This window comes from Manacus vitellinus, unplaced genomic scaffold (assembly GCF_001715985.3).
Source record: "Manacus vitellinus isolate BGI_N305 unplaced genomic scaffold, ASM171598v3 scaffold_28_pilon, whole genome shotgun sequence".
In the NCBI taxonomy this organism is placed as follows: Eukaryota; Metazoa; Chordata; class Aves; order Passeriformes; family Pipridae; genus Manacus; species Manacus vitellinus.
In genome coordinates, this window is record NW_021940122.1 from 8,463,550 (window position 1) to 8,524,497 (window position 60,948).

Genomic DNA, 60,948 nt, shown 5'->3' on the forward strand with positions numbered 1-60,948 from the left:
TTACTTGTATACAGCACTGAAATCCACAGAATCATAGAATATGCTGAGTTGGAAGAGACCCACAAGGATCATCAAAGTCCAACTCCTGTCCCTGCACAGGACAGTCCCAAGAATTACACCATGTGCCTGAGTGCGTTGTCCAAACGCTTCTTGAACTCTGTCAGGTTCGGTACTGTGACCACTTCCCTGAGGAGCCTGTTCCAGTGCCCAACCACCCTCTGGATTAAGAAAACAGTGTAGACAATCCAATGCAGCATAGACAAGAGGCACCACATCCTCTGGAAATCTTTGATTCCAAAGTTTGCCACTGAATACACAGGTGCAGCCACCTTTTTTCTACCCATCATAGGATCCAGGTCTGGTCTATGGCAAAAGGAGACAGAGCACTCACTTTTCCTCTTGTAGATAAGGATACTCTCCCTTAGCTCTTAGCAGAATGCCTGCACAAGGCACTACCACCCAATGCATTGCCAGACTTAGCTATTCTTTCTTGTCTCCAGAGATCCCAATTCTTCACTTAGTCCTCAAGCCTTTTTGTCCAAAGAGATCTCATAGCTGCAAGTTTTACCCAGCATAGGCCAGACTTCGCAAGTTTCTGAAGAGAGGCAAAATGTCAGATTTCATTATAAAGGGCTATGCTAAGGCTCTCCCCATGTGGGACACGGAACCTTACCCTGTCTTCACTATATGGGATAGGAGAGCCTGAAAGCCCTAATTACCTGTCACTGGAAGCATTGTTCCAGCACAGATAGCTGTAGGCAGAGCTGTTGCAAAAACATCTGCAAGGGCCTCCTGGATCCTTGCAGGATGCTGACTAGCCATGGAGGAGGTGAGAATGGCAGTCCCCTCAGACTTGATAGGGTGAGACTGAAACATGTTGTGAAGGGAGATTTTTATCCCTTTCCCACAGGAGAGGCAGATGGATCTGGGGGACTGCAGAGCAGCTGTCCTGCTACAGGAGTGATGTGCCACCACAGAGATGCTGTTGGGGGTGCTACCCATGAACCATCATCAAGGACACATCAAGCAAACCAGTGCCAGCAGTTGTCAGTCTTGCTGGGAGATGGACAGTGGGACAATGGCTTCCAGAGCTGTAGAGTTTCCATGTACTGCTGGTGGCCCACAGAACAGATTGAGATGGCTCTTTGTAGTTCAAATGGGCCCCAAGGTTTCTGTGAGTGCCAGTCCATAGCACCAAGTTTGCTGCCATCCTGCTTCTCCTCCCATGCTTACCCTAGTGCCTGTGTGATTGTGCAGCGGCCCAGCTGGCAAGCTGCCCCAGGCAAAGAGAAATCTCCTCTTTGGATGCATCTGTTCTAAATTGCATAAACCTGACCCAAAGGAAAGGGTCTGACTGTATCTGAGGATGGGGTGTCACTGTCAGCTCCCATGAAGATTATTTTAAGCTACATAACTGTGCAAAATGTCCCTTTCCAGTTGCTATTGCCATCAGTGAGAAATGAAAGGTTTAATGAAAAAGCATTAAAAAATGCAGACAACTTTTCAATAACAGCCCCTATAATCTAGCATGTGAAAAAAACCGTAATGAAAAGAAAGACTGGTGGAAATTAAAACCAAATCAAACTGTGTTTGGACCTTTACTTGTGAAAGCAGATAACAATTGCAGCAAAATATCATGGCAAAAAACCAGATTATCCCTCTCTTGAGCAGTCTGAAGGAAGTCTGCAGACAAGTGCAAGTTATTGAAGGGGCTATGAGTTTTACTGTGAGATTATATTATCCAGGGACTATATAAGTACTAAGAGATGGTTAATCATCTTTGTTAGCCTCCAAATCTGTGAATTTGCAGGGACAAACAGTATCATCTGCAACAAAAACCAGGCAGGGCTTGCAGATGCAGAATCCCAAGGGGCTGATACAGTCATTGTGTGACACTTCTCTGTACCAGTTCCTAAAGCCATGGATGGAGAAGGAACGTGAAAAAGATGCGATTTCAAAGTGAAAAGCTATAGTGGGGGAAAGTACAAAGTCCATTGGGCAGAGCCCACAGACCAATCAGTACCCAAGGGCTTCACACTACACAACCTTTGCTGTTCCTCTGTACCCCCCTTTGTTGTGTTTACCACCTGCAGCCTGAGGCAGTGTGTCCTGAATTTGCTCATGACTCCCAAATTAGAGTAAATATTTTTTTCAGTCTGATTAGCAAACCCTTGTTCTCCCCCCGCCTCTGCCTCCCTCCCATCATCTCCTCTACCACTTAAAATTTTGATGGTTTGTTCTCCCCTGGGTGCCAGGAAACCGTGTGACTAATTAAGCAGTTGGGGCGAGCTCAGGTGCAAGGAAAAAACAAGTCAGATGATGGGCTGCTGCCTGCTCGCTCCAGCAAGTGCATTTCATCTCTGCATGTGTCTGCCCTGCTGGTTCATAAGGCAAAAGAAAATGCCAGGCTTCTCTGGACTGCCCACTCTGCATCCTCACAGCACAACCATATCAGCAAAACCAAGTCTCCTGCTGCGGAAGCAAAAGCGTCGGGGTCTGGGGAGAGATGTAACCACCTCTTCCCTCCTTGAAAAATTTGGCCTGTGTGCTTCATCACACAGCAGGGTGGCTCTGCTCCTTCAGGTTTTTAGGCAGTTTGGGGAATGTATATCAGAGGATTTGTGAGAAGAGTCTGCAGCCCATAGCCCAAGTTGCCAGAGGTGGCATGCAGCAAAGTAGTGAAAGGGCTAATGGGTGGGGACAACTTCAAAAAGACATATGTGAGAGACAGCAACTCTGGGTCTCTGTGTCCTCCTTGCATGTAAATGGAGCAGGAATTTGGAGCTCCCACTTTGCATGAGTCCTGCAGGTGAAGGAGCCTGGTGACATTTCTTGCCTCTTGGAGAAAGAGTGTCTCTCATCTCTTGCTGAGCTCAGAACTGTGTGGAAGCTGGGAAGTCCTACACAGTAGCATCTCATCCCTTGGAGCAGGGAATTCCCAGAAGTCACAGTACTTCTAGCAGCAAATTTAACCTCAGATTTTTGAAAGGCTGCTGCTTCCTGCATTAGTACTGTCTGTGCATCTATACTGGACTCCACATCCATGTATCAGAAGAAAGGATTGCTGCATCTCCCAGCAGGAAACCTCAAAGACAGAGGAAGCTAGCAACAGAGAAAGGAGCTCACTCTTGATTCTCTGCAGGAAGATTTCATCATAACCCTGTGTGGGTGGGATGTTCCTAACCGTCTCCACGCTCTAAGCATCTGCAGACATGCAGTTACTCTACATGTCAGACAAAAAAGAAGAGTTTTACAACTGCAGATTTGATGCTCAATTACAGAATGGAACCTGACAGCTACTACTACTGGGTATTAATAACTCTGCTTCACTTTATGGCTTTAACAGCTGTAGCAACCAAGATTTATGATGACACATTATGTTCAGCAATGCATCACGTAAGGAAACTAATCTGACAGTGCCAGGTCACTGAGCTGACTTACAAGCTTTTAAGTGGGCTTCTTCTGCCAGATTTGCTGCCCTATTCACTGGATAAAAATGAACAACTTGCACAGTGTTAATAAAACTCCATACTTGCCTCTATTTTGGCAGTTCAGAGACTCTTTTCCCCCATCACACTGCCATCCCAGGAGCCAACTGGTCCTTCTTTATTCCCCATCCTCTTTCTGAAAACCCTTTGAAAAAGGTCCAGTGCTGTGTATCCTGAAGAGGGGTACACCACAGGACAGGAGGGGAGGGATGAAGCTGGGAGGAAACACTGGGACTACAGACAGAGATGAGAGATGGAACAGCTATAAGAGAAGGGTGAGATGATAGTTATATGAGGGCAGAGGGGGAACTGTGGCTGCCACTGCTCCCTGTCTTGTAGCAGGAATTTATCTATATCCCAGTCACTCTTAGAGAAAGGATAGCTTGCAAAGGTTGGGATCATCCATTACTTCTCCCCAGACTTGGAGTTACAACTGACAGAGGGAAAGTCAGTCCTAAATAGAAGTTGGACATTAAGACTGTACATTGGAGCTGGGTCTGGGTCTGCGTCAGCCACCTTGGCAGCCACAACACCTGAGCAGTAACCCATGGTTTTTAATCTCTCATCCCAGCAGTGGGCTGTATATTTCCATGTTTTCCATCCTCACAGCACTGTAATCCACTGCACAGACGCAGGTGGATGGATAGCAGAAGGCAGCTTCTCATCAGTTGTAAATGGGCTCATTCTCCCAGGCGTTCATTACTCAAAGATGCATTCCTCATTATTCTGGCAATTTACCCAGGAGTCTGGTCCAGTTGGCTTTAATGGCATTTCCAATTCCTACCCCTTGGACCCTTTCTGTGGGACCCATGAAAAGCAATTAAAAAGAACAAGTGTATGGTCTGGAGGTCTAAGTTTACTGCAGAGAGTGCTGCGCTTCCCCTGACAGATACTCAAGGTCTGCAAGTCGAGGATGCAGAAAACACCCTATGACAGAGTTGAAATACCTCTTTGTGTTCACAAACTTTTTTTGTGAAACAAGAAATTGTGAACAAATAATGTGAAGTATGAACCTTTGATTAACACTTTAACGTCTGTAATAGCAGGATGTGCTGCAGTTTATCTTTGCCTATATTGGTATCTAATTACTTTTTTTTCAAAAAGGAATTTAATTGCTGTTTGCCTGTGGGGCAACAGAAAATATACTGTTCAAAGTCATCAGTTATTGTCATAAGACAATAATATTTGATGCAGAAATATTGCTGAAGAAATATTCTTAAAAGGTGAGATTATTCACTGTTTTAACCTCCAAGTGAGACATTTCCTTACTGGCAGTTATGCCTCTCTCATTTCTGGTACTACTTCTCTTTGAGTTCCTTACTTCTCTGTCTAATTTTAGAAACACAGGGAAAAAATATTGAGAGAGATCTGGATCCTCATATCCAGCTCTGTACCATCACAGACACTCATATTACATATTTTCTTTTCTAGCTCTGTCTTGAAACTAGTTTTATTCCACTCCCTCCGTCCTGTGATGCTCTGAATTAATGATTATCTCATCCGACAAAAAAGATTATAACTTACCTTGAGTCTTGTGTCAATGTTATACTTCAACTTAAATAGTTCCTTTTGTTTCCTCTTATTTATCCCCATGGTTGGCTATTGCAGAAAAATAAATAATTAAATTAACTAACCCACTCCTATATTTCTGCTCAGCTTTGGCTTTCTTGGTGCAGCAAGGCAAGTCTGTTTTGTTTGCTAGGCAAAGAAGAACTTTTCGGTTTTCCCTTACAAGGTCAGCTTTTCTCTGTGCACGTGCAGGTTTTAACTCATTTTTCTTGACTGTGTATGACCAAACAGTGTAACAGATGTGGTGGTAGGGGGGTGGTTTTGCCATTGCTTTGTAAGTACTTTTTAAAACTCTACTAGAATTATGTCAGCTGGCTGTCCTAGGTTAAGTTTTGCTTCCCCCCTGCCGCCCAGTAGGTCTTGATTATCCTACAAAAGGCAAATACCTTGTGTCCTTTCTCCCCTGTGTTGCTGAAATGTTGTGTTCTCAGTAGAAATCATAACTTTTGCCCCCAGAGTGCACAATCTTGCACCCTGTGCTATTGAACACCAGCCGATTTTTATGATGCCGCATCTCCAAGCTGCTTCTGTCCAATTGTTTCATCCTCCTCCTCCATGTCTCCAGAACCTCCCACAGCTCATCAGCTGCGATTTCCAGTAGCACACTGTGTCAACACATGCACACTGTCATGTCCTTGCAAGCACATCCTTGTAGGCTCTGTATGAACTCCTAGTTTGGCTGTTTCTGGTGAGGCAACACAGCGAACTGTTTGGCAGAGCTTGGACATTTGGTGCCTATGCTGACAGTTGTTCTGTTTGGGATGGGGTGCTTTTGGGAAAGCCATGCTGTGTTTCAGTCAGCTCTTCATCATAGTCCACTGAATCTCAGAATCACAGAATCAATTAGATTGGAAAAGACCTCTGAGATAATCGAGGCTAACTCTATGACTGAACACCACCATGTCAACTAGACCATGGCACTAAAGTGCCACATCTGGTCTTTCCTCAAACACCTCCAGAGACAGTGACTCTGCCATCTCTCTGGGCAGCCCATTCCAATGTCTGATCACCCTTTCTGTGAGGAAATTCTTCCTCATGTCCAACCTAAACTTTCCCTTGCTCACGTAAGACTATGTCCTCTCATCCTGTCACTCGTTGCCTGGGAGAAGAGGCCGCCCCCACCTGGCTACAACCTCCTTTCAGGTAGTAGTAGAGAGCCTCCCCTTCTCCAGGCTAAACAACCCCAACTCTCAGCCGGTCCTTATAGGATTGGTGCTCCAGACCCTTCACCAGCTGCACTGCGCTTCTTTGGACTCCCTCCAGCACCTCAATGTCCTTCCTGAACTGAGGGGCCCTTGAAAAGTTTCCCCCTGTGCGGGGAGGCTGAGGGGCGAGTCCCCGAGGTGGGGGCTGAGGGTTCCAGGGCGCGGGCGACCCCCCGTCCTCTCCCCATCCCGACCGCCGCGGGGCTCCCCGGGCCGAACGGCCGGCCCGGACCGTCGGCGGCAAGCGCCCCTGTGCGTGCGGAGGCCGGGCGGCCGGGCCACGCGGTGGCGGGCCGTGGCGCGGCGGCACATTAAAGGGCCATAAGGGCGGCGCAGGGCAGTGGCGGGGCTGGCGCGGTCGCTGGGGTCGCGCGCGGCTGAGGTGAGGCGGGGCTCCGGGCTGCTTCTTCCGGCGGGTCGGGCGGGGTTACGGTCACTGGTGTGCGGGCTGTCCTGGGAGCGAGCGCTCGGTAACGCTTCTGTAATGGTTGTTGATATTTAAAACGGCAGAACGCGGGTTCCGTTAAATCCCGGTGAAGGGATGAACGTCCCACGGAGGGAGCCGGACCTCCCCGCCCTCAGCGCCGCTGGGGTCCGAGGGGGACCTGTGACCCTGAGGGGACGGGCGCCTGCATTTTTTTGGGTGTTGTGTCAAGTTATGTCTTATAGTGGCAAATTGCTGCTGCAGAATAACACACCTCATCGTGACAAAGGTGAAGGTGTGTTGTCTTTGCTCCTTCTGCCTCTGATTAACACTCTTTACGCTTACTGGTAAAGATACTTAATGTCTCTTGCTTCCATAGTGGTTTCATTCCCTGGGAATGAGTATCTTTAGGTGTCAGATTTTCTTGTGCTGGGAATGGTCGGTGGTGAAACAAGAAGTATGTAAACTACTAACATCCCAAATACACTGAAGTCACTACTGTAAACCTTGCTGAGTAGGTAAATGCGAGTGATTTGGGAATGGAAGGCTTTGGAGGTTGACTGCTTGAGAATTAAATTCTCTGCTGAACTGGAAATGAAAGAACTTTGTCTTCCTCCCCCAAGGGCAGCAATGTGCGTTATTCTCCTAGGTGAGGATCACCAAGCAGAACTAACTGTGTGTGGGTGGGAAGCACTGGTCCAAGTCCTTTCTGGTTACTGGGTGAGCTGTGTGTGTTGCCTAAGCCACAGAGAGGGCTACAAACAGGAAAAAGGAGAAGGAACATTTTCAGAGGTAGTAGCTGGAAGCACTTGCAGCTTTAGATAGAAGACTTTTGTGTTCTTTAGTGATCTGAAGGATATAATGGAAATACAGGGAGTTCACAATGGAAATATACTTTAATGCACTTGAAGTGTCTGAGAAACTTCTGGCAGGCTTGATGCCTTTGGGTTTATGCTGTGTTGGAGCATTAAGGATTGAGCTTGGAGATCCTCTTGATTTATCCTAGTTTAATCATCTTGTGAGTCACAGTGTTTTTGTGTTGTGCCTGCTGGTGCTGATGAAACCCAAAGCAGCACAGTTCGTGATGCAGCAGCTCATACTCAAGGACAGAAGAAAGTTCCCCAGGAGCATTTTAACCTTACTGTGTATTTGATCTAGGATGTGACTCTCCTGCAGAGATGGTGATGGGTCAAATGACCTGCTCAAAAACTAAAAGCTGGAAGAGGAGAGGCATGAGATGACAATAGCTATTCTTTGATACTTGATTAAAAAATGTTGTTGATTTAAACATGTTGTTGCATGTTAGGAAACTATATGGTTGGGTTTTAAAACATTCTTGGTAGGCAAGAGTTAATTTGCTTAAGTTTGTTTAGTCTGACCTTGGCAGCTGCAGTCTTCACAAGTACTTGGGGCAGAAGAAGGTGAGGCTTCAATTAGTCTTTAGCTGTCAGGAAGCACCTGGCTACAATAGAAACCTGGAACACTTAAAAAAAGAGTATTAATACCAGTTGGAGTTGCATGACTGTAGAACATATGTAAGTATCTACATGCTTACATGTAAAAGACAAGCAACTTGAGGAATCTTGCCACATCTGAGCAGGTCACTCTCTTGTGCTTAAATGTTCACGTAAGGCTGTGATCAAGTCTGGTTAGTGAGCTTCTCATTGTTAAAAGAGTAACACTAACTTGATAGACATCATCTGAATATAATGCTGGCTCTTATAAACTTGTTTACCCTTCACAAATGAGCAAAAGTTGGGGCAGGTATGAATATTTCCAGAGGTGGTTTGGTTAGGCAGTGTCTCTGAAGAAAAGAGTTGCTTACAAAGACTAGAGTCCAAGTTGAATGTTACCTGACTTTGCAGCTGAAGTTCTGTCCAGGATGCTGAAGTGCTGCAGCTTTTTGCAGGAGCAAGATGTACTTGGCCTTTATCCTATAAGACATAGATGCTGGATGGTACGGAAAGAAAAGTCTTTTATGAAAAGGAAGAAATCTTCTATTTCTGGCATAATTTAAGTGCTTTCAGTGGACTAGATGTCTAAGCCCTGAAACTAGCACCTGAGTGTCTTCTACTGTTGTGTTAGTTGGAGAGAGCAATTTGAGCTTTACATATATCATGAAACAACTTCAAAACTTTACTTTCAAAAATGCTTTGCAGCTCATCTGGCTTCAGCTGGTGCTGCAGATGACTTTAAACTTGGGTAAAGCTTTTGTGTTATCTTTGTAGATAATTTCCATTTCATATAAAGTGCTTTTCTGAAGTAACTCTAACTTGCCAAAAAACAATGTCAATTAAATTTTTTTTCTGCTTGCACCAATAGAGAAGCTATGTATCATGTCAGGTGGAAGGCTTGCTGATAATCATTAGTACACAGAATTACTTCCTTCTAATTTGTCTGTGTGAATAGGCAGAAAAACAGAACCTAGGAATGTGCCTAGGAAGCATAAACAGAAAGTCTGATTTGTCTTTTCCTTTTTATATTTTACCTCCCTACAGTTTCTTTGGAGAAGAAAAGCCTTAAGATGGCAGGCAAAGGAAGTAACACAGCAGACTGCATGTCATGCAGTGTACTGAACTGGGAGCAGGTCAGCCGTCTGCATGAGGTTCTTACAGAGGTGGTTCCAATCCATGGACGAGGTAACTTCCCAACGCTGAAGATAACCCTGAAGGACATTGTTCAGACAGTTCGGAGTAGGCTGAGTGAAGCAGGCATTGTGGTACGTGATGCCCGTCTGAATGGCTCTGCAGCTGGTCATGTCCTGGTCAAGGATAACGGGCTGGGATGCAAAGACCTGGATCTCATTTTTCAAGTTTCTCTTCCAAGTGAGGCAGAGTTTCAGTTAGTTCGAGATGTGGTCTTGCGATCCCTCTTGAATTTCTTGCCGGAAGGAGTAAGCAAGCTAAAAATCAGTCCTGTAACACTGAAGGAAGCCTACATCCAAAAGCTTGTGAAAGTGTACACAGGGACTGACCGTTGGAGCTTGATATCACTTTCCAACAAGCATGGCAGAAATGTGGAGCTGAAGTTTGTCGACTGTATACGACGGCAGTTTGAGTTCAGTGTGGACTCATTCCAAATCATACTGGACTCCCTGCTCTTTTACTACGACTACTCAGAAACCCCCATGTCAGAGCACTTCCATCCAACTGTGATCGGGGAGAGCATGTATGGAGACTTTGAAGCAGCTTTTGACCACCTCCAGAACAAACTGATAGCTACCAAAAATCCTGAAGAGATCCGAGGTGGTGGGCTTCTGAAGTACAGTAACCTCTTAGTACGAGACTTCAAGCCCATGGATAAGGATGAGATCAAAACCTTAGAGCGTTACATGTGCTCCCGATTCTTCATAGACTTCCCAGACATCCTGGACCAGCAGCGCAAGCTAGAGACCTACCTCCAGAACCACTTCTCCAAAGAAGAGAGGAGCAAATATGACTACCTCATGATTCTGCGCAGGGTGGTGAATGAGAGCACAGTCTGTCTCATGGGACATGAGCGAAGGCAGACTCTCAATTTGATTTCTCTGCTGGCACTCAAAGTGCTGGCAGAACAAAACGTCATCCCTAATGCCACTAATGTTACCTGTTACTACCAGCCAGCACCTTATGTTAGTGATGTAAACTTCAGCAACTACTATCTCGCAAGTGCTCCTGTGCTGTACAGCCAGTCCTACCCCACTTGGTTGCCTTGCAATTGATGGCTTCACTCGAGTGTTCCTGAATGGAGGCTACTGAATGCCAAGATGCTGAGTGTGTATATATAGATAAGTAATAACCGCCAGTTGGGTGTTTTCTAATGGAAGCATGACTGCATTGAACTGTCCATTTCTGGTGTGCAGTGGGATTATGCAACCAGATGACCTGCTATGAACCTTTCAGTGTATCTCTACAAATGCCAAGAAACCTTATTATCTCTTCATTGGAAGAAGAGAACCAGCAGTCAAATGTTAAGAGGAATTGTTAAGAAACTCTGTACTAGTTCTGGAAGTGGCTATTCAGATGTGATTTAAGTGGAGTATCCAGTAAACTGGGTTAGTTAATAGACTGTAAAATGCCTTGTGCGGAAGCTGCACCTGGAGTAGCAGCAAAACTCTGCTTTCTATTGCATAACCTAGTTATTCTTCCTCAGTTCAAGTTCTGGCCAAACTTCTATTGAACTAATAGACTAAACTAAAAGAATGGGTGCATGTCATGCTTGGGTTGCTTTCACTTTCTGGCTGTGTAGAGGTGGTAACGGTATGGGTACTGTCTGTCTTGTAGAGGGCCTAAATGTTGTTTCCTGTAGTACCTACAGATATGTGGTCCCACCTCAAGTTCAGGATTAATTTCTTGGAAGTTGAAGATGGATTCCTAAGTCTATCTCTAAAGCATATGCTGGCTAAATTTTTCTTGAGTACCAAAATCTGGGAGGTGGCATCTCTAAACGTGTACCAAAATACAATCTAAAACTTGGCTATGCAAAACATCCTTGAAATTATGAATTGAAGCTTTAAATAGAGTTGAAACCACAGTTTGAATATTTATGATGGAAAAGTACTCTTGAGTCCAGGATCAAGCTAAAGCCTTTCTGACTGTATCCTTCAAAACAGTTTTTAGCACAGTTGGAAAGTAACACAACTCTTATACTGAGTTTGGCCCAATTTTCTTCTTCACAGGTCCACAGCAAAAAAAAAAAAAAAACAAAAAAACAAAAAACAAAAAACAAACCAAAAAAACCCCCAAACCTCAAAAAACCAAACCAAAACCCAGCAAAAAAACACCCCAAACCCAAAACATTGTGAGCTGCAGGGTTATGTGCATTCCTGTCACAGTATGAATTCCAAAAGTGCCTCCTAAAATGAATTTCTTACTGTACAACTTCAGGCAGGTCCTGAAGGCTTGTCTTTCTGTCACCACTTCAAGTTTATCACTATCACCTGGTCACTGCATGAGATGGTATTTTGAGCAGTTAGAGTAAAATTTTTCCTTTTTGCTGGTCTTAAACCTCACTTGAATGGATAAATAAACCCTAAGCAGAGCTCACCACAGAAGCTGTATGTGTTGAAAGTCTGGGCCTGTTTTCAAAGTAGCCTCTGGAAGAGTATGCACTCCCTTTGAGGGATAGGGGGTTGACCTTCCTGAAGGGTATGTGCTGAACTTGCTGCTTTGAGATTCCTGTGCTTTATAAAGAAGCCTAAAAGTTCCCCAGTTATTTATATAGTGATGTTAGAAAGTGGTATATTAACTGGATGATTTTCACTGAATTACAATAGTAAATTCAAAATCATTTGCTATATGAATTTTCTTTTGCTTAACCAGATAGGTAGACTAGAAAGGCAAATCTTAGAGCTATTTACTGCAATGTTCAAGAATGCTTACTTACTGAATCTCTATTATCTCTAGCTGTTTCTGCAAGCTTGTGAGACCAAAGTGCCTGATGAAACAAATTATTTAAGCTTAAAAGGTAAAGCAGAAAGCAGCACCAGTGTTGGATTGCTGTTCAAGGTGGAAACATCAGCAGTGCATCACTTAAATGGCTGTAAAAACTGCTGGTTCATCATAGGACCAAAAGATTCTAGTCACATTGCAAGTTCTCTCACTTTTCATAACTACTTCATAAACACTGCCTCAATGGAGCAGCGAGGCTACTCTTGTGTTCAGACTTTCACTTAGCTTAGGAAGGCAGGGAGGGTTGCAATCCACAAAGCAGACTATACGTAACCAAGCAGGCTTTAGCTTAATTTTTTGAATGGTTTTGTAAGCAACTTCAGTAGCAAATATACAAATAATTTGGTGAAATTTGTTGTGTTTTTTTTTTTTTTCATTAAAGGTTTCCCCATTTGTCAGCCAAAGTAGCTAAACTTGAAAGCAAACCCAGGCTTTGACTTGGTGTAGCTTGCAGACAAGATGTCTCTCACTGAAGACTGACTTTTTAAAAACTAACATGATGCCAGTGTTGTCACGTGTGTTAAACTTGGTGCAAGCTTACTGCTGGAATGCAATCCTAGCAAGAATAACTTCTGCATGCAAAGCAATACTTGGTCTAGTATAGAGTGTCACTAGAAAGAAGATTTAAGAATTTGTAATTGCTGCCGTCTCTTGTGTAGATGTTTTTAAGGCCACCTTATGCTATAGCCATTGCAGAAGTAAATCATTGCCTAGAGAGGTGTTTGATTTGCATATCAGATAACTTAGGCTCAGGTATCTATCTTGTGTGTTCTCCTGGCTGATCTTTAGAAACTGTTTCTGTGCATCAGCTCCTGTGGAAGAAGTGGTGAGATGCTCAGGAGGAGTCCTCCCAAGCTGGAAACACAGACTTATGTTTTACTGGTCTTTGAAGGCCTTGGCTGCTGAACATCAGGCCAGGTACACCTCCTAGAAAAGGAAATGCTATGAAAAAGGCTGTAATGGATTCCTAGTGAGATAGAGCTATGGAGAAGTTAAGCTTCCTGCCACTGTGCTTTTGGTAATGTAACTTGATGCTGGGGCCTCTAAGGAAGCTTCACATTGAGTGGCTGCTCTCTGAACAGCTGACTGCCTGGGCTTAAGCTTTGCAGGACTGCTGTGTTCCCTGTGTTTCTTAAGATGCTCTGGCACATTAGAAATACTGATTCCTGGCTCTTAGCTATTAAGCTCTCGAATAGTTAAATTGAGTCCTGAACCTGCACACTACCTATTGCATTGCCCCCTGAGTACAAAGGATTGCTGGAACACCGTCTCCTTGCCTTCAAAATAATCCTGGTTTGGCAGGCAGTGCTGGTGTACTTGATAGCTCTCCATCACTGTGTTGCAAGCAGTCTACCCCTTTCTGTTTCAGGTTGTCCTAGTGGCTTGATGGTGCATGTGGCAGTGGCTTAGTTTGCTGTGCATTAGCTGGTTTGGGTTCAGGTTTGTGGTGACCCCTGTAGCAAGGGTAACTTGACAATGAGCACTAGGTAAATGATGACCTCAGTCATGACAGTCTAGGCTGCCTGCTTGATTCAGTCACCCTTCAGCACTTAATGACACCTCTGCAAACCTGTTCTAAGCTTTTTTGCCCCCTTGTGCGTCAAGTGGATGTTAGAGAAAGACTACTATACTCAGACTGTTACCTTGATACATTCCTTCTGGGCACTGGCATTAAAACAAAGCTGCAGTAACACTGGACTGCAAGTCTTGTATCAGTGCATCATTCCTCAGGACCAGGCTTCTAAACTAGACTGTGGTATAAAATAGCTGTTTTTCTTTGCATAGCTTATAAGCACTGCTGGACAAAGCCAGTTTGAAGTTTAAGCCTCTGTTGTCAGCACTTGTTGCCAAGTTTCCTTTGACTTGCAGGTTTATTGGTGTGACTTCCTCACCATAAGATAGACTTTTTTATTTTATAGAGGTGCTATCAAGGAGACCTAGTAGTAGACTGGGTCTTAGTCACTTTAGTAAGATCCCTGTGCTGATCCATGGTCACTGACAATTTGTAAGGTAAAGCATACTTCATGCTCCCTAAGCTCAAGATTTAGTTGTTCTTGTGTTTGTAGTCAACTAGTTCAATCAATCACTAAGCTGGAGGTTGAAGACTACTGCTTGCTTCTGAATAACCATCTTTCAAAAGATCCTTGTGCTTTAACATTAATCATCTCTTCTACAAAGCAGTAAGTAGTATTTAAATCTAGTTCAAATACCTGAAGTTTTCATTGAAACTGAAAACACATATTTTGGACTTGAGTTCTGAGGTTAAGCATTCGGTATCTTTTGTGCCTAGGCTTTGTGGATTTCTGATTGCTAGAATAACCATTGATGTTGGTAGTGATCTCTGCTTATCACTATATGAATAGTTGGGAAAAGGCCTCTTAGAAGAGAACCTGGGCAAATTGCATTAATTTTAAGCTGTCAGTGTACTGATGGTACTTGTTTCCTATCCCTCTCACTCAACTTAGTCAGGGTGCCATAACTGTTAGGCACAGGAATGAGCAGTAAGTTGACCACAGTCACTGGCAGCCTGGTCTGATTTGGGCATTGGGAGAGCCAAATGAGTAGTAAAACTTCTAGCCTTTTCATCTAAGTCTTACTCAACATGGTTAAATGTACTTCATATATGTTTTTTAATTTCAGTGAAACTAGAAATAAGGTGGGATGCTGGGCTATAGCTGTAGAAGCCTTGGAATGTTGGAGCACTCTGTTTTTTCTCACTTGTATTGGAAGAGGCAGCCACTCACTGAAGTGTCTGGATTGGGCTTGTCTCTCCAACTAAAAATGCACTTTCTGTTGAAATTTAGAAGGCCTTTGTCCTTTGTTTTTTCTTATATTATTTTTTACTATTATTAAAAGAAGTCAGCTCTTGGAAAATCTGTCTCATATCTCTTTGGAAGAAGTGAGTACTTTTTTTTTTTTCAAGCTGGCAAAACAAGGTATGACAAATACTTGGATGAGCCCAAATGTGAGACTGGTCACCGTAACTTTGTCTACTGTTCTGCACTGTGGTGTTCACTTGTCACTCTTGGAAACTGGGTTTTGGACTTAAATGTTGCTGAAATTCTTGTGCAAATAAACTTATGCTAAACATCACTTGCCTTGAGCAATTTTTGTATCTAAATAGTGCTGACAAAGTATTTGTAGAGCTTATTGGTCAATGTGTGTGCAGGTGCACTTGCAGGGGGAGTAAGAGTGTGGGATACACAGTAGTGCTTGCTTTAGATGTTATTCAAGGTACTCTTTTTATTCACAGATGTACGTGTCTGCCTCAGCTTCCTGAAGATTAGTCAGTTAAGGAGATGTGATTAATCTCTCACTTCGATTATACTGACAGTTTCTAGAGAACCATTTTTCCCTCTCTGCCCATCATCTGGTCTCAAGATGACTTTAAAACATGCTGAGGCACAGACCTAGACCTGTTAGGTAGTGTCTGCTCTGAACTAGAGCCTGCCAGTCTCTTCTGTGATGCACTCCATTTTATATGCTGCTGCATACCTCAACTCATGAGCCGAGGATATGAGAAACAAAGTCAGCACTTTTTCATCAAGTTATTTACAGGTTGAAAGTCTTAGCTTTCACTCTGTCCTAAAAGAGGATGCTACTACTAACCAATTGTCAATAGAAGTAGAGCAGGTCAAAGCTTAATAAAAGTTAGTATTGTGTTGCAGTCTACTTGCTGCTCCTCCTGCTCTAGTATAAACGCTCTGTAAAAAGCGTGCTTGCTTCCATCCCCTCCAGAGCTCAAACTCTAGCCTCTCAGTTAAGTAATGCTGGAGAAATTCCAATCTCCAGGACCTTGTAACACTTGCAGTGGAAACTTCTGTGGAGATTAGCAGATGCTGGGTGATCCCATGGAAATAATCGTGCTGCTTGTGTAGTCCCTTTTCAATATCTAGTTGCTTACCTCTGAACTTAAATGCAGAACTGATAATGCAGCTGGGCAACATAAACCATCTGCTTGTCACCTGAAACTCACTTACCTCAACTCCTGTTAAGCACATCATAAAAGCTTCACAGTTATTTTGAGTACCATTCTTAAGTTTCTAGAATACCAAACTTAGCTTTGCAGGATCAGATACCGAAACATCAAAATAGCTATGCTTAGGCAAGTGGTGCTAGAGCACTCTGTAAGTTCCACGTGGAGCTTATATAATGGTAAATATTGAGAGGAACTACAGAAAGATATTTTTGTTCTATTGCTGTTGTATTGCTAGTGAAAATACAATTATAAGCATCATATTCTGTTGTAACTGCTGGAGTTCTGCCACTTCCATGCTGTGCAAGATAAACTCAGTCTTGTCATGGGGTGTGAAAGACATTAGATAAATGGTATTCTAAATCATTACCATTAATCTCTCTAGTGTACTTGTTTTCCTCCTTCCTTGCATGACAGAATATGGAATATTTAATATTTTTGAAATCACAGTATTCAAAATGATCTTACTACAGAGTGGTTGGTCCTATGAGAGGGGGAAAAAAATTACATTAATTCCTGTTTATTTTAAATGTTTCTTGCTACTTATTAGTATACTTAGTTCACTGATACACTAAATACATGAAGTTGCTATTTTCAGTAATAAAATATCACTTTTATTTATCCAGCGCATACTACTTGAGTATGAATGTTAAACACAGCAGTCACATTTTGCTGCAGTAGCAGTGCTGCCATTTGTTCTGCTTCATCTCAATGAGAAAAAGAGTAGTTCAATATCCCATAGGCAAGACTGCCCAGCTAAGGGAGTACTTAACCTGCCAAACCTTAGTAATTTTCCTACTATGAAAGAGTTGAGTCATACTGCTGGAAAAAGTGAGTCTTGCCAAAAACTATGTGCAAAGTGGCTATTTGAGCCTGAAGTGGTAGTTTGCATGTATGTTAAGGCAACCTATACATTAGTAGTGTTATCCCACTGACTTTTGGGTAGGTGATTTAGTAAATCAGCAGGAACTAGTTGCCTAGGCTGTGCTGCAAAATGCTGTGCTGAGTTTTTGTCACTGGTAAGTACATCAGGGATAATCCATGCCACCCCCACTACCTGGAAAATGGAGAAGTGCAAACTCTGGGAGAAGTCTGGCCAAGACAGGACAAGGAAGCTGGCTGGTCTAATCTGTGGCAATAACCTTTGGTCACTGAGAAACTCCTGCACACTTCAGGAGACTCCCAAGGCTTGACTGCACCTCAAGCAAAGGGCAAATGGTCACCCTTGCAAGAGAATGGTTGAAGTGTGACATTTATGATTCACTGTCGTCATACAGCAAGGCAGGCCTTCTGAGTTTTTCAAATAAGTAGCATGTGAATTACACCCATAAGCTGGTCCCCTCCTGGGTACCCTTCTTGCTTCAGAATTGACTGTCCACCTGCAATACTTCCCTTCTCCACTGCTTCTCTCTTGCTTATCTGAAAAACTTATTCTGAAAGCTGTATCTGAGTGTGCCTCCTGGAAAGTTATTCAGGCTTGCCCTAAAGATAGTGGCAATTCATTGTGTACTTGGAGAACCTGTTCTAATATTTGATTGTGGTCGTTAGTGAGAAATGCTTTTGCATTTCCACATTGGCCTTTGCGCTTCATCTTTGGCCTGTGGATTGCTGCATCCTTATCAGCCAGGCTGAAAAGTCCTAGACTGCCTCATGCTATCTACTAATCTCTTCAATTCTTGGATGAACTGCAGAAAATGGACACTTGAAGCTTTATATTGTATATATTGGATTCAGAGACCGGAAACATTTTCTTCTGGGACTTTGTGGTTTCTATGTCTCATGACCCAGGACCAGTTGCAAGCCTGGTGCTGAACATACCACAGATAAAGAACAGTGCTAAGACTGCTTTTCAACCTCTTGATCTTTGTGTCCACGAACTCTGCCCGCCATTTTTACTACGGCATTGTGGCATGCCAAAGTCAGATATTCATGGTGATTTTGAAGTCCATCTGTTGTTTTCGAGGCAGCCTCTCCCTTCTGATATCGACAACATCTGTGCTCCTTGTTCCCAGATGTGGTATTTTGCACTTGGCAGTATTAGAAAAACATCTTGTCTGAGTTCTAAGGGCAAATAGTTACAATGTGGATGGACAGAGTAACTCATCATCTTCAATTTTACTACCACAGAGTTGCATAGTGGTGACAGATTTTCTTTGTTCTTGCATACTGAAGGGCAAGAGGTGGTTGTGGGCACTTTGAAACCTGCAGGTGGTTTAAAACCAGCGTCAGCACAAAGTCCACAAAGGTACTGGACGCGGGTTATTTTAGGAGTATTTATTTGTTCTGCAAATATAGAGACAGCAAAGAAAGCTTATACTCTGTCAGTGCCTAACAGCAGTTCCTCAGTGCTTTCCCCTGCACTCCCACATCTAAAACTCTGCAGTGACAAGTATCCCTGTGGCACAAATTTGCAACATAACCAAAGCAAAGAGCTCCATGTTTCTGCTCTTACCATCGTATCTGTTAGTAATCACAGCCATCTGCCTGTCTGTTTTGCTGATCATGTGGGGCTCCCCACATGCTGCCTAGCCCTGACTAATTGCCAGGCCTGATGTAGCTCTCTAGATCTCATGAGTTCCCTTCCACTTTCTCCCCCTGGGCAGCTTTTCGTAAGACTGTGAGAAAATAAGTTATTTTTGGGATGAGAGCCTGCCATTGATCCCACTGCCCAAAGTCCCTGTGACACCAGTGGGAGTTTGTCAAACGCTGTGAGGGATGTGCAGACAGCCTGGCAGACATGAGTGACACGGGCTCCTGTGTTACGGCTGTCCTGCTGCCCAGCTGTACTGGACTGTGTTTCCTCAGCCCTGTTTGATCACTGGGAGAAACACGTGCAGATGGGCCTCTGCCTCTGGCAGCAAATTCATGGACTTACTCCAGAGAAATGCTGCTCGTAAAAAAAACAATGTCTCTTTTGGAGCAGAGGAAAATTTGAATGTGAAGTAATATTCCAGCTAAGGATGTACATGCCTTAAATTGCTGGTTAGCCTCCTTCCTTGCAGCACTTCTCTGATAGATGGAGGATTCCTATTTACTACCATTTCCTGGACCAAAGAAATTAGCCCTGAAGAGGGGAAGCAGCACACTTTGGTAACAGAGACTTGCTGGCAGGACCAGGAATAGATATTTTGGAAGCCCTGCCTATTGATGGGGTGAGAAGGGAAAGGGGGACTGGATGGTACTGGGACATTTCAGACGTCAAATAGAAAGGTGCAGGTGTTTAAAAAACCACACAGATGAAGGGGTAACCACAGTTTTGATGTAGAGATGTACCATCTTCTTACAGGCAGGTCTGACTTAAAGCTGCAGCAGCATGCCAGCAGAACTTGCAGGGGGCTGTGTCATGCCCACATTTATGATGTTGTACATGTATAATTTTTAACTTCTTGCAATACTCAATTCAAATATAAATTCAGGGTGGTAAATGTGCTCTTCTGTTGCTGTGTGTTACACGTGGCTCTCCTCAGATTTTATGGTGTGAACTGCAGCCTTCAGAATTCTCAGCCAGATTTTTGTTGTCTGGTTAGAAATAAAAGATTGCTGTATGGGTGTAATTGCAACTATGGTTAGGGGGTTTAGTTGACCAGAACTTGAATGTTTGTTTTCCTTGAAGTGCCAGGCAAGAACATGCATTTAGTTAAAAAATTTCTTTCATAAATAAGAGTTCTTTAACTAGCAATGTGATATTTGACAGAAGTGTCTTGCTTTTAACTGTAAAACTGCTTGTGAAGTTATGACTTTTAATTCCACAAAAGCAGCTTTTACTTTGGAGATGTTTACTGTCTGATTACTGATTTTTCTTACTGCTAATAAGGAATAGATGAGTAGTGAAAGGGTTTCTATTTCATCTTAGGGATCGTTTGACTCACTTGCAGTATTATAATACCAGATCATTGTCAGAGAGTTTATGTCCACTACTGCCAAAATGTCCAGATCCCAAACTTCGTGGAAAAGTACTGTTAAAATGCGTTATATGGGTCTATACTTGAATAAGAGAAAAACTGCAGAAAAAACAATTTAAACCTGGTTTCTTGATGATGACTGTTCTTCAGGCTGTTTCATGCATGCTTGATAGATTGAAAACAATATTTAATTTGTAAGAGGGACCATCTCAGAGGAGGAGGTTCATTGCTACATATATTGCATTGTAATATATAACAAATAGGCTGCAGTGTAATAGCACTGGCTCATGAAACTGTTTGAAACAGTCTGACCTAAGTGACTGAATTTTATACCCATTGAGTGACACTACTTTTAAAAATGATATCACAGGACTGAGAAAGTGCAGAAAGATGTTTAAGGTTCATGTGACCAGAGCTGCCTGGAAGGTGGCAGTGCCCACTCTGCATCTTGAGGAGACAATTTCTGCCATTTTAGAAAGGACTTGGGATGCTGCTGAGCACTGAGCAGCAGCATGGGACCCTTCAATCTCCTGTCATATTCACTGCAGAATGATGTGAATTAAGTGCCAAGTTAAATCTTACCGCCTAGTGAGGTGAATTAAGTGGGAAGTTTAACCTTACCTCCAATTTAATCGGGCTCCATAGTAACCTAACATACTTTTTTAATTCTTCCAGTGGTTTAATTTCCTTTTTATTTCCGTAGCAATGAATTCTTGAGAATCCAGACATGCCAGAGTGCTGGCAGACTACCTAGACTTTAACCAAATCTTCATTCTCACAATATAGAGTGAGAAGAGAACTCAAGCACTGAGAAAACAAAGTGTAACTGCTCTATTAATGATGTAAACTAACATTTAAAGAGCTGGTTTTAATGTATAGAGGACCCTTATTAATGAAAATATTTTTAAAGAGCTAAAATCTTACTTTTATTATATAGTTTCCATTTTATTTTTTCTTTGGGTAAGTGCTGGTTGTAACCTGGCTCCCAGATATCACCTGGAGATTCCTGTTGCAAGTGACAAGAACAGCAAAAAGTAGGTATGACTGTTATTCAGGCTAATGTTTTACTTCCTATACTTCAGAGCGAAGGTAATTTTTTCTTTGAGAAATCATGGTGAAATATTGCACAGGCTCACAAGAATATTTTCCTTTCACAAAAGAGTATTTATATAAATTCTTTTCTTCAAAAAGATGCATTGAAGTAAGCCTGGGGGTTTATTTTGGCCGAGGGTTCCTGACATACAGCCATCTACAATAAGCTGCTTACGGCATTTCAGGGAGTGTTTTGTCCTGTGCCGGGGGGTTACTGTGAGACAAGGCAGCCCGTGGTGTCAGTGCCTGGCTGCAAAACCTGTCTAGTGCTTTTTTAGCTTGTTGACACTTTGACTTTGGGTTATCTGGAGTCTGAACTCAGCCTCAGAATAACCTTTACAACATTGCTTCTTATCCCAAACTGCTAGAAATATGACAAAAATACCAGGAATTTTCTTCCAAGCCCACTGGAAGGCATTTCACCCTTTCTGTGATGATGATGTGGGTCCATTCTTACAGGTTACCTGAGTCTCCTCCTCCATTCTGTGTCTGGATGGGTGTTAGCAACTTTTCCAACAAAAGGTCTGCAGGGATCAGGGTGGAGACGTCCTCTGTAGAGAAGATAAGTCTTTGCATCATCTGTCTTCCACTCTCACTTGAAGCTGAGTGACCCACTTGTCCTGGCTTTTGTTTTCCCATATCTGTGCATGTGCCAGGAAGCCCTGATGTGATGGTCAAAGCAGAGCTTTATCAGAGAACAATTTACATCTTTTGAGCATGTTTAACCCATGCTCTTAACCATTTTTCTCCAAATATCTTTAGTCCACACTTGCATCAAGGCATTGTCAACTCCACAGACTTCAAGGACTCCTTCATTTACAAATGAAAATGGCTCCAAAACATTTAGGAGCCACCAGGAGAAAACCAGTCAGCGCTGAGAAGGGGCTGGTGACCATACACGAGACTGGTTCAGCTGGGAGGTGTTTGGGGTCTGGAAGCTGGTTTTGAACTATCCAAATGATAGCCTTTAGGGTATGAAACAGAGTGTTCCTGCTAGTAGTTTGGTATGCTACAGTGTGTCTCGAAAAGCCTAATGCCTCAACAGGAGGAAATTCTGAGGAAGACACCTAGAAAAAAACCTTTGTGGAGAAAAAACACATTTTCACGTGCAAAAAGTTCTCTAGGAGGAATCTATTAGATGCAAGAGAGATGATAGCTTTAGCTAAAAGCTAATGAGCTCACCCTAAATAAATATTGCTAGCAAGGAAAACTTCTGTTCTTGGTTTCTCATTTTAGAGAAACATGGGCTCTACAGGTAAGAGCAGGTATTTAAAAGCCCATTTTAAGGCTTAGCTAAGTCATCATCCTCTGATTTTTGTCTCTGATTAATTGTCCCAATGAATGAACAGTGAATCATTCTACTTGTGCATTCCTACTGTGTTCTTTGGGGGAATCCCGGAGTCATTTTCTATTCCTGCCTTTTATACTCATCACGCACCCATTCAGCAGCTGCATGTGCCTGTTTGGGCCAGTGATGAATGTGCCACTCCTGCCATGAATCTTATTTTACAAATGGTATTAATTTTAGGGCAGAGAGGGTCCTGGAGGGACTCACATTCTAAGTATCCATAAGAAGGCCAGCTTGGTGAAAGCTGTACGGGCAGTTAACTGCCTATTCTTACAGAAGTGTTTTTTCCAAAACTCTTAACCTCTACACTTCCCACCCTTTGCTCTTCAGGCTACTGCAAAGTTCAGCAAGGCTGGCCAGTGAACTTTTTCATACTCAACCGATATTCTGAAGTAAATTTCCCAGCCACTGAGGGAATATGCTTCGGAGTATGGGTTGAGTACGTCATGAAGTACACCAGAGGACTGAGTCGTGACAAGTTTGTACTTTAGCGTTGGAAGATTCTGATACCCCAGAGCTGATAGGGGGTGGAGAAAGTCAAGCAGCAAACTCGTTTTTCCATGTTAAATTCCAATGTAGATTTTTTTCACTTTTTTTTTTTTTTCTCGGTTGGTTGAATGTTTTTTTTCCCATGTCACTCAGCTTCCCCCAAGCAGCAGACACGTCCCTGTTGCCCGGGAGTGCCCCCGCTGCCTCTCCATGGCCCCGGAAAGCCCCCGGGAGCGGCGAGGGGCGCTCAGGACCGCGGACAGCGCCCAGACCCGCCCCGCTCTCGCACCGCCCGGCTCCCAGCGGGGCCGCCCGCCACCCCCGGGGCACCTGCCTGGAGCCGGAGAGGGCCCGCGGAACCTGGCGCGGTCACACGGGCGGGGCTGGGAGGTGTGTGTGTGCGTGTGTGTGTGCGGGAAGTTTGGGTGTTGTGCACATCCTTTAATTGAGTTAATTAACTCTCTCAAGAGCTTCCTCATTTGGTGGGGAAATCTCAAAGAAATGAGGCAGAGATCCTGCGGAGGTGGTTAGCCAGCGACCAAGAAGATGGGGAGGGAGTACAGCAAACTTATTTTCCAGGAGCTCTTCACCCCAGTCTTTCTGAAGACAGGTTCTTTCTTGAGCTCAGGGAGGGCACTGACCAGGCAGCAAGTGACTGCATCTGTGTCCTTGCTAACTGAGCAACTACCAGTTTACAGACGGAAGGACTGAAGTCAGAATTGCAGAATCATTTAGGTTGGAAAAGACCTCTAAGGTCATTGAATCCAACTGTTAACCCAGCACTGCAAATCTACCACTAAACCATGTCCCTAAGTGCCACATCTACACATTGGAGCCTACAAGTTGGAGAGATTACCTTCAAAGCCTGTCTGCAACAGAACTTCTCCTGAGTTTTGCAGGTCATCCTCACATTCTGTTGTGATTAGAACTATGAAGGGAAGATGAAGCCCCATTTCCTAACTTCTCAGAGCTTTTCTTGTACCTGTCACCTGTACAAATACCGTGCATCCACCTATTCAATGATCCTTGTGGCTTCCTTCCAGCTCAGGATATTCTGTGATACTCACAGCTATGGTACATGCACAGCAGTCTCTCAGCCACAAATGGTTAATACAATTTTGCGTAATCCTTTCAATGTGAGAGTCTTATAAGGACTTTGCCTTTCAACACAAGAGAAGAAAGTAATCCCAGTTTTATTTGGCAGAGACCTAAAAAGAGAAGGAAAGAGGAGAAAATTGAAATAGTCACGCAGTAAAGTCCCTTTTTTGGATCTTACTATTCTATGTCCATCCAGGCTCTCCTCCACACTTCCTGTGAAGCAGCGTTTCCTACAGCATGGGCTTGCAAGGATTTTTTTGCTTCTTCTTCAAAAAGCACAAACAAGCAAAGTCTCAAGGCAAATCCTCTTTAGTAGGCAGCTGCACAGAAAAGATAATTCAGGTCTAGGACTATAATAGAACAAATATGACAATAAGAGCTTTCCCACCTCTCACTCAGTGTATGCTGATCAAAATCCATCAGGGACTTGTTTCCAGATAGCTGAGAACCCTGAAAAGGCAACACTTGCCTGGGTGTTTGTTTTGAATAGTAGATTCCCCCTTCTTCTTCTGTGTTACAGTGTGAACTCCCTGCCCTGTTTCAGTCTGCTTGCTCTCTGGGGCCAGAGACCACATTATTAGCTTGTAGCACTGTTTGGCAGTACTTCAACATGTAACTTATAATCCCTTTGACATGTGGCAGAAAAAAATGGGTAAGCCATGCTTTATGGGTTCCTGTGTAGATGTTTGTATGGAAGAGTGCAATACCAATGTGTGAAAGACAGATAACATAAGAAGAGAGAATGTGTAACTAAGGATAGGGAGGTTAGGACTAGATCAGCCTGACCAGGAAAATGTCAGTGGAAGAAAGGAGCTGGATACACAGATGACTTTCCTTTATCTGCCTGTAAAAACCCTGGTATGTGCCCTGCTTTGCTAGTCAAAGAGGACTCAGCTACCTCCTTCCAGTGTGACCCCTCTGGCTGGGGAGAAAAAGGGTGAGGGGTTTGGAGGTTGGTTTGAAAGCCTCAGTTGTTTTGAGTGATTTTTGACTCCTAGAGGAATTAAAGATGCCTTCAATGGTAGAAAAATAGATGTAGAGGAAAAGCTGCCATGGGGTGGGATTGAAAAGAAGAGGGATCATGCTATGGAACAGCACTCTCCAGGCTGACAGGTCTCCTGGATCGTTATCATCCTCAGGAACAGGAAGGTGCTGCTGATGGGGAACAATAGAGCATTCAGGAGCCCACCCACCCAGGGTGGCCTGGGGCTTAGTGGCCATCCTTTATTCTCCCTCCTCTCCCACAGACCCCAACCCTTACAGTCTCTGCTTGCTCCCTCCCCATTCACCCTGACAGCCTCTCCTTCACACTCCTTTGCAGGGGCTGCTCTGCAGCTGTACTGGTTTTATCCCCATCCTCTCCCTCTTAAAATGCAGAGCCCCCGTGGCATCTGTCCTGTCTTTTCTAGAGGGGTGCTCTGCCCTGCAGGACAAGGGCCAGCACCCACCATCTCTGGGCACTCCTTGCCATGCAGCTTGGAGGGGTCAAATTGATGCCTGTGCCCAGCCTGGGCTTTCAGCAGCTCCTCTCCAGTTTCGCACGTGCACTGGGATGTTGGTGGTATAGAAGACCTGGAGACAGCATTTCCACCCTCCCCAGGAGCCCGTGTCCCTGTGGTGGAGGGACGGAACCCCAGCCAGCTGTGAGTGCTCCCTGGCAGCCAGAGGGTGGCACATTGTGTACACGAGTGTGTGAACTCAGTCAAACTTCACAAACAATGATAAGAACGAAGCCAAGACATAATCAGTGCTCAAATATAGCAACTCAAGGTTTCCTGAGAGAGAGACAAGTGAAACAGCAAGGCAGAGCAGGTGTCACAGTCCCTGTGGCTTTCACTTCCCCTTACCTTGGCTTCTCAGCAGAGAAGCTGGTGCTGGCCACAGGGCCCAATTTAGTCTACAAGAAGCAAAACAGCCCATCACAGGCAGCCTTGTTGCTATGCATGACAGGAGTCTTACAGTGCCCTGCATGGTGGCATGTCCAGTGCCATGCAAGTCCCTCACCTCTGGTGGAGCCCCCATCTCCTCCCTAGCTACCCTGCTACCTCTGCTGCTGCCACAAAAATAACCAAGCGTGATCCCAACTGGCAGTTCGGAGCAGCCTTGCAGATGGCTCATGAACCAAGAGTTAAGGTGCCCTCTTCTTGGCCTCTCTGACAGGTCTGGCCACAGCTTTCACATGGTGGAAAGATTGGCTTGGTGAAGCATGACGTGGGCCAAGGTGGCTCCAGTCTCTCTCAGTCCCTAGAAGATGCTACAAGGAGGGTTGCAGTGCCCATCAGCCTCCTCCTCAGCCCTGCAATGAGACGTGTGCTGCTCCAGCTCTCCCTGGGGAGAACATCCACACTATGGAAAAGTGAAGCAGAGAAATGTCTCCCCTGCCTGGTGCAGTTTGGCTTCCAGAGATAACACAGGGCTAACGCAGAGTTATGCTGATAAATTGCTGCCCTTCTAAGCCTGCAGTGAGCTGCTCTAAGAGTTGAGCTCATGCACCCTGCATGTCCCAGACATGGCTCTACATGAGGAGAGCCATGTGTAGCTCTCTGTAGGCTTGGGCATGGCTTGGGATGAGGTACCTGTATGTCAGACATGGCCTGAGAAAATGGAAAGGGCAAACTCTGAACCTCTAGCCAGATGTAGAACTCTTCTAGGGCTGAATCTGGCAAAAGCCAGCTTGTGCTCAAGTAGGGACCACCAGAACATCAGCAGTCCCAGAAGACTGTTTCTGCTGAGGCTTTCCCATTGGCGCAACAGCAGTGTGGGTGGCAGCTACTGTGGCCCTCATGGCCATGCCATTACCCTGGAGGAGAGGTCAGGTTTCCTGGGGAGTCAGAGCCAAAAGGGAAAATGTTCAGAAACAGGAGCCTCCTGGTTACACTGAGCCAGGACACTTGGGAGCTGTCAGTGTCCTGTGAAGCACATGCCTCTCCTAATCTGCTCAATCATCCAGGTTGGCTGCTTTTGACCCTGGGTTGTGGTACAGCAGGGCTTGTGGCTGGAAACAGCTGGTCTCTCCCTGCCCTTTTCTGACTCAAAACAACATCTCTGCAAGAGGACATGGCAGCTAAAAAAAGATGAAGTCAGAGATTCAGGTGCAGGCTGCGTGAAAGCTTCCATTGCGTTCCAGGTGCCGATAATGTACTTAACAGGAGAGGGGAAAAGGGAGAGAGAAACCAGCTGCAAATTCCTGCCCATGCACGGTGGCTCAGACTCCTGCCTGAAGCCTAAACGAGGTGTTTCCTGAGGTGTGTGAGCGTGTGGGCCCTGTAGCTACCTCTGCAAGGTGCTTTGGTCCCAATCTTCCTCCTCCTTTCCCCTCATGCCTGTAGACAGCATGGAAAGTGAAGCTGCCTCTCTGCACCTGAGAAAAGGAATTTGTCCTGCTGCTTTCCTGTATTCCTACACCCCACAAAACCACTCCTGCCCCTCTTTCTGTGCCCTGACCTGAGCACCAGCAGGTAGATGGGGCCCATAGCCAACATGGAGCCCAGAGCAGTGGGACTGTATCCACCTCCCTCCACTGCTGTGCAGCCACAGGGTGTGTCACAGGCAGGTGGAGGAGATCCACACGCAGGCAACTGGCTGAGTGGGGTGAGGGGTTCTAAGGAGAGGTGTTGTATGATGCCTTCAAATCCCCCAGCTCTCTGGGGAGCTGGTGGGTGACTTGCAAGCAAAATGCCACACCCCAGCAAAATCCTATATGTGCTGCAAATGTCCCACATCCCCAGTTCAGCCCAGTGACGGACAGAGCCACTGTCCCAACATCAGCTAGGCACTTGCTGCCAGAATGGTGTCCTGCAAGGAGGTCCGTGGCTCATGCAGCACCTGCTCCGTGCATGGCTCTTTGGTGGTCTGGCTGTGCTGTTTCCTAACCCTCAGTCCAGTCCTCTGAGTGCTCAGTGCTGCCTACAGCAGTGAGTGCACTGCTTGTGCTCATCCCCATCCCATCCTGCAGAGCCTGGGGCTGGTGGGTGGTTGGGTGTTCCTATTCACCCTGGAGGGTGTGGATGAACCTAGTTACCAGCTTGGGAAGCTTCTGAGCTGTCCATAGTTCATCCCAGTTACTGATCTGAAAAATCAGTAAGTGTGGTCCACAGAAGTGCTTGTTTCTTTGGGAATGCAGAACAGCCCAATGCATGGTCCTACCAAAAGATCTCTGTGATACTAAGAGGGTTTGTGCTCCCATGTCTGAGTGACATGGCACAGTGGATGGAGTGAGCAACTTGCTCCCTTGGCCAATGCCTCCGTTTTGCAAAAGGAAGGCTCTCTTTGAAGGATAGTCAGGGCTTCTTATGATGTTTGCCAGCTGTGGATGGCAGCCATGGTACATTTGATGGAGTTCATGGTGCTGGCTGAGCCTCTTGACTACTCTGCTCTACTATGCTGGGTGCCGGGGCTCTGGTGTTCCCGGCTGGAGCAGCACACAGGACCCTGGGAGCTGCCTCTCAGCTTTGCAGGGCAGCCAGCACTAGTGCTGAGGAGATGCTGTAACCCCACTGCTCAGTCGCTCTCTGCGAGCTCTGCAGTGCAAAATACCTGAGAGCCAGCGATCCCTGTGAGGCAGCAACACTCTGGAGACGCAGCAGCAAGGTCAGACTAAACATCAGCTGTGTGCCAGGTTGTTGACGTTTTTTCCTGGAGGAAAAGATCCTGAAAGGACCTTGAGGAGGCAGCGAGGCGAGGCTCCATGCCAGGATGGGACCCTTTCCCCAAGCACAGCCCTTCTGGAAAGACCCGGAGTGTGTGCATCCAGCTGCTGGCAATGCTCACTGCCCCGGCACGTGTTCCCAGGCTTGCGTGACTTGGGCGTTTATCCCAGAAAGAGGAAAAAAATTACTGAGCTTGTGTTGTAGCTCAAGAGTCACAGCATAGTTCAGGATACTGCAGAAGCTGCATCTCCAAGGAGGATATAATGGCACTAATCCCTCTCCTGAGCGCTGGCATCCCGGGTTTGGGCCATGGATTTGGCTCTACTGGCATCACTCCTGTGGCAGAGCCTGCTGGGTCAGTCTCTGGGTCAGTGCTGGTGGCCTGGACATTTAGGACCATCAGCTGAAGTAGGACAAAAATAATTAAAAATGGGATCTGCTGAGGTACTGTGTGCTGTTCCCAGGCAGGAAGAGGTTAGTACCATTGTGAAAGCATGGGAAATTCTGGGGTGCTGAAGAGAAACTGCACACGGTGCTTTCACAAAAGATGCATGTCCCTCCAGCCATGCTCATTACCAGCCTAAACCCAAATCAACCTCATCTTTAAGCTCACTAATCTCAATCACTGCCCTGCAAGCCTGATCAAATGTTCCTGTCCCTGCTTCTACTCCTTTTCCCAGTCTTGAGCCATGGAAGAACTTCTCCCCTTGTTCCACAGGAAGCAGAACTCACCAGGCTTTGCTCCTTTTAAAACATACAGTACAGAAAGCAACAAGTAAAGTCCATATGGCCCTGTACTAGCAAGTGAGGTACTAGTATCTGTTTTAATAACCTCTAGGTTAAACACCACAAGGAAGAATGTCTAGAAAGAAAAAAAATACCCCCAAGTACACTGTGTCTGCAAACTACTTTACAAAAGACCTTTTAAAAAACCTTCAGAAGTCCAAATCAGTTTGTTCTCTTTTACTGCCTTTTTGTCTGACTCAGCTGAACACTCTGTTGGGTTTGTGAGATGATGGCATTTGGTCTGCAGCAGGCATCCCTTGGCTGCAGTCAGTGGTTTTATGAATTTTCTAAATGTGTCTTTGTTTATCCTTTATTTTTTGCCTCTGGAGATTTGCCAGGTAGGTATAAGCCCTGTAGTTCTGCAGTTCTCTAAGATGGTAGGCAAGGTTTTTTTAAGTCTCAGTGCAAATTGCTGGCATAAATTAGCCCTTTTCATTCTGTCTTCAAGTTGAAAACTTTTTTCTTGGAAAAGCAACATTAAACCAGAAAGGAGAGTTGACTTTCTAGGCCATCATGTTAGGGGGAGGAGGAAGGACAGTTGCTTTGTTTGGGGATGGTTTTGGTTGTCTGTTTCTTAAGAAGCAGATAGAAACTTTTTTTTTAAATTATTTTTTATTATATTTAGGAAATTAGGTCTTGATTGTTCTCTTCTTCCTGGAAGACTTTTGACACAATTCAAGCAAGAGGGAAAAACAAGAACAACCAGGAGGCTCAAAAATATTTTAGTCAAACAAACAATTCAAAACAGCCATGTTTTATGTTGGTTCCTTTTAGCAGCTGTTTGTCTCCAGATGTCTGGCAATTTGCCACAAGAAGTACTTTATGTGAAAATTCAGAGTGGTCACTGCTTCAGAGAGCAATGGAGAAGGTTTCCTTCTCTGTTTATCCTTATCTGACCATCTTCCTGCACAAAACATGAGTAAGAGAGGATCTTAGGGAAAGCAGGTTATGCAAGGAGAACACAAAACAGGATTAAAAAACAAATTTAAATTAAAAAAAAACCAACAAAACAACAACAAACCCCAAGCCCTTTCTTGGCAAAAACCCTACAACTAAACTTGCCAGAGGCACAAATTACTGTGACCTTTTGGAGATCACAAGAGACTGTCATCCCCTGTCTTTGCCTCTGTGGAGTAATGTTGCAAAGGCCTGACTCGCTCCACAAGAAAAGCCCTTTTTCTACCTTGGGAGGACACTTCAGACATGGCACTTAGTGCCATAGTCTAGTAACCACGGCAGTGCTGGATCAAGGGTTGGACTTGATGATCTCGGAGGTCTTTTCCAACCCCATCGATTCAATGATTCTATGATTCAGTTTAGCTGATATGGCTTGTCTCTTGGGAAAGATTGAAACTTGCTGTGGAAAACCTTCTGCCTGTTTGATGCTGGCTTTGCCCAGCTGAGGAGCTTTTGCGAAATGTGAATGGAGTTTTAGATGATAAAATTTTGTGGGGAAAAGGGAGATATCTGCATTGCTGCTCTTGGTCTTGGAAAAAACGGGCAATTGCATTTGGGTGCCTCCAGGCTCAGGGTGGCCTCTATCAGCACTAACTCCCCAGAGCAGCACTGCGGTGGCAGATGCTCATCTTTTCTATGCCTTAGCCCTGGAACTCTTCACCCCAAGGCCCAGCTGCACCAAAGCACATTCCCTGTGGGTGCTATGGTTCTCCATGACCAGCCAGCTTAGCGACGGGGGTGCGGATGAGGGACATCATTTGGGACCTGTGTAGATTCAGACACAGTTCCCCACTCATTGTGCTGCCACTCTTGGTGTGTGGTGACCTTAACAAAGCAGATAAGTCGGTGACAATTTTTTTTTGTTCGGAATGAGAAGTCAAATATGCCTTACTTGGCTTGGAAAGTGGTAAGAATAGGATGGACGGAAGTGAACTGGATGTAACCTCTCAAAAAATTGTCTGCCAGCAGGAAACCAAATGTGAAAGGAAAAACAGTAAGGTTTAAAAAAGTAAAATATTTAAAATGAAAAAAGAAAAATGGAAATACCATGAGTAACATAATTGGAGCCATCAAACAACGTCCTCAAAGTTTATTCTCTCGTTGAAGATGACCCTGTTCTTTCTGGCTCAGTTTCTGGGCAGTCACAAGAAGATGTCCAGGACCTGCCTGGTTGTGCTGTAGCAGCACTGCCAGCAACGTGCCTGATCACACTGTGCCTGCCCACCCTGGGACAGGTGGGTATCTGTCCTGGGGCAATCAGTCTGTATGAGCCAGAACTGAGCCCAGGTTAAAAAAACACCAGCAGCTTTTTTGGCCTTGAGAAAGAGAGCACCTCACTCCCATGACTCCCTTCCTGCATCTTTCCAAAAGGATGGAGAGATTTTCTGGGGCTGTGCAGGCTCCCTGTTGTATTTCCTGATCCTTAGGGGAGCAGCTCCAACTCTGCCCCCAATCTTCCTGCCAGTCCTCGCTATGTGAGGTTACTTGACTGTGCATATGAAAATAACTCGCACGTCCCAGTTTGTTATTTCTCCTAAGCAGATGAGAGGGTTGGAGGCTGATCAGAGCAGAGGAGTCTCCTGGTGAGTTCATTCTTCAAAAGCTCGTGTGGGCTGCTTCTCATTAGGGCTTGCTATAGTGCCAGGAGAATAGAGTAATTCTCTCTGGATTCATGTGCACGTCCCTTTACTGCTGTCCTGGAGTGGCTACAGCTGCTCCGCTCTTGGGATTTGCCAGACACAGCAAACTCTGTGCTGTTTAGACTGCAAGGGTTGCTGGCATCTAGAGATGGAGGTCTGGGAGCAGCATGAGCTCCCAGCTGTGCAGTGCAACCATGGGCATGGCACTGATCTCCCCAGCAGTCCCTGGGTACAGGCACACGCTCCATTCACAGATGCTGTGATGCGTCAAAGAGTGATTGGGGAGTCCAGGGGGCTCCTAAAGAGCTTTGCTCTTCCTCACCCAAAAAGACCCAACCAAAAGCCTCCAAACCTCTAGAAGTGTCTAGAGTCACTGTAAATTGTTAATTTAACAATGAGGGTTTAAAACTGGAGTGAGCTGTGCTGTGGGGTGACACTGGAACTGCTCACTGCCCATGTTGTCCTCACTGGTTGCTCCACAGTTGCAGTGTATTTCCTCAGGCTGGATGATGAGCATTGCAAGACCAGGCTAAGGAAGTGGCCCTCCATCAGAAAACCCTTCTGCTGGCTGCAGTGCATTTTCCCCAGATGTAAGGACTATTTCTAGTTGTACTGATTGCTGCCTCTCCAAATCATTAACATAACTTGTGTCCATCAGCAAACACTCACATGCTTTTCCAATATAGGTGTTGAAAAGGTGTTGCACCTTGAGCCCCTTGGAAATGGGCCACTGGAGGACAGGGCAGGAGGTAGCAATGGGTTTTTCAGTGGGATAGCCCCAAAGTATGTTTTTAGCAACTCACTTTTAAGGTTCATTGCTAATTGTGAAATGTTTCTGCACTTTTGCTTCTGTAATGACAATGTGACCAGTTTTGCTAACTAACAATAACAGTGATGATCACAGTGCATAGAGTGAGACATATAAATGTGATGCACCAGAGGAGAATTTGCCTAACTGCATCATTGGCTCTGAAAATGCCTAAAAGGGCATCTTATTCACGACCACTCAACCTGCACAAAGGCCACCATCTTCTTCGGGTCTCAATATGTGCTGCTGGACTGAGAATCCATCCCACGCCCCGGTGCTCTGCTGTCCCAAGCTGACACATCGACAGGTCCCACTGATGGCTGCTACTGCACCAGTCAGGCTGCAGAACACTTCTACATATTCTGCTTCATGGTTGTCTGTTGTTGGGATTTAACATTTTATTATTTTTTAAAAGCTCTTGGATCAGCACCTCGAAAATGCTTTGGTGTACTGCTGCAACAGAGTTCAGTTCAAAGAGATGCTCAAGAGCAAACAAAGCTACCACAACAGGACATGGAGCATTTCCCTTCAAAGTAATTACTTCACTGGGATCTGCCAAAAGAAGCTATTCTACCACTACCATAAAATATGTTTGCATTTTTCAAATGCTCTTGTCTGGTCTCACAAAAGGGCAGCTCTTCTGCTTAGTGTTCTCTGTCTTACGGCTCTGGCCTTAGAGAAATTCTTGTTTAATGTTATTGTTCAAACGGTGATGCTGACCATCAGTTGGTCTCCGCTCAGTAGCCTCTCACTGAGTTCATATTTCATACTGACAGTGTGTACGAGCTTCTGGATGCGTTTGCATAACAAACCAAGAGAGGCTCATGTTCCTGAAATGTTGTACTGTCCAGCCACCTTTGGAAGAACCGTCTGAAGTCTACTGGGACCAGAAAAGGGGGATTGCTCCTTGTCTGCAATGCAGAGCACTGTCAGGAAGAGTTTCAGTTCTGTCAGTTCTCCCTCCCTTGCAGACTCAAAGGCTTGGATGGGCTGGACTGATTAGGTCTGAGGGTTTTTTCTCCACTCTTCTCTGCTTGGATGAGCACTTGCCAGACTAGTTCAGTAACTCTCTTTTGGTATCTTCTGTTATTGGCTCATCTCTGGGCCTTGCAGCTTACTGAAGAGGCAGCCCAAAAACTTTTAGGAACTCCTAAATCCACATAGGATGTATATGCCTTTGAGGTTACACTTAGCTTGTTGTTGCTGCTGGCTGCTACTGAGAAGAGCAGGTTCAAGTGCTATGGATACACCTGCCAAAACTGCACATTTTGTATGCAGTGAAGAAGATGCTAATGGATCAATCATCCAGAGAACCAGCAGAGCTAATCAATGCCAGCCAGGTATTTCCTTTATTACCACTATTAATTCAGTCAAGCAGCACACTTCCCGGTGCAGTTCATTTACGTTCACTAGCATTAGTCTCCAATGTGCAAAGCCACCTTTGAAATGTCCTTTCTGGGCAAACAGGGTAACATCTTACTTGCCAACACGCAAACCTGTTCAGATGATGTAAAAAAGGCTTTTCCAGCCAAACTATTAGCAAGCCTAAGTGTGTCCAAGTTGTTACAACAGCCAGCTGCTGCTATTAACCTCTAAACCACATGAGTTATGAGCTCCTTGTTCTGCAAAAATTCTGGAGAGAATGAGAAACGGGGTTTGCAACCATCTCTTCCAAGGATATAAGCATAGATGGACAACACTGGGCATGTTCAGTGGGACGAGCATCTAACCCCAGGGCCGGACACCTGCACACTGATGTACCTGTCTGCTTTCATGCAGTGTTGCTTTATGGTAGGTGTGAGTTTGTTACAGCGTCATGCTAGAAACCAAAGAGATCCTGCTAACGTGACTCAACTGCAAATGATTCCATTGACAAAGTAGCTCTACTTAGCACTACAATCATGTTTGAAACTTCACCTCCACCCTTTCCTCAAGCAGAAGGTCAGATTACAGCCCAGTTGCACTGACCTCACAGTATCCATGTGCCAGGCAAGAACTGCAGCTTGGGTAGCAGCTCATTTTTATGGCAACCACGAAGATTCTCTCACCTCAAGCATTCCGCGATACTTTCCTGAAGGTACCAGGCACACAGTTCTTTTTGGGAAAAGATGGACAACACAGGACACCTACTGCTCTGTGACAGGCCACACAGTTGGTCCTATTAAAAGAGCTTCATTAAAAGGTCAACGATAAATAACTTTCCTCATCAACTACTTAAAAACTGCTTTTGCTTTCTGGAAAAAAAAAAAGAACTAACAGCAAAATGATCATGCTGAGCCTTTCTTCTGAGTGTTTGCCATTCATGTCAGTTCTCAGCACGTTGCAGGACCTTCCCAATGGACTGAGGTTAAGCCCATCACATTTTTCCACAGTTTCCTTACTGGTTGATGTGAAAGTCACATATGCAGAGAAGAGCTGAGCTGCAGGTACCATGCAGATATGTGCCAGGACCACACTGACTAATACAGACACAGTGCAGAACTGCTGTGTACACTGGCTTAGGTCTCTAGTCCAGGAACAGTCTATCCAGACCATTTCCAGAGGACATGGCTCATGCTACTCATGCCATTACTGACTAACTGGATACAAAGCCAGATCTCATTCCCCAAAACAGTTCCACCCAGAAGCATCAGTATTAGAGGACACTGGATGCTTCAGGAGGGCCTCCTTCCAGAGCACAGGGGTGGGCATTTAACAACCTTCCTTGCTACCCCGAAAAAGGAGAGGATAAACTCCTACAGTAGATGGGAAGAATGGAGAAGAGGCTCTGTTATCTACACCCTCCCTGGAGCAAGCACTTCTCATAATATCTTGGTGAAGGTGTTGAGTAACGTTCTGAGTTTTGCTGCTCTTGTGCTAACCACACTGTAATGGCAAGCAGTCCTGCCACATCTGGATGAGGAATCTGGTTTTCAAGGGAAGCACAGCTGAGAAAGGCTTCAAACAGGATTTGATTAGCCGATTAAAAGCAGATGCTGTGCTGGCACACAGGCTGCTGTGGATCATCTGATACAATCCCCTTCCCCTCGTTTTTGTACATAATGTCCTTCCAAGCAAAGCCACCTCCTCCATAGCTATGTTAAAATTGCATTAGGAATCTTGGCTTTCTTTCAGTTATACATGATGTGAATGGTTTTGCCATTTAAAATATTTTAGGGGGATTGTAGAGTCAAGTAGTTTCTGGTATTCAAAGAGGGAGAGGCCAGGCTGCAGAGGGCCTGGGGCTGCAGCATTTTAGTCCCTGCAGTCCTTAACCTTTACACAGCCCTTTCCCACCTTCTCCTGGAGGAGAGAGCTCCATCAACTCTGGGACCAGAGGAGCAACACCCTCCCCACACACTTTAGTATTAAGCATATGAGCTAAGAGGGCTCTGTATCTCAATACTGAGGCGTAGAACATCTTTCTCTCATTCCACTTCAGAATGAAACAGCACCTTGCAGCAAGTTTGCTTGTCTTCACCTGCTCCAGTAGGGCTCAGAGCTGCTTTAGCTCATCCACATCCTCAGCCTAATGCAGAGACTGGACTCTGGATGTTGCTTGTCTCTGTGCTAAGTTGTTCATCCTTCTAACTCAGGTATTATTATTTTTCCCATGGGAGACTGAAGATAATCCAGTGGGCCAGTTGCCTTTGGAGTACAGGCTATGTATTGGTGTTAGTCCTCCTTGGCACTGGAGGATCACAAATTGAGTTGTTACAGGTAATTTTCTTCTTACTTTCTTCCTCAAATACAGCTGAAACAATTCACTTACTCTCCCAAGACTGCACTTGCTAACAGAAGTCACTGGGATCAGTTCCTATTTAGCCAGAATCAACATAGTCAGGAATTCCTGTAATACACTTTGAGGTGCAAACAAGTTTCAGATTGGGACTATTCATTTGGTTGCTTGGTCACAGATGTAACAGGACATTCACCCCAGAGAGGCCAGGGAAAGGGGATAACTCCTTTTCCTCTTGTTTTTCAGTTTGACAAAGGAGAAGGGCTGGTATCAGCTTGCTGAATAGAACCATCTAAATTAATTTCACATGGAGTGTCTGGTCTCAGCAGCAGGATGCTAATCCTTTGCAGCACTGCAGCCACAGAAGTGCTCAGGGACAGACTGGGGAGAAGGCCTCCAGTGCAATGTTGAGGCAATACAGGCCTATGAGATAGGAAAAACAGGGGTTTAAGCGACCACTGGGGAAGAGAAGATGCCAGAGAAACTCAGCAGCTCTGTTTTCATCCTAGGATTTTGTGAGCAGGAGACAACAGGAAAAGAACAGCTCAGCTTCAAGTGTACACACAGCAAAGAAGGCACTAGAACAGGTTGCCCAGAGAAGCTGCCCCATCTCTGTAAGTGTTCAAGACAAGGCTGGATGGGGTGTTGAAAGGTGTCCCTGCCCAGGGCAGGGGTGTTGGAACTAGATGATCTTCAAGGTCCCTTCCAACCAAACCATTCTACGATTCTATAAATTCACAGTGGCCCAACAGTGTCTAGACATTCCGACTTTGCCCACAACTTTTTGCCACTTCCTACTCCCAACAGTGTTCAGTTAAGAAACCAGCACAACACAGCACAGGAGCAGCCGCCACCAGATACTTTACCTTTCACTGCCTTGGCAATTGCTACAAACTCAGCTTGGCCAAATGCCAACAGGTAAGCCCAGATACTGTGAGTCACCTGTCCATGGTCAGACTCTATCTAATGGCAGTGTCACCAAGAGAACACAGGATCTGTCAGAAGAGGTGTGGCTAATGAGTGCCCCAGCACCGCACCTGGGTTTCACTGACAACAACGCCGTCACTCTACCACTGTAACGCCCTGTGTGATGCTGAGGGTAATAATGATACTCATAATGAGACTAATACAATTCTCTAAGGAGACTCCCCTTTTGAGCCTCCAGATGGTGTGAAATAGCTTTAAGCAAGGCCATAAACCCTTCAACAAAACTTTCAATCCTGCAGTGACTGCACTGGGTAGAGGTGGTAAAATGCATTATGACATACACAGACAGCCTCCCTGGCCTCTTCAAGAGGCATTGTGTCCACCCTTAACTAGGGCAAGCCAGTGTTTATCTCTGCCTAAACCAAATGCAGCTCAGCTGGTTTAATGCAATTTTTGTTTTGCATATTAGAATTAAACAAGTAAACATTTTAACAGAAATGAATATCCTGAGCATTTCAAAGATTTTGTTTTTTTCACCATCACATTACGTTTTTAAATGTCTCCATTAAAAAAATGAAATTGGTAAATTGCCACAACTCCAGACTCACTGGAAAATGCAAGATCTTTGCAGCACAATGCAGGTTTGTCTTGCCACTGAGATTTGTGTGACTTGGGTAAGAAATGAGATTTCAAGCAAAGTTTTTCACAGGAAAAATATACACAATAAGATGCACAGTGCCAAGATCTCCTTTTTGCTTTGCAAATGCTCTGGAGGCACATTCACACTTCACTGAGCCAAGTAATTTCTTAAAATGACTGGATGAGGGCTTGAAAAACGTGCAGACTGAGTCCTAACAAGAACAGTTTAGGTTTTATGACCGTGAGCCACCTGTGAGCTAAAGGGACAGAAACCATCTAAAAACTGTCAAGCTGAGAGTTCGGTTTCCACAATAAGCTCTGAATTACCTTTAATCAGCCTCTTAAGCGCACACTGGCTATTCTGCAGCAGCCCCACTGAAAATGCCACGGGTGTGAAAAACACCAGATGGTTAACGGGGGTGGAAAGCTATACACATCGTTAGAGAAGCATGGAAAATTCAGTGCTGGCTATAAAAGTCACTAGACAAGGGCAGCTGTAAACAGCTAGGTGAAAAGAGGCGGGAGGGACATGTGGTAGCTGCTCTGTATAAACTGCTGCTATTTCCTTCTCAAAAACCACCAGAAAAGTGCTGAATCAATCACATGTGAACTGACCATACGGTGCAACACTCCCAAGTATTAACACTAAAGGTGGTTTTCCATTGTGCTAGAGTTTCCAGCTTTTAGCAGCACCTTGGATCTGATAAAGGAATCACGTAAGGACCCTGAGGGAGAATTAAAAAGCAAACCCACTTGCTTTTTATGTGTTGTATATGCATGACTGTTAAACCCCAGCTAAGTGATTACCTATATCTATAACTGACACATCAATATGCTGAGGATCTGTGGAGTATAAATGCAGTGTTAAGCCAGGAGGCCGAGGTAGGAAATAAAGGCAAGTCAGTACGGTCCGTCTTTCACTGCACTTCGAACTGACGAAACTTCAGAAAACCTCTGACTGCAAACAGAAATCATGACATGCAATTAGGTGACCAAGAGAGGATTTTTTTCCTGTTTATCCCAACAATTTACAGTACCTTTAAACAGGAGAGGGGTATCATTTCCAACCAACTCAATGGGCATAAATAACTACACCTCCTAAGATGTCTCACAATGACTTTTGCTTATGGTTAAACAAGGTAGTTATTGCAGAATTGGCAGAACAAGGAAAACTGAATTTTGGTAAAGAGTGAGTAGCAGATGCCAGTCGGGGCAGGAAAGCAGCCAGAATCAAATCATGAAAATCATACCATCATTTTCATATTCAGTAGTGTTGTGACTCGTTCTACCAGGGATTCCATCCTTCTGTACTTGGGACACCCACTCCAATTATGTTTTACAAGGGAGCCTTCTCTTTTAGCTTTCCATGGGCAGGCTGAAACACTTTTCACCTCCAAGTCAAGTAACCTGTGGCTAAGCTCTCTTGCATGTATCACGTCCATCACAAATCAGCGAGTGTCAGTGTAACAGCAAATAAAGGGACAGTGATACCTCTAATAAACAACCTCTGCCACCAGAGGTTTGGGTTGGAGCCTCCATTTCCCCCTCCTCTCCATACATAGTTTAGGCAGATGGCATTCACTTACCATACAAACACACCTGGCCATGTCAAAGGAGAACATAAACGGCTATAGCTAGAGAAAAGAAACCACAAATGCTTTTCAGTTTTATTCTTACTGGGAGGGTAGTGGCATCCTGACATGTCACATCATCCAATGAAAACTGACAGGGACTTTTTCAAGGCTCATAGCTCACCTAGCAGTTATGGTACTAAGTCTTGGAGTAATCTTGGCTTGGCTGTAGTATTTTGTTCAGCCTGCAGACATGGCATTCCCAATTCCAGATAGTTTCGTTGGGTCAAGACTAAAGTAATCAGTACTAACAGAAAGCAAAAGTAATCAGATGTGAAACACAGATCATATGATGAGTGATGTGTCAGGCTGGTACTACACAATATTTGTACAGACCAGTCAGAAATGGGTATTACAAACAGAGCTGGAAAATAGTCATAGTTAAAAACACGATCGAATGCTTTGAATGGGTTTCCCAGAAAAGAGGAAGTCTGTTCAGAAAAATAATGTAACAGGTTCAAAAAACAACAACAACAACCAACCAAACAAAAAATGCCTCTAGTGATCTTTAAATCAGCTTTTCCATTGGATAAATATATTTGAAATAGTTGTACAGTTCACAGTGGCATAAAGTTCTCTGATTGCTTGAGTGTTGAAAATATCTCATCAGTAAAAAAATACCAGAGCTGGGGAAGGAAAACCCTCTCTCTGAATTCTGTACATGGGCAAATGCACAGGTTTTGGCAGGCATCAGGTCATTGGATCCATGGGAAACTGGCAGCATCACAGGACTGCAGATCACAAGTCAGGGGATGGAGGATAAGAAGAGTAGTAAGGCCCATTTTCCTGCAATGAGAACAGAACAAGTAATTGAACAAAAGTCTTCTCCAATACACTTTGGTGCAATAATGGCGACAAAGAAGCAGAAATAATTAGGTACTTATGTGTCTTTCATAAGATAGTGACTGCCACAATTCACCCAGTAGAGGACTGTGCTGGTAAACAGGCAGAAATAGGCCTCAGTTTTGCCTCTGTTTTGAGCAAAAAGCACAAATTGAACTTTTGCCATGAAACCAAAGCTGTGAAACAAGGGAGCCATGAATGCTGGCATAGCCAATAACTCAAGACAAAGCTGCTAATGCACACACACAGGTCTAGCTATTGCTTTGTAGTTATATCACACCCTCTTTGGAATGATTTTGCCAATGCAAACCATATTCATTCCATCATTTGGTCAGAGACCTAAGGTTGAGAGGGAAAGAGGTGGAGGGGTTGACACAAAGGCAGGGCATTCTTCTATGGTTCCATTTTTCCCAGGTGTTTTGGTTTTTTTCCCTTTTCCTGCATGCTTGTTAATATGTGGGACAGAGAAGATGAAACACAGATACTAATTCTTTTTTCCAGTCAGTGTAAGGTATATGGCAGGTATGTAACACGAATATTATCTTATCCACAGACTCTTAGTGTGTTATGTTACAGTCCTGGGCTGAGGAAAGGAACTTTGCCTCTTATGCACATAGGAGACTGCTTTAATGGGAAAGTATCCTGCTTCTTAGCCAAGGCCCCTGCTTGGGCTGATGTAGACGAAAAATTAAGAGAATCATTACTCACAGAAGAACAATTAGACTCTCCAGGAACCTTCCCCCTGTCTTCTCCCCATTCTTAGAATGTGGAAGTCAGTGCTTTGAAGGCTCTCACAGAGCAGAATGGGAGAGCACAAGAGCTGCACTCATGCTGGCCACATGCAATCACTTACCCTGGCATCATACTCGAGGACAAAAGGGGGGAGATCGATCTGTTCCGGGGGTATGGCTGCGAATAACTGCTGAAGGCTTTCCACATAGTGGATTTTGTCCTTTAGCCCTGAGACTGTAAAGGTTGTGAAAAACCATGCTGAAACCTGAAAATAAATCCCAACAAAAACAAGTTAACACGGTGGTGTTTCAAAACCTTCAAGATCAAAATAACACTCCATTGTTAAACAGGTTTGAGTTAAACTTGAAACACTAATATCATCCCAATAACATAACTAGGTCAGGAAGTACACACCGCTGACTGCTAGTAAGCACCGTATTGTGAGCTTTCAAGCTAGTGTTTTCTGCCCAGCTGCCAGTTTAAGGTTCCTTTCTACTGTTCAAGAGTGACAGCTATTCTGCTATTTGACTTCAAAAACCCATCAGTATAGTGGCACGTTTTCACTTCCAGTTTAGCCAGCTTTTTGACTCTGTCAGAAGCATTTTCAACCCTTTACATTCAAGTTTTCACAGAAAGCCAATGAGAGGGAGAGAGAGCTGTTCAGCTGTTCAAATGTTCTATTGAAATCTCCTTTCTTCTTTGGATTGGCTGAGTGAATGTGTCCTTTTGTTTTATCACCTTTTTTATCAAAGTCTTATCAATTTACCTCTACGAGAATAAGTCTACCAACTTATTCTACAAGATTTTACTTTAAGTATTCACACCTCTCTATCTTTCAGATATAAATAGGATATGGAATTTTTGTTTTGCGAAGACCACTAAGACACCACTGATACTTCTACAACTTATTAAATATTCCTGTTTAGATTGACTGCACGAACTTTATTGTTTCAACCTACCTTCTCCAAAAGCATCGTATTACTTCTTGTTTATTTTTTATCTTGTCTTTTCCTGGCAGAATGAAGGGGAAGAAAAAACTGCTCTATAAGTTACAAATGCTCCTATTAGGGACTACTCATGTGGTCCTAGGCACCCAGCTCTTGCTGACCCATACTGAGCAGAGGGGGCTGGAGCAAGGGACCTCCCTTACAACCTTGACCATTCTGCCACTCTGTTGGATAGTTTTACTTTGAGTGCAGTACGTTAACAGAAAGAAGCAAAACCACAAAAAAAGCCTTGAGGGAAAGCAAGAGTTTAAAATAAACCAAAACATTAGGTCAATAAAAATTATCTGCCTGAATAGAACATTTAAAGAAAAAGTCAGTCCCACAAAACTGTCTTGGAATAACTCTGCTGCCTCCCTCAAAACAGCATATTTTAATGAGAAAAGGATAATGAAAAAGTGAAAAGGAGGTAAAGAACAGGTCAGAACATTGAGATCAGTTCTCTATTTTAAGGGCAGAATTAGATATTTATGTTAGCAGAAAGCAGGGAGACAGATTATTACTGGCATCTATTATTCACTATATTTTTCTAATAAGATCTCTTATGAGTGACACTAGATGACAGTTTAATGAATGAAAAATACCTTCTCAATCTTGTACTAAAGTAGCATGCCTTTCAAGGTGTGTTATGAATGACAATCATTAAACATAATTGCTATGGATATTTAATGCATAAAAGCCTAACGGGGAATATTTTTGCAGCCATCACAAAAATTGCTATTGGGAAAAGTGGTTTTCCCCACCCCTCCTCCCTATCAGTATACAATCTACTGCAGTTTGACACATCCTACCCAGTTATAGAGAAAGAAGGGAAGGAGGGAGAAACATCTCCAGAGAATTTTTCTATTACCTCCATTCTTCATAATCACAGGTTACAGAAACAGTAATACAAGAGCAGCTATTTCCTTATTGGTAACTGGACATGAAAATTTAAATTATACCAAATCCCTGTTAATACACTAAAAGCAGAATAAGTTATACCAGAGCAGTCAAAGTTAAAAATCTAGACATCTGTTGAAGTTTTCTTTCATTTTTCATGTCCTGATGTTCTGAATAAAAGTTTATATCAGAGATTTAAGAATGAGATCTATGTACAAGGGTGAAGGGTTTGGGAAGTCACATGAACGCACAAGCCTTCCTTCTGCATTTGAGGCATGGGGTATTTTCCACTACTGCTAGGGGAGGAAGTCAGTGCTCCAAATAGGAAGATGAACCTGCCAAACATTTTTGAAGAAATTTGAAGCTTTTGAGCTAGCAATCTTCCATGGGGACAAGAGCCCTGAAATTGCCAAAAAAGGAGAGAGAAAAATCATTCCCTCTTAGCAGCCACCTTCTTCCCCACACTTTCTGCTGCTTATTCCCCATCATGTTTCATAAACTGATAGTCCATGCAACAGTCAGCAGCAATCCCACTTGCCTTCAGATGGAAAAAATATTGGCACAAAGACATGGATACACATTCTCTTTTGCCTCCAGCTGTGCTGCCAGAATAGGATACAAACCAATACTATTTCCAGCAAGTTAGAGAACTCTGTGTCTCTCACCCTCCCTGGTTCCCACCACCATCTGCTTCCCCCACAGATCTGTCAAGTCCCACTGCAGTTTCCAAAGGGACAGACAAGATGGCAATAGACACGAAAAAAACGTTTCTCAACCAACCAGAAATGTATGGGAAGAGAGGAGGGGGATGAAATGCTGCTGAGAATCTAATGTATTAGTGCTTCCTAGCTTCAGCTTTTCCACTCAACTTTGTGACCTTAGTAATGTTCTGTGCCAGCTCCTACATTTTCAGGAGCATCAGAGCTGGAAGCTCTAATTCTAGCATGCAAGACCTCAGATCTGTACCCTGTGGGAATAATTAATATCCTAACTGAAACTGGAAGGTACGCTGTTGGGAAGCCTCAGCCTTAACTACATAAAAACAAGGAAGCTCCAAGTCTCATGGTGTCCCAGCTGTGCACACGCAAAGAAAGGACTCTCTAGAAATTTAGCAGTCAAAGAAATTCCTGCTGAACATGCGCAAACAGATGTTTTTTTCCAGGCATATAATTTTCTTGAATTTAATCAATGTCAGCAAAAAGCAGAATAAACACAGAGGTTAATCTGAAGTGAATATGGAGGATCACATTTCTAACTGTTCTAATAGGACAAACAAAAATTTTAGAAAGGGCTGCTGCTGACAGTTCATCTGAAGTACTCATACTGCTGCAATATGAGTTGTGGGTATGAAGTACAGACGGGAGCCAGCTCCACGTTCTGTTGCCCCACACAGATCTTACTGCATGACGAGTTCAGTTTTTCATCTCCTGAAGGCTTAACAGGATTTTTCTGCACTCCATCAAAGGCATTCTTCCCATCTTTCTTTGCTACACTACATGTTCTAATCCAGACTAATCTCACTGCTGCTTGACACACTGCCCTCTGCCCTCACCAGGGCAGCTCTTAAGTGATCTGTAGCACACATGTGATACCTCTTGTGGGGAAAGAAAAGGTGAAACACCCAGAACATGAACTACACAAAAAATTTCCAGAGTTTTTGGTCATGGTTTGTCACCCTGCCAACCACACAGCAGTAACAAGGACAAAATCTTTCTGAAAGAAAGAGGACCCAAAACTTCCACCTCTCTCTGTTAAGAGGACTGACAAAACAGGGCACAGACAGCTTGCACCCCACTGGGGTTCAGCTTATCACAAAGGCTGGAAGACTACAGCTAGATCAAAGGTGAGGATGAATTTCAAGTTCTGACTGTGGATCCAGAAGATACTGCCTCATTTGGAAGTCTTCTGTATGTATATACCTCCACATTCCTCATACTACAGGCTTAAATGCTACTCCACCAACACACAAAATGTACTTTTCTTTTGTACTATTTCTCTCACCTTCGAACGAAATGTTGGGTGGACAAAATATAGTGCCTTCAAATTCCTCTTGTACCTGGATTAGAGAGAGAAAAAATTATTTAAAAGTGACTTCTAATTGAGTTCACCTACACAACCCAACTGTCAAAACAGATAATTTTGCATAAGTGCCTGTGATGTAATTTTAAAAAGTTAGATTTAATGTAAGGACAGATACCAAAAAGTAAATGTAAAGGTAAAAGAAGAGGAAAAAAAAAAGCAGCAAAGCAGAATGGTTATTTTTCAAAGACATCACAGCCTGCAGTCTTTCAAGTGGACAGTGAAAGGAAGTTAAGGACAAATTATGATGCCAGTGTTACCCAGGCCTCTTCCCTTAAAACTAGCAACATACTTCAACAAAGCCAGGCTCCAAATGCTCCAGCTTTGGATACTGACAGACAATACAACCAGTGTACCTCCCTAACAGCTCCAAAAGGGAGACTGCAGAGGACAGAACTTCTGGTTTAACAGATGGCTTGGAGAAGGAAAGAAAACAATCTTCCTTTTTCTTGCCTTTGTAAGTCATTTAGGTCTTTGTCCCAGCAAAACTCTGTCACAAATAAACGGGAAACCACATACAGGGAATGACAAATATTTGCATAGCACAGTGGAAGACCAGAATGTGTTCTTCTCCTATTGACACTTACTTGGCATCAACAACATCATAGAGTTTCTTCAAGAAATTAGAGTCTAGTTGATTGTAATCATTTGTGAGCGTATGGAAGTACACCAGGACATATTCCTTCACTGCAATATGATCCATGACATGGATGAAATATAGGAGAGCCTAAGACAGAAAGAAATGAAATTTATATTTGCAAAGAACCCTTTCACAGTTGCATTACATCTTAATTTGCTTCCTTTAATTCATCTGGAAATCAGGAATCATGAGGCTGGATGGCATTATGTTTCAGCTACAAAAGCAGGGCCAACATTCCAAGTCTTCAACTTGACTGTAGCAACTTGGATGTCTTTTTTGCCTATCTGACCTCACAGATGGAGATAAATTCTTGCCGTTTCCATGAAAAACTAATTTGACTCATTACATTTCACTCTTCATGTCTTCACAGTTACAGAAGCAGGGCAAGTCCCTTCCTTCTTGAGAAGAAAAAGGAGTCCATATCAGCCCTATTTTTTCTACTAACAGACCAGTATTTAATTGAAAAGTGTCATCCCAAAGAACATGTAGCTTTGTAAGGGAATACATACTTTTATCTGCCTATAAAATAAATTTCTATTTAATATCTTTTTAGTTTTCTACAGATAATGTTTCTAGTATTAACACTGAACTATTCTTAGCCTCTTATATTCTGAACATTTCACATGCAACCTACACAACTCTGGTTTTACAAAGCCTTACCTTTTCCATGTCTATCAATGTTACAGGGATATTCCTTCCAACCACCACCATCACTGTGCGGCCACAGTTATCTACACCTACAAAAGAAAGAAAAATATGTCTCAACTTCTCTCAGTCATGCCAAGTTGTGGAGTTGGTCCCTTTCAAACCAGGGAGAACCAGCCACAGCTCAGAATTTTTGCAATGCACCTGGTTTCCAACAGAAGAAATATGCTTAGAGTTACTGCTCTCACTATACCAGTACTTATTCTGATCCAAAAGAGCATGCATCACATCTGAAAAGTTAAGTTTTAAGGACTGCAATTTTATGTTGCCTGTATACTCCACATTTACCTAAATATCAAGTAATAACATGTTTTTTATTTAAAAAAAACAAACTTCACTTGGAGTTCTACCACTGAAGCAAATTTCTTCCAAGAAACCAAGTTCTGAAATCCAATGCACTAATTCCCAGAGCACACCTTATGGTCCTCCTGCAGCCCACACAGCCTTGTTTAAGGCAAACAAAAGAACTTAAATTTGCAGTTACTGAGCAGAAGGTATCACACAGCCTTTGTATTTGCACAAAGATCAAGGTAAGCATCTGGATTTTCAGGAGGCCAAAGATATCAGCCAAAGCATTGAACAGACTTTCTCTGCAGAAACACAGCTATGTTTTTGACACCTGACTACTTGCCTGTTTCTTCCCATCCTTGTGCAAAGCAGCAATAAGCCATTGAGTCTATGGCAAATTTTGTGTCCAAATATGATGCTAACTAAAGATCTAAAGTGGACTGAAGAGTTAGGTTCCCCACCTCCGCTTCCCAGGCTGCAAAGACCTTGCAGCTGTTTTCTTTCACTGAACCCTCCACCGGGTTGTTGAATCTCTCCCTAATCTCCCCATCTACTGAACTCAAGGTTGCAAAATGTGCTTCCCATGGTACTGGGCCACCAGTACTAGGAGAGGCATACAGAGGAGAGCAACACATACCTGATCTGAGGGAAATAAAGCAAGTAATTTTGTTCAGGAGAGCTGTATTAAAAGTTGCTTTAGTAACTGCCTACACTCTACACTAACCATCTGAAAGCAACGTTCATTTCTTTGTAACAAAAGGGTATAGGTAATTCAGACCAAAATAAGAACTATCTCACACAGAGCACCTTATGCACTGGCTTAATCTAATAGTACTGATTTACATTTAAACCTACAGTAATTCAGGACATGCATGTAGCCTCAGAGTGTTAAAGCAGAGCAGTTTAGAAGTTTACCACACAGTCTTTCACACCAATCAAGACAGAACTACTGCTTTACTGCAGAGGTGCTGCCTAGTTCTTGGCCAGCCTTCTATCTTAATAGCATGACCCACTGTATATGCAAGACCAAAGAAAATACTGTATTTTGTATTTTCACTTTAAGATGGTATACCTCAGTCATCAGTACCCTGAACTTACCTGTCTGGTACAAGGCTTTGAGAGAAGCAATGTCAGAGAGGTCTTCAGCTCTTGCCTGACACAGCCAGCGATTATAACTAGAAAGTTAAAAACATCTGGTCAGATCTCATCCCCCTTTGGACTAGCATTAGAATCCTGAAAAAATATATAGGACAGGAACAACAAACCAAGTTTTTTCTGACTGAGCCCTCTCTGTAATCGGTTTTCCAACCTATGGAGCAACTATCAAGTTGTTAAAGAAGGAAGTGTTAAAAAGATAAAATTGAGTGCCTTATTTACATACCTAGTGATTTTCACTAGGGCAACAAATACACCTCTACTAGTAAGAATAGTGGCATTGCATTTGGGCTGAAAAGATCTCAGAGGTTTTTCCATTTAAATATGTCAGTGTTTAAAAGACAGAAAAAAAAAGAAAATGTCTTTAAAAAGTCTAGAAGTCAAACACAACAACACAGCAACCAGTGTCAAATATGGATTTTTTTTCTCCCTTTGAGTGGTGTGCCTCAGCTGACAAAACAAGCCAAACACCATGCCTCAAGAGGTCTCCAGCGTGGAATTCGTTTCTAAAGAAGTGATTATGCACATTAGGGTTACCACAGCGGGAAGGTGAATACCATTTGATAAATAAAATAAAACTGTTTTGCTATCTGCCCAGAGCCTCAGGAATGAGCAGTATTGAAACAGGTGACCCCACTACAAAAAGCGGTGACAAAACAGTGACATCTTGTGGCAAATGGATAAGGTAGCTGGCTGGATGCACCAGGTATGCTCCTGGGTTCATCACGAGCTTCCCTTTTCCTTGTACTGCCCCTTCCCTTCTCCCTTCAGGCCAAAGAGGCTACCACATCAATCCAGGGTGACACCAGGCTTTATCGGTATTTACTTGCTGGAAGATTAGGCTTTACAGATAAAGTCATCATAAGAGTTGGTCCTCTGAACAGCTAACTAACACAAAATATTCACACGGAGAAGCAAATTCTCACTTCCTCTGATGCTGTTTTTGCAGTGCTGCCTCTGACAACTGTCCCTGAAGGATGAGGCGTCTCTGTTTATCAACATCTCCCTCCATGCGGGCAAAAGCATGGGAACCAATGAAAGACAAATCTGCCTCCAGACCCTCTTCATCTGAAGCATCTGCAGTAGAAACAAAGGCAGTGTAAAACGTTCGAGCAGCGTACAGGACAGCAATGCTGCTGATGAATTATTATATGTCTCAGTGAGCCAACACAGTCATCATGCTACAGACTAACACAAAAACCACAGCATACCATGATGTGGCTCTGATACCTCACCAGTACCACTGACAGATTAGAGCATATGATTGATAACTAGACTCCCTTAAAATGTTGGTTTGCCTGAAAACTAACTGGGAAGTTCTAGTCATCAGCTTGTAACAAGGGGTAATGGTTAACTCTCCCGAAAAACAAGGTCTGGAGAGAGTGACTTGGGCTTTGCAGTTCTCATACTTGTCACACAGGGAAAAATAAGTATGCAGAGACACAGATGCTGCAGCTTTATTCAATTTAGAAGCTGCACTGTAGAAAGGGCTAGTTTTTTTTTTATATCATTGACACTTCTTGAGCAAATGCTGTAGAGCTGGTGGTAATCTGAGTTTAGACATTTTGATAGTATTGTTTACAACATGACTGTGTGATGAAATATAAGAGCACAGGCTCACTTGTCAGCAAGGAATATTGCTAAGGCTTCTAGCACTACCTCTCTGGGCAATCTGGATGGGAACTGTGTTTCCCAGTTTTAGTGTGACAGGCTATACTAGGACAAGAGTGCAGGATTCCACTAAACAAATTCACTTCTACATATGCAAACATAGTAATTTCATGAAGTATTAGCTAGTGTTTGAATACCTCACACTGATCAGCTGCAAATATCACTCTAACCAGCAGGTTGGACAGGGAAAAAAAAAAAGATTGGAGTCTGATCAGCAGGAATAGGTACAGTAGGTATCAAACTGTGAACAGGAAAATTAAATTGTCTGTATCCTCACTGCATATTCAGCCTTAACCCAACAGGCTATGCAAAAGCAGAAAATCTTTGACATTCATTCTAAGTTGTCTGCTTTTGATGATTTAAGGTTTTGCTTGAAGAAGTGTAAAACTTTCACATCACTGCTTAATAAATAAGGCAGAGTGTGCCTGCTATGTCCATTTATATATTAAATTGCTTTGCTATACATATCTCACCTCAATCCTGACACCTAGGCAACCTCTTTAAAAAGACTTTCACCAAGCTTTGATACCCATTTCCCAACTCTGATCTCTGGGTTGATCTAGTTCTTCTACCTTTTAGGGAGTTTTGGCTAGTTTTCACTGCATATCTACTGGTTTGATGCACATCAATAGAATGATATGATTTGAAACAACATTTGGTAACATATAAGCAACACTTTGCTAGTATACAAGACAGACCATTAACTATAATGCCTTTTTCAGTTAGGGGCTGCATGAGACTCTGCAAAAAACCTTCAAAGGTTCTAATCACTTTGGAAGAAAATTTACCAAAGGGAATGAACTATCCCACCTCTCCCCACGAGAAAGACAGAACAGCTCTACTGCATCCTCTAACCACACCACTCTACATAACACGGCAGAAAGCAGAAGTTACTACTGTGGAACCCATGAAGCCAACGAGGCAGCTTGACAACTGGAATCATTAAAACCTGCCTTAGGCGAGCTGAGGTAGGAAAACATCTCTCTGCTTCTTTTTCTTTTTTTCCCCACTGATTTTCACACCGAGATACTTATTCCAAAGTTCAGTTAAGAACTCACCATCCGGAACACCCGGCTTTTCCGTAATCCTGATCTGCCGCTCTGGTACTACAGGCTCCCCTTCCGCATTGCCAATATCTGCAGGGAGGTAAGGTAAGGATTGTATCTCTTCTTCCAGCGATCTTGGAAAATACAGAGGCAGCAACTTCTGGTAAGTGGCCTACAAACAAGAAAAATGCGTGAAGGGCCTATCACGCATCCTTGTTCTTCAGTTAAACAGCGTCTGCCTTCGCAGCAGGCAGCCTGAACACAGTGTGGGTGTTCTGCCCAGGAACTGCCATTAGCAAGTCCAATGTACAAGAGAGCTCAATAGTCAAACTGCCAACATCTCTCAGAACACAGATCATTAAATGTCAAGTTTGCTATTTCAACAAGTCAGCAAGCAGTGTTTAAGATATTTGTAGGTGATCTGTAGGCAAGCTAAACTGGCCCTCTTAAAGCACACGTTTGTGTAAGGAGGAAATTTTGTATGAGGAACTTCCTTTCTGGCTAACAGATATCAGTACTAGTACTGGTTCCTGTCCATGACTCAGAAACATGGAAGCCAGAAGCAAGAAGGTTCTGAACATGTCCACAGTGACTGCTAAGAGCATAAACACTACTGGAAAAGAGGCTGTGCTAGTAGGGGACAGAAGGATGCCTGTAAGACCAAAAGTCTATGAGATCTGAGGTGGAAATCCAAATCCAGCTTTACGATGCAGGAGTTAACACTGCTGCAGAAAAGATCAAACATGTGCATGAATTTTGGTGGAATGAACACCAAGGAGGTACCTCTTCAAGCTCAGAAACAGCAAACACCACCTTCTCCAGAGTCTCTCCATGAATCTCCAGAAACCTTCTAACTGTGCCTGCAAGGAAGATTAAATGTAGTTAGTGAAACAGGAGGAGAAATCTACACACAAAACTACAAGTGAAGGACTCAGAGGGAAGAGGAGAGAGCCATCAGTACTCATACAAACTTGTTCCAGGCTGTAGGCAAGAGGGGATTAAATGGTAGTTTAACACACCAAATGAGCTATAGGCCATATTGGAAGTTCCACTTCCACTCACTCCCTTTAGTGATAGACACAAATAGAGAAAAAGTCTCTCTTTGATTTTAACTTACTAGGCATTCCTCAGACTGTGAAATGTGATTCTACGGCCCTGAAAAATCAAGACAAATCCTTCCCTTAGAGAGTCCTGTGCAAATTGCTATGACCCTAGAACAAGCCACTGTGCCCTAAGTTATCAGGCAAGCAATATAAGCAGGCTACAGCAGAAGGTGGTCTGAGATAGGATCAGCAACACAAAGTCTCTGGAGCTAGCTAGGCCAGAGAGGCATACAAAAAATTATATTTGTAAATCATGAGAGAAAGTGTCCAAACAAATTGGTTGATTTAGCAGTATTTTATCAAGTAGCACATAGTCCTACAGAGAAAACAGAAGACAGCAATGAAAGAAGTTACTCTACACAAAATACCCTAGTGGGAGTTCAAGAGACAGAAGGAAAAAAAGAGCTATTTTCAAATACTTCCTGAACAGAAATTCACGTATAATTGGGTTGATCTGCAACATTACTTTACATAACAAATGCAGTTGCGCAGTTCCCCAGCAAACAGTTTTGAATGCATGTCAGCAGATCTTTTCAGATGTCTCAATCAACAGGCAGACAGTGGAGAAAACAACGGACTAATCTGTTTCTCCAGCACCAGCATCTCTGCTACACAGAGGGTAAGAGAGATTTCTCCAGTCAGCTTGCACAGCAAGAGGAAAACCCACTCCTTCCATCTGCAACAACTTTCCTATCATGCAGTACCACCCTGCAGGAAGCTCCAGGTACTGGCTGGGGAAAAGCAGACGGAAGCAGGCCAACAGAAATGAAAAAGAGACAAGGGAAAAGTAAGAACCAGGTGAGTATAACATTACTGTCTGATTTTCTTCAGCCTAGGAAATTTTCTGATTTCTTTTCAGTAGTCTTCATTTTTTTTCTTTAATAGAGTTTTCTCTTGAACACAGGGCAGTTTGAAAACTTTTCACAATGATTTTTAGTAAGAAGTTCCATAAAACAAATAGCTAAAGCAGAAGAACCATTTCCCCTTGTTTGCTCTGAACCCAATTCATACTGGATTTGTTTGGTGGTTCTTACATTGGGAGACAGTGAACAGCTGATTCCTATTCACCATTTCCATGCCACTTATGAATTTATAGACATCTCCCACACTCCCTTCAAGTTCAGTATATTCCACTCAGAAAGAGACTTTAGCTTACTTTGCTATTTCTTGCCTTTTCCTATTCTTGTTTACCTCCTCAACTTCTCTCTCTAGCATATTCTTTTTGAATGTTCATCTTTAAAGAGTGAACAAAGCACAGATTTATTGCATAACATTCTTAATTTTGTTGTGTCTTACTCAGCTTGCTGTTTTGAACTCCTGTGAGCCCTTGTTTCCATGGAACTCTCATAATCTCAGTGTTTTGCTCCCTAAGGTTAGCCCATCGTTTTGCATGTGAAGGCAGAAGCGCGTAGGAGTAGGTCAGTGGGGAAAGAATATCAGTTTACAGTTGGATATGCTGATGACACTCCAACAGCAGATCAAATTCACTGTTGCTTGAGGTCTGTTTATAGCTATTCAACAGTGAGGCCTCATCTTTGCTATTCTGAACAATTTTCTATTACCAGCAAACTCTCTCGCCTCACTGTTCAGCACCTTTTCAAGGTTATTAATTAATACATTGAAGCCTGCAAGTTCCAGCACAGATACTCGTGGATCCTTACTGATGACCTCCCAACAGAGAAAGGTTCACTTGTTTTTAGCTTCCATTTCCTGATCAACCACAGAAGGCCTTTTTACAGCCTCTAACAACTACAGACCCCTAAAAAGAGGTTTCCCCATATCAACAGCAATCTGTCAGAGGTAAGTGACCTGCTGAATACTTTTACAGTTTATGTTTCTTCCCAATAAACTTACGCAGTGCTATGTGGGTTGCATCCTCCAAGGGGTAGCATCTTTTCAGAGAGTTAATGACACAAAATCCTACAGAGCACATTGCCTGTTCCCTGAAATACAGAAAAAGAGACACAAATGAATAGATGGTCAGGTGTGAACAAATGTCTGTCAGCACAGTAGGTAACACCAATAAAGTTTCCCTGGCTCTATGCAGCAGTAATTCTCTTTCAGGTTTTTGCAGGATTCTCCCCTGGCAAGATGTATACATACCACCATTAAGCAGAGAAGGAGAGAACCATTAATTATTGCACACAGTTTCCTCTGGTGCTTGTTCTCAGGTTTCTCCTCCTACCTCAGCTACACTGTTCTTGCAGTTTCTTGTATCCTAAATTAAATTCTTCCCTCAAGCTCCCTGTAATCCTTTCCAAATTACTTTCCTTCCTGTATAGGACTGACAGTGAGGAGAAGGAAGGGAAAAGAAGGTGCTCTGTATTGCAAACACTCCTTTGTTCCCTCACCTGACCTATCACTTGTTTTGTTATAGGTCTGGATGTGGCTTACTCAATCCTACCTATGATTAGAAAATCATCAGAATGAAGTGATGCATACTTTAAAATCAGTGGGATGCTTCCAGCACTGAGCCAAATTTTCAGAAGAGTAAAGCAGAGCTGTCAACAACTGTCATCAGAGAACTTTGAGCAAGCTCAGTTTGTAGACAATTTCACAAACATCCAAAGTAACTCTAGAAAATAGATTGACTGAAAGGCATTCTGTATGCAGAACTATCAGAATTTTAAAACTGTTTTCAATGTGTTTCAATCTGTGCCTGACTTTGCTTGTTACTTCTGAGGCAGAACAAAACTGGTACATGCTAGAAACTTTAGCTGTGATCTTGATTATGAAACAGTTACTATTGCACCGTAATGCACAGTCCAGCCCTGGAAGTATTGATCTTCCCAACTGTATGACATTGTTAAGTATATTTTCCGACACTGCCGTTGCTCAGGTATATTTTCTGACTGCTGCCATTACAACAGTTGTCACAGGAGAAGAACAGAATACAGGAAAAAACACAGAGAAATAGAAAAAACCCCAAACCTGTTAGTTAAGAGGAAGTAGAAAATACCACTGATGAAAGAGGAAAAAACTACAAACCCAGCTGCAGCAACTGTAGATTTACAAGTAACCTTACACCTTGACTTAGAATTTTAGGTTTCTTTCGTATGAAGGCAGAGAGGTCAAATTTATGAACTGATAGAGCAGTCAGATCTGCCTGTGGGTTTATCCACATGGCTGCAGACACACATGAAGTTGTTGCTCGAGCGAGCTCATTTAAAGCTTTTTGCTGCACAGAATCCAATGCAATCATTAATGCTGTTTCTCCTTTGAGTAACTGAATGCTGCATAGCTCTAGCTACACTGTTTCAGGACTTTAACCAGCTCAGATCTCTCCTCACATTTTATCTACACCACAGCATAGATAACAAAAGGCACCAAGCATACAATGAAGTCACTAATGTTTTCATGTCCTTAACCAAAACCGGTTTACACAGGAAAGTATGCACAGACATTTGGCCTTTGTGCAGACCCGAGTTTCTAGAACAGATGTAGCACAGATGGCCAACCCTTGTGCAACTTGTGGTGTGCTTACTTTGCGAGCTGCAAGACGTTGCGGTAACAGCTGTACAGAGAACTCTCGGCCGCGGTGCGATACCGGCTCTTGTACTTGGGTCCCACTGTGTGAATGATGAAACGTGCAGCCAAATTAAACCCTTTGGTGAGTTTAGCCTCGCCTGTCCTGCAACCTGAGAAAAAATAAAACACAAACGTAAATGTCCATGTCACGGTAAGAAAGCCAGAAGTATTCGAGCCCCTGACTTCCTGAAGTCAGACAACTTCACTTCATATATAAGTCAGTGCTTAAGATATCAAATATTAAGGATAGCACCCTATCTCATACCAGCTGCTTAGCATCATCTAGGCAGGCTGAGGAGGAGAGAACTGTGCTCATTCCTCTTCATTTTAAAACTATGCATATAAGGACAAACCAGAGAAGAAATGATTTAATAATGTGCAGAGAACTGATGTACAAATATACTATACAGCCAGCAATAAAAAGCCCTTCTGAATTTAACAACTTGGTTTGGGGAGACTGCTTTTTGGATAAAATTATTACAAGTCTCCTTAAACAAACCAGTTGCTGGCAAAGCTATTCAAAATGAATAGATCAAACATTTGTTCCATTTATACTCCCAGAATGAGGTATCTTGCTTTGTTTTGCAAGTTTTTCCTGTCCACAAGGCAGACATATGATTCTCATGGAGATCATACTTTCTTGACAGACTAGATGTCTCATCCCAAGGCAAGGAAATTCAAGCAATACATTTAATTGTTCCATTCACAGCACCCTCCAGTTACATACTCTGGAAACAGATACTGTGTTTGAAGTCTGTTTTTCCTTCAGCACCTGGAAGAAGAGTCTGCTAGAACTCCCCTTCTTCACCTAGTGAAGTCTAGTCCACTCCACTTCTGGACAGCCAGATATGGCATCAGTAATCTCTACACTTATTGAAGATAACACTTCATACTTCCCAATGCCTTCTGCCTGGAGATCTCTATAAAGCTTAAAAGAACTAAAATGAGCGGTAAGTATTATTCTTATTTTAAGATACAGGGGAAATGAGCTGCACAAGTCAAAGTCTGTGGCAAAACTGGGAACAAAGTCAAAATCTTATTTTTTATCCGATGAAGTTTTAGACATTAGAATAGCTTTTTCCAAGTTTAAAATGGAGACTCTGAATCCTCTACAAAATGTGTGTGGCAGAGAAAAAGCATTACTGAAGTTGGAAGACTACTGTGCATTGCTGTTACAGAAGGTCTTCATTAGACTGCAACAAGTATGTGTTGATAGCCAAGCAATCAATAGTACTTCATCTGCAAGCCTACCCTAGGCTATAGTATTTCTGCATTAATCAAAACTAACACTGCTCCCAGGAACACATAAGGTAGCTGAGCCTTAAAGAAAGACCAGGCCTTTGAAGGGCCAGCACGTCACATGCTTTAAGATCACGATTTTTCTTGGAATCTATGAAATGTGAATATATACCAAGCAGTAGGAATAAAGCAGGAGAGACCTAACTGAAGATGCACCCATTTTACAGCTTTAGAGCACAGACCATACATTTTTACTTCTTCAGCACAAACATTCTCCCATGAAAACAATTTCAAGGCTAAATGGGGAAAGAGGGCAAAAAGGAGTAAACTAATTTATTAACTAAGACTCTCCATCCACTGCTATTACCATGACAAATACATTTAGGGTGCTCAAAAGCTGAAGCTGTAACCCAGCCTCTCCTTCCTCCCCCACACGACATGTCGGTAGGGTGTCACAGAAGAACCAATTTCCAAAAAGCTCTTGGCACAAGGTTAAAAGAACACTGCCATGTACAGGGAGTTGTGAACAGAATGCAGAATGCATTACAGTGAGAAGACATCAGTGTCTTCACTGGGGTGGAGGATGCAAAACTACACATAATTCAGCATGGTAAAAGGAAATTTAAGAAGCTAAGACGAACAACTCCCTACAGAGCTGACAGATCTCAAACTTTGAGGATCCTTGAAATGTTGTCCCTCTCTTCCCACCTCATGAGAAACCCAATTTTACTTGGATTCTGGAGTACATAGCAGACTACTAAATATTCTATAGCACCTGGTGGATTTTAACAGTCATTTCCACCCACAGGACACACTGAATTTTCACTCTGCTATTAAATGGCTACTGTTCCTCCTGTTTTACTTCCAGATTATTCACAAAAGGCAAGTTGAATTAGCAAAGCATAATTTTGTAAGAACAGAGGATGTCTATTCATTTGTAGTTTAAGCTACAGAGAGTTCAGCTTAAAAATATTATGGCTCTTCTATCCATTTTGTTACTACATATGGAGACTGAGCTGTTACCCAACAGAGTGAGCAGTACTACACAGGGACTGGTTGGTCTCAAAATTCAGCTCAGTACCATAACTATAAATGTGAATTTTTACCTGTGAACATTATTAGACTCCTCTATGACCTTGGATAACTATAAACTATTTGTTCCTCCCTTATTCCCTGTGCCTGTTAGATGAAAAAAAAGCCGTGCATTTTTAAATCTGATTGTCAGCCATAAACTCTGTTAATAAAGAATCTAGGCAAACCTCATCCATTTCCAGAACAGCCTTGCATTAGGGCTGGTCTTGTAACTTTCCAATAAAGTAACTTGTTGTTCACAAGAGACAAGTGAATCAATCAATTTAAGCAGGCACAAGGACTTTATTTAGACATGCAGTGTTTTATCAATTCATCTATTATTTTTATAGTTTCCTGAAAGACTGTGTGTATTTTAATATCCTGAAAGAGGATACACAAAGTGTATAATAGAATCCACTTAATTTTTGCAATGGTGAACTTCAATTCCCATCTTCACTGTGTAAACACACTGAACAGGATAAAAGCAAAATCTGAAGATGTACAAGAGTGGTCCCTTGAGCAAAAGGTCTGATAAGCTAACTGCTCAAAATGGCTTCAGATAACAATGGGAATTATTGTATCACAAAGTAAGGGCTCATCAACTCAAATATCTGCCACAGATTTTCAATTATCTGGAATGTGAACAGCAAAAAGAGACTAATTAGTGTGTATTTCCTCCTTTTTTTTTCACAATTAACACCAGCTGTTGGGGGGGAGGGCTAAGCTGTACCTTTTTAGTTTATGCCCCAATCCTGATGCTTTGTACTATGCAAAAATAGTAGTTTTCAATAAGATAAAAATGTCTCTGGCCGCTTACCTTTGAGCTTCTGGAGTTCATCCTTCAGGTCAGGCCCAGCATGCATGAATATACTTTCAGATACTGGATTCTTATCGGTGAGAGACTCATTACTGGTATTTACAATGGCCGTGCAGTTCAGTAACGCGACATCTCCTTTCCTGAGGAAACAGTTTATCGCAGGCTAAATGCATGATTAAGCAGGATATTCTCAAATAAGTGCTGACAAGCAAGGAAATGCCAAGTTACAGGAAAAGCTTTAGCTCCACTCCAGTGCCCACACAACATAGCACACCCTGATATGCCGAATCATCCTTTGCCTCTACCTGATGAAGACAGACTGCACGCAAACTGTCAGCCCCTTAAAAACTCCCAGCCTCAGCAGTAGCTTAGGGATGCACGTAGAAAAGGCAGTTGTTCTAGTTGTACGTAGGGCAATTCAGACAGCAAACATGCAAAGCAGCTTGTTAAACTGATGGAGTGTAATACCTTCTAAAAACCCACATATTTTCTTTCAAGGCAAGAGGACAATCCTTGTGCTACATTACTTTCAAATCGTCAACAATTTTTTCAATGTACTTCTTTTGGGTTGCTTACACACCATCCAGGGCACCTTACTGCTGCTGCTCTTCCTCAGACCACTAGAGTGATGCTGCAGCTGGACAAGTTTTCTTTGCTTTTGTTCCCAAATTGTGAACCCACAATTTGATCATGTTCATTCTGGTGTTTAAGGATCAGACATGCAGAAGATAAACAAGGCAGAGATGCGTAAGAGACAGAGGAGTAGCAGAACTGACCTGCTTTTTGTCACAGTAGCAGTCATTAGGGATTTGGGGATCAAAGAGCATAGGAAGGGAAATAAAGATTCCCACGCACAGGGAGAGATTCAAATAATAGTTGAAATTGCACACATTTATTACACCCAAGCTCAAGTCATAAGAGATATTTAACCTTTTACTCCTCTCTTCTTTTATTTAATCAGGTTCAGGAAATCCATGAACAGTCCCATTTCCCGCATGTATTACCCAGAAAGAGGTTCTCTGAATCTGTGTCCCTGAGAAATCCTTTTCTCTTCACATTGATTAATAAAGAGTTATTCTTCTAGACAGTAGGTTCACGAATCTGAGTTACAGTAAATAAAAACGGATGGAGTAAGTAGTTCACCTCAGCACACTGCACTTTATCAACAGATTCATGGAGACAAAGCACAGAATGGGGGGGAAGGGAAGAGGAAGTGCCCAAACCACATGAAAGAAAGAAATACTGATTTAAACCAGAAAAGTGAAAGCAGAATACAGAAAAAAGCTAGTAGACAGCAAGTATATTTTAAAAAAATTAAAAACCTCATATCAAAGTGCCCAACTAGGTTTTGATATTAAACATACAGCATCACAGTAGGAAGTACAGCTCCAGACCGTTGCACCAAGGACTGCTTATGAGCAAGCAATTTATAACCTGTGGTGGAGCAAAATCTCAGACTTGCAAATTTATAGAGAACAAAAAGATTATTTTCTTCCCAGATCTGTAATGTTTGATTCTAGAAGAGAGGATTTCAAGGCTTTATTCTACAGCAGCGATCATTATATGAGGCAATCAGATCCTGCAGTAAATGAAAAAGTGATGACAGACACACCAGGGCCACATGGAACTTACCATAAGATTATTTTTTCATTGATGTCTTTCCTGTATGGAAAAGGTGATCTAACATCAACTTGAGCCTTTCCAACAGGATTTTGGTGAGAGTCCAGCTGCTTGGCCTCATAGGCATCAGTCCAGCCTGGCAGAGTGTCAATATCCACAAACTGGGAAGGAGCACCCAAGGGATCCATGGGATGGAAACAACAACTCCCTTTCGCTGTTAACTTATCACACTCCAATTCTCACTGGAGTCTTCCAGGTGCTTTAAAGAAAGAAAATCAAACCGGGTCACCAGTTGTTCACTGAAAGTAATTCTCCTGTGGAGCCGGACCTCTCACAGGACTACAATACAGTTACAACCAGCAGAAAACAGAAAAACATTGATTTCTCACTCAAGCACTCCCTCTTTCTGTTTTGTTACCAGTAAGGCAATGCAAACGCAGTGAGACACACCTTTTCCAACAGTGCAAGGTGAAAACACCCTCTCTGCTAAATTGGTCTAACTGACTTGTAATCTTTTATTTTGGAAACAGTGACAACAAATTCCCAAGTGTAGAATGGACCTCAGTCTTCCTGAAGAGTGTTATTTCTCTAGCTAAACAAAAAGCAAATCTGTAGCAGGGTATGTATCATCAATTCCTTCAGAGGAATATGGCCCAGGGCCATATTTGGAAAAAACAAAACCAAAAAAAAAAATACACAGCTTCCCAAACCACAATGCCCCCCAAACCACAAACCTTACAAACAAAGCTATGA

The 60,948-nt window shown here is 43.3% G+C and overlaps 3 protein-coding genes across 6 annotated transcripts in view; 1 reads left to right on the forward strand and 2 right to left on the reverse strand.

The window, feature by feature from the left end:
• The window catches only part of DUSP12 (dual specificity phosphatase 12), a 10,614-nt gene extending 5,533 nt beyond the window's left edge, over positions 1–5,081 (reverse strand). Inside the window, exon 1 of the mRNA XM_018074490.1 lies at positions 5,013–5,081. Coding sequence (XP_017929979.1) covers positions 5,013–5,081 — 69 coding nt within the window. The remainder of the gene's footprint in view (positions 1–5,012) is intronic.
• A 1,088-nt stretch (positions 5,082–6,169) lies between these two features.
• Positions 6,170–11,353, forward strand: TENT5C (terminal nucleotidyltransferase 5C). Of its 3 annotated transcripts, none has more exons than XM_018074592.1 (2): positions 6,170–6,200; positions 9,185–11,353. In XM_018074592.1, the coding sequence occupies exon 2, from the start codon at positions 9,211–9,213 to the stop codon at positions 10,384–10,386; it is 1,176 nt and encodes a 391-aa protein (XP_017930081.1). In that variant the 5' UTR covers positions 6,170–6,200; positions 9,185–9,210; the 3' UTR covers positions 10,387–11,353. The 3 variants fall into 3 exon arrangements, with proteins under 3 accessions (XP_017930081.1, XP_017930080.1, XP_008920788.1); XM_018074591.1 differs by lacking the exon at positions 6,170–6,200 and adding an exon at positions 6,808–6,981; XM_008922540.2 differs by lacking the exon at positions 6,170–6,200 and adding an exon at positions 6,951–7,033.
• Positions 11,354–39,779: 28,426 nt separating this feature from the next.
• Positions 39,780–60,471, reverse strand: GDAP2 (ganglioside induced differentiation associated protein 2). Of its 2 annotated transcripts, XM_018074713.2 has the most exons (14): positions 60,208–60,285; positions 59,506–59,676; positions 58,576–58,715; positions 55,405–55,558; positions 53,775–53,863; positions 51,601–51,677; positions 50,830–50,989; positions 49,027–49,177; positions 48,044–48,120; positions 46,613–46,689; positions 45,900–46,039; positions 45,235–45,289; positions 41,472–41,615; positions 39,780–40,561 (listed from the first exon to the last, which is right to left on the reverse strand). In XM_018074713.2, the coding sequence occupies exons 3-14, from the start codon at positions 58,619–58,621 to the stop codon at positions 40,514–40,516; spliced, it is 1,218 nt and encodes a 405-aa protein (XP_017930202.1). In that variant the 5' UTR covers positions 58,622–58,715; positions 59,506–59,676; positions 60,208–60,285; the 3' UTR covers positions 39,780–40,513. The 2 variants fall into 2 exon arrangements, with proteins under 2 accessions (XP_017930202.1, XP_029816556.1); XM_029960696.1 differs by lacking the exon at positions 59,506–59,676 and having other exon boundaries at positions 60,208–60,471.
• Positions 60,472–60,948: the final 477 nt, after the last annotated feature.

What these genes read in the sequence shown, in the direction of transcription:
- TENT5C (XM_018074591.1), top strand. Translation starts at nt 6,921, where the DNA reads ATGTCTTATAGTGGCAAATTGCTGCTGCAGAATAACACACCTCATCGT. An exon ending in TCATCGTGACAAAGGTGAAG is followed by an intron (nt 6,982 to 9,184) that starts GTGTGTTGTCTT and finishes ACCTCCCTACAG; the next exon opens with TTTCTTTGGAGAAGAAAAGC.
- GDAP2 (XM_029960696.1), bottom strand. Translation starts at nt 60,383, where the DNA reads ATGGATCCCTTGGGTGCTCCTTCCCAGTTTGTGGATATTGACACTCTG. An exon ending in TGCAACCCACATAGCACTGC is followed by an intron (nt 51,678 to 53,774) that starts GTAAGTTTATTG and finishes TCTTCCTTGCAG; the next exon opens with GCACAGTTAGAAGGTTTCTG. An exon ending in AAAGCCGGGTGTTCCGGATG is followed by an intron (nt 49,178 to 50,829) that starts GTGAGTTCTTAA and finishes TTTCTACTGCAG; the next exon opens with ATGCTTCAGATGAAGAGGGT.